This window comes from Mercenaria mercenaria, chromosome 14 (genome assembly GCF_021730395.1).
Source record: "Mercenaria mercenaria strain notata chromosome 14, MADL_Memer_1, whole genome shotgun sequence".
Lineage (NCBI taxonomy): Eukaryota > Metazoa > Mollusca > Bivalvia > Venerida > Veneridae > Mercenaria > Mercenaria mercenaria.
The window spans coordinates 25,229,306-25,301,394 of NC_069374.1; the positions used below are offsets into that span (position 1 = coordinate 25,229,306).

The window sequence follows — 72,089 nt, forward strand, 5'->3', positions numbered from 1 at the left end:
CCTGCCCACATGTCATTTTATTCGTCATAATTTTCACATCATTTAATAGATATAATTATCAGTATCTATGAATTGCAAGAGTCCATTTTTATAGCTTTTAATGCGTGCATTTTATTATTCCAGGCTGACACAAGAGTTGTTTACTGGAATCAGAAAACGGGACGACTATTTATTTTCACGATAGAGAATATACTTATGTGTGAAGATTCTATTAGTTTGATCAACAGATGCAGACAGACAGCCCGGATGAGCCATTCGTTCTCAGTGACATTCGCAACAACAGATAAAAGATTGTACTTATTGAGATCAGAAAACTGAATATTTCCATGGGGTTCATCATTTGTAACCTGCTTACATATCGTGTTCCAGCCCAGAACCAACATGCGTCTTTTTAAAGCGCTCGTTTTGAATACATCTTCAGGCATTAGAAGGGGTGTACTGCTCTTTTTAGCAGACGGCAAATCGAAACGCCTATAGCGGTAATCAACATTCATGGGAATAACGAAAACATGTACAGACAGTAGTGCGAATTGCTAGTTTTTCAATTAGAAATGAACATAATTGAGCCGTGCCATGAGATAACCAACATAGTGGGTTTGCGACCAGCATGGCTTCAGACCAGCCTGCGCATCCGGATCCATGCTGTTTGCTTTCAAAATCTTTTGCAATTACTGTAACTTTTAGCGAACAGCATGGATCCTGCTCAGACTGCGCGAATGCGCAGGCTGGTCTGGATCCTTGCTGATCGCAAACCCACTATGTTGGTTTTCTCATGGCGCGGCTCATATTAAGAAATGCTTGATGTTATTGATTACTCATATTTTAATTCTGCTTATTTCATTTGGACAAAAAATGAAAATGATTCATAATCGTTTGAAAAACTGATTTAAAAAGTATTTAAGTTGATTAAAATGTTAATTTAATCTGACATGTCTCCAATTAATAACAATATGAATTTTTTCTCATACACTGTCTTTGTCTTGCTTTTTTCTAACATACCGTATTCTGCTGTAGGTATGACTAACATTCATTTTGTCATCTTTAAGTGTGTGCCCATAATACGAAATCGTTCACATAAATGAAAACTACGGATTTGTATACTACACATAGTTGCATATACGGAAGTCTGGTAAATGTATCTTTTAGAAATACTGGTCCGTGAATTCCCCGAATACGAAAACCAAATTCAGTCTAAATGTGAGACAAATATGGAATCTGTATACTCTGCATATCTTGCATAAACGGGGAAAAAACCTGGCCCGTATATCAAAAGCTACAGGTTCGTATATCCCCGTATATCAGATGCAATTACATTCCATATATGACACAAGTACGGGATCCGTATATTGCGTATACCATGCATATACGGGACTAGTCTGTAGTCCGTATAGTAAAATATACAGTTTCGTATATTCCACGTATATGACACAAGTACGGGATCCGTATATTGCGTATACCATGCATATACGGGATTAGTCCGTAGCCCGTATATCAAAAAGTACAGTTTCGTATATGCCCCGTATATGGCAAAAGGACGGGATCCGTATACTTAGTATATCATGCGTATACGGAAAAAATCCGAAGCCCGTATATTAGAAAATACAAGTCCGTATATGTCCCGTATATTCGATGCAATCACAGTCCGTATATGACAAAAATACGGGATCCGTATATTCGGAATATACAGGCTCGTATACGTGTTCCGTATATTCTAAAATACGGAAAGTATATGGGAAAAAAGTCTCAAGACCCTTCGAATACATGAAAATGAAACTTATGTTAAAAGCAGGACACGAATAAACACCATTCTAGGGATTTTTTTTTAAAGTTCGTATATTGCATATATACGGGAAATATACATTTATGTATATTCGGCGTATACGGGATCCCGTATATGCATGAAAAATATACGGACTTCCCGTATACTAGATGTTCCGAATACGGGATCGTATATTAGGTACGTATATTTGTAATATACATCCCGTATACTCCCGTATTTTCGAAATATACGGGACCGTACACTCCCGTATATTGACTCTTTTTTCGCAGTGTAAAGATTTAAATGATGAAATAATTCAAGGTTCATTTTATGAACAAGAACTTTTAGCTACTACACAAGAGGTTTTTAGAATAGAAAAAGTTATTAGACGAGACTATAAGAAAAAACAAGCTTTAGTAAAATGGAAAGGTACAATGAAAAATTTATAGTTGGGTACCGTTTAGTGATTGGAAGAAATTTAAGTTGAAAAATATTAATATTAATTATAAAAATGAGAAAAAAAAATCTAATTTCAAAATAATAATGGAATAGAAACAATAGATCAATTAATTTTCATTTAACTAAACTAGCTGCTCCCTTACAAAAAAGTTAAAAATTTTTTGTGGGAGAGTAAGAAAGGGGTTAATATTACAGCAGGTATCTTTGGTTTCCCCTTGCTGCATTAGCACTTTTTCCGCTTTTCCCTATATTTGTAGCGTTGCTGGTGCGGGCCCCAAACAATAATTACCATATTTACTAATAGACTAAAATTTGAGAAAAGTTTTTATTTTTAAAAGCACTTTCATCAAAAAAATAAAAAAAACAAAATAACAAAGCAGGGAAATCGCGCTTTAGCTGTTAAGGGACCCTAATGATCCTGGAAAAAGTAAATAAAGAAAAAGGGAGAAAAAAGTTATTCAAGAAAATTTTTACATACTTTTAGAAATGAAAGAAAAAAAAAAAATTTATTCAACCCCTCTTGAAATGCATATAAAGGGAAAATTTTAAACTTAAGGGTTTAAAAAAGAAAAAAAGAAAAAGAGTTGTATTAAAGGTTTTTAAAAAGTTTTTAAAAAATATTATTAAAGATTATTAAAGATTTTTTAAAAAAGTTTTTTTTTCTAAAAGTATTTTATTTAAATGAAAAAAATTTAACTTTTAAAGGGGTAATTTTTTGCACAGGAAAATTTGTTTTTAGATATTATTAAAAAAATATAACCCAAATTTTTAAATTTTAATTCCTAAAACCCAAAATTTCACAAATTTGGCCCAAAAGGGTTTTTGGCCCAGGGGCCCAACCCAAAGGGTTCCCAGCCCCGAAAGTTAAAAATTTCAAAAAACCTTTTTTTGAACTTGCTGTCAAGAACCTTTTCCAAAAAAAAAATTTATTTCCTTTTCAGCAACAATTTTTTAAACATTTCAATAAAAACGTTATTTTCTGCTAAACATTTGAGGGTTTGTTTCTGTTTTTGAACTTTTGTTATTTAACTAACGTAAGTTTTTTCCCAAAAAAAACATCACGAAAGGGTTTGTTATAAATGCCCCCGGGAGGGGGGGCATTTAAAAAACAATCTTTTCAAAACGGGATCATTTTTTAAAAAAACCATAGGGAAAAAAAACCCCAATTGATGGATTTGGTTTATGTTAAAACCAAACCCAAAAATTTGGTTTAAAAGCCCTTCAAAAAAAAAAAAGGGAAGGGGGAAGAAAATAGGTTGGTTTAGATTATTTAAAAAAAACTACACAAATTACACGAAAAAAAGGGTTTTAAAACAAAATTTGCCCCAAAGAAGGTATTACAATTTTAAATTGATAAAAATTTTAAAAAAATGATTTAAATTTATTAAAAAGATTTAGAAAATAAACAAATTTTTTAAAATTAAATTATAATTTCTTTTAGGGGGCTTTTTTTAAAGATTTTTTTCTATAAGTATATTATTTTTAAAAGATGGTTAAAGAAAGGTAGATAGAATGATTTCCCAAAAAATTATTAGCACTTTAGGAGAAATAATGAATCCAGAAAAAAATTATATAAAAAAGTTTTTAAAAAGAAGAAAGGGTTTTTAAAAATAAAAAAATTAAAAAATAGTTAGCGTTGAAAAATAAAAATCATGTCATTAATAAATTAAAAAATGTTATAGACCCTTTTTTTTTTAAAAAATAATTTATTTGAAGGGGGTTTGTGGTTTTTCTTTTAAACTGAAAAAAAATGCTAAAAGGGTTATGTGATTGGGCCCCAGCCAAAAAAATATTCGAAACAATCCAAAAAAAATTTATTGCAACCGATTGTGACACTAATGAAGAAAAAAAATAAAAAAAGCACTTTTTGCACCCTCCAAAGACCTTTAATTTTTAAATTTCAGGGGTTAATAACAATGTGGGCAAAGGAAAAAAAACCAATTTAAAAAAGTGGAATTCAAAATCCAGCGGAAAAATATTATAAAAAAAAATATTTTAGTTCTTCTTAAAATTTTAAATTTACTTTATTTTTTTTTTAAATCCTTTTTTCCTTAGAGATTTTTTTCTAAAAAAAAATATATAGAGGGAAAATTTGGGAAGATCTAAAAAAACAAATATTAAAAAAAAAATTTTAAATTTAAAAATTACATTTTGGACAAACCCAAAGAAAAAAATTTTTTTAAAATATAAAGACTCTTATGAAATATTAAATCTGAACTTAAAACTTTAAAAAGGTTTAAAAAAAAAAGGGTTTTTTAAAAAATAACTTTTGCAAAAATGGATTTTAAAACTGATACAATATAAAAATTGTTTATTTCCCAATCAAAGGCTTTAGAAATAATTAATACAAAAAAATAAAAAACCCACTTTACATAAAAGCCTTTAGATGAAATAATAAATGGGAATTTTGGGTAATTGGTTTTTCTGAAGGAAGTGGGGGAAAGAACAGAGTCAGTTGATTGCTCATTATATAAATAGATTTAATTAGTCCACTGGCTGCTTCAAGTTTTTTTAGAGTTCCCCAAAAACCATTACAACATCCAATGAAAGGTTTAATAAAATAAGAATGATGAAAAACAAATGTTTTAGATGGTGTCATTTAGCTTAAAAATTTTCCCTGTTAAAAAAAACCCTCTTAGATTTTTCAAAATATAAAAAAAAATATAAACTTTCTTATTATACTGGAAAAAAAATTTTTTGTTAAATTAAATCAAATACCTAAAATAAAATTTTTAAATGATTTTATCATTTAATTATTTGGTTATGAAGAACCTACGGGAATTTATCCATTGTTTTATCAAAAAAAATCAATACAAAAGAACACTGTGACATGTTGCTAATTACTAATAAATAAGTTTAACTGATGATGACGGTAAGGGGGGTTTTTAAAAGCCACTTTTAGTCCAACTATGTTTGGAATAAAAGGCTTTTTTTAGATTAATGAAAAAAACAAAACAAAAAATAAAAACCCAAAAAAAAAAATTTTTTTTGTAAAGTTGTTAAAAAACATTTTACTCAAGAAAGAATTTTTAAATAAAATTTTTCCCAAAAATTTGTTTCCCTATTAATGGAAACCAAGGTTTAAAAATCCCAAAAAAGGGGGGAAAAGAAAAGTAAATTTTAAAAAATTTTTAAAAAGGTTTAGCGTCCCTTTTTGAAATTTTAAGGGGGGGATTTTGAATCAAAAAACTAAAAAATTTTTAAAACTGCTTTCCTTTCAACTGAATTCCTTTTTACTAAACCCAAATTTTAAAAATCATATAGATTGTGGTTCGGTTATAAAGTTGTTTGGTTGTTTGATAAAGTTTAACCCAAAACCACCCAGTTTTTCCAGAGGTCTTAAAAAAGCATTTCTAAGTTTATTAAAAAAATGCTTGGGGGAAGGGGGAATATTGTAAAAAAATTTTTAAAAAGAACTTTTTTAAAAAAAAGATTTGAGAATGTCTAAAAAAGCGAAATTGAATTTAAAAAAAAAATGGGTTTTTTCATATCGGGTAAAAAAGGGAATAAAAGGGAAAAAGGGAAAATCCGTCGGGATCATTGCCCATATAACGGGGAAAAATTTTCAGGGGGAAGTGCTCACTCAAATGTAATATTTTTTAGACTTCCCACCCAAAATTCCTTTTTATTTTTAAAATTTTAAAGAGGTTATGACGGTCATTTTATTATGCAGCAAATGGGGAAAATTAAAAAAGAAATTAATGTTTTTTTCCTAACAATTTTGGAAAGTTTTATGGCATTTTTTGTTTTCCCGGGACTTGGTCTTTTTTGATTTTTTCCCAAATTTTATGTTCCAATCATTGGTTAAACCTGAAAAAAATTTTCCAGAATTTAATTTACACTTCAACTAAATTTAAATTTGTGAAAGTGTTGAATTTTTAAAGCCCAAAAGGGGTTTATCCATATGATTACTGGATTCTTTTAAAAAAATTCAAAGAAAAAAAAATTCCCTTTTAAAAAGAAGTTTTTTTATTCAATTTTAAAAATGAAACAACATTTCTGACAACGAATTAAAAAGAAAAAGTTTCTTTGGAAAAATTTTTTAAAATTTAAAAAACAGGGGGGGAGAAAATTCAGGGAATTTATATTTAAAAACTGACTTTAATTACTTTTAGCTGATGTATTAAAAAATTTTTTGGGAAAAATTATGGTTTAGAGTACTCCAGATTAGACCCTTTTGCCCATTTTTTTTTAGTATTTTCCGGGGTTAGTTTGGGGAAATGCAATGTTAAAAATGACGGGAATTTAAAAGTTAGATTTAAAAAATGATATTGATATGAAATTTTTATTAAAAAGGGACTGAGGGAGGAAAAAGTTATTTTTCAAACAGATCCCGAAAAAGCAAACAAAAAAATATATAAAAGATTATGATCCAAAAACTTAAACAGAAAATTTACATTATGTACCTCGAGGGCAATAACCTTTGGGTTGGGGCCATTTTTTCAACCTTTCCCCTCGGGAAAAATTTTAAATTTATATCCGAAAAAAAAATTTCAAAAAAAATTAAATTGAAAAAGGAAAAACAAATTTTTAAAATTGAATGGATTTTGAATTTCCAAAAGAATTACATAAAACCCACAACGATTATCCTTTAGTCCTGAAAAAATTAAAATACCAGACGAATGGCTTTCTGACTTATTTAAAAAAATTTTTTAAAAAAAAATTTTGAAAATAGGAAAAAAGTAATGTAAAAAAATTATTTTCCAAATTTTTAAATTGAAAAAAAAAAAAAAATTATGTAGTTTATTATAAAAATTTTTGAACAATAACACAATTAGGGTTAAAAGTAACAAAAATACAAAAAAAAATTATTAACTTTTGACGAAAGCCCTTTGGGTTTAAAAAAAAGTATATTGTTTTTTAATACTAAAAAAAGATCTAAAGCAAAAAATTATTTAAAAAGGGAAATTTTTTTAATTTAAATTAAAACAAGTCGGGTATTCGGAAAGGGACGATGGAGAATTTACGCAAGGGGGTTTAAATTTTAAAAATTTAAAAATCATGATGGAAAAAACCTTTTTTTAAAAAATATATACCCAAAACCCTTTTCATTTGTTAGTTCAACGATTTTTAAAAAGGAATTTTTTTGGGTTATTCATAGAATAAAAGAAATTTTGGGTTTTTAAAACCCAGACCTTGTTATTTTGGGAATGTGCTTCTAGATTTATCAAAATATTTAATGAGATTTTTTTTAAAATTTTATTAAAGGAAAAGTACGGGGAAATTGAAAAAATTACTATTCACTGACACTGATTCATTATGTTTTGAAAAAAAAAACCAAAAAGAGGGCATAGGGAGGATTTTTAAAAGGACAAAGTTTTTTTTGTTTAATAGTGATTTTGTTTCAATTCAAAATTTTATTTCGACAATAATAAAAAAGAAATTTTGGGAAAAATTTTTAAAGTTTAAAGCGGGCCGGCATTCCCATGTGAATTTGTCGGATTAAAAAGGGAAAATGTTTCATTTTTAAATTTAAAAAAACGAATTTTTAAATTTTAAAAAAATGAAAAGGAAATTTAAAAAAACTTGTTGTTAAGAAAAAATTTAATTTCATAAAAATTAAAAAAAAAGATACTTTTTTTAAAAATTTCAACCCAAACTAACCCACCCCTTTTAAAAAGTTATTCGCTTGTTTAAACACAATCTTTCCATTTATGTTATAAAAAAAAACATTTTTAAATAATGTTATGACGAAAAAGAAAATTATTTTTGATAAGGGTTTATTGTTTCATTGGGTTTTTCTTTTTTTAAAACTTTTTAAAATTTAATTTTTAAAAATTAATTTTTAAATTTTAAAACTTTTAAAATTTAAAACTTTTAAAAATTAAACCCCTTAAAATTTTATAAAAAACCGTAAATTTTTAACTGAATATTCAAATTTTTAAATTTTTTAATAGAAATAACATCATTTATTTTAAATTTTTTGAAAAATTTAAAATGGGAAATTTAGTTTCATTTTTTTCTGTTATTTTTTGCTTTTGTAACTTTGAAAAATTTTATTTTTCTTTTTTTTTTAAGTTGTAATTTAGCTTTTTCCTTTATCAATTTTAAATTGCATCAACAAGAATAATTAAAAATGAAATTTTAAAATTAATTTTTACTTTTTTAAACCCTTTTGAAAACTAAACCGGATTTGGGCATTTCATTTTTCCCATTGTTTTTAACCCAAAAAGGGTTATCTTGATTTAAACATGTTAGAAAAATGGAGGGTTTTAAAAATTAATTGTCTTTCTATTTGTTTTTCTATTTTTTTTTTCTATTTATTTACTTTTTCTTTTTAAAATTTTTAAAAATTTTTTCCCCTTTATTTTAAATTTTTTCCAGTTAAATAAAAAACAGAAATTTAAATTAAAAAACTAAATTTTTTAATTTTAAATTTAAAAACTAAAGTTTAAAATTAAAAAGTTTGTTTTCATCTTTAAAATGCATTTTTCTGTTATTTTTTTCTGATGAAAAATACCCTTTCAAAACCCCTTTAAAAATTTATTTCTGTAGATTTTTTCCTGTCAAAAGGAAGAATGCCCAAACATTGCCCCTTTGGGTTTTAGAAAAATTTTTAAATTTTTTTTTTCCCTATAATAGTATTGTTTTGTCCGATCCAATGTAAATTTTCCTCGGTTTACTATATTTGTATTATAGGAAAATTTTACTAAGGAAAGGGAATCAAAACCAGCTTTTCCACACCTAAATAAAAATGCGATAAGGGGGCCCTTTTTCCTCTTTTTCATTTTTAAAAAAGGGCCCCCCGATAAAAAAATTTAAATATCTATTTTTTAAATTTCCGGCTTTTTCGATTTTAAAAAAACCCCCTTTTTTTAAAAATTTATATTGGTACAGCTTTTTTTTTGTTTTTGGGTTTTTTTTCTTTAAAAAATCTTTTTTAATCTACGTTTTATTTCCGATCCTAACGGAAATGCTTTTTAAATAGTTCAGCCCGGTCATCTTTTCATTTTGTTGAATGAAATCCAGGCACCCAGACGGTCAAAATATTTTTTCTTTTTTATTTATTCAGGGGGACTTTTTATTTAAACCTTGGTTTCTGTTTAAAAAAAAAAACGTTATTTTAAAAAAAGAAACATTTAAATGTTTTCTTTTTCAAATTTTTTTTTCCCCAATTCTTCTCTATCTTTTCTATCTTTTTTTTTAAAATTTTAAAAATTTTATTTCGCAAAAATCATAAAGTCGTTTTTTTTGTAGCAACTTCAAAAGCAGTTAAACTATCAAACAACCCCCTTTTGGGTTCTAGCTAATTGTGTTTCTTGTTTTAGAAAAACTTTTTTATTTTTGTAATTTCTTGGGTATTAGTAGAAATTTCTTGGTATTAGAGAAATTTTTGATTCCCCCTTGTTTGGGTTGTTTTTTTAATACAGAGTCAGATCATTTATTTTTTTTTTAATTTTATTTTTAAAAATTCTTTTGTTTTCTTTTTCAACATTTCTGAAAGGTTTTTTTAAATTTCTGGGGACTTTAAATTGTGGCGGTTGTCAACAGTACAAAACAATTTCCCGAAGTTTTTTTTCTTAAAATTTTCTAGGGGTCTTTAAAATTGTGTTAATTGCTTTAGCATTAGCAGTGATTGATTCTCCTTTTTTTAACTGATTTTTAAAACTACAAAGTCCATTTAATTTTTAGGGTTTTTTCAACTTTGAAATTAAAATTCTTTAAAATTCTTTTTGAAAATTTTTTTTGTAATATTATTTAAGGGGTTGCATATTTTAAATTTTAGGGACGGTTGTCAACTTTTTATAACCCAAAAATCGAATTTTTTTTTTTTTTTTAAAGTCATCTTTTTTTAAAATTTGGGAGCTCTTTTTTAAGGTTATTAATGCTTTTAAATGGCCCTTCACCTTTTTGGTAAAGGGAACCTTTTCCCAGTTCAGATTTTATTCTGCAAAGGGGTTTATTTTTGAAAATGTATCGGGGTAAATCTTTTTTCCCCTTTTAAACCATTTCAGTTTTTTAGTTTATTTATTTTTTGTTTTGATTTTAATGTACATTTTTTGTAACTTTTTCTCAGCTTCATTAATCTTGTTTTTTTATTTTCTTCATGTTTAATCTTTACTATCTTTTAATTCCATATTTTTGCTTGTTTTAAAAATTTTTTAAATTGACTCTAAAAAACTTTTTTTATGTTGTATCTGTCAAATCTTTTTTTCTCTTCAAGTTCTTTAATAAAAATAAAACTATAGCTTTCATTTTTTTCCGAGTTTCCCTTTTTAATTTTTTAAACTTTTAAATTAATGATTTGGGTTTTTTAAGTTTTTTTTAAAATTTTCCCAATATTCTTTACTTTTTTTCTTCTAATGTCTTTTTTTTATAGATTTGTTGTCTTCAAGATTATGTCATCTATTACATTTTAAACTTTTTTATACAAAAAACCCGTCTTAAAAACTGCTCTTTGGGGGTTTATTGGTCTCCTAGGTTGTTTTATTTCTTTAAACCTCCCATATCTAATGTTTTGTTCTTTTGGGGTTATAAAGTTACTTTTTTTTTTAAGTACGTTTCCTTTTCCCTTTTTTAGTTTTTTGTTGTTTTTTTGCATAATCACTTAAATCAATTTTCCAAATTTTTAATTTTAACTTATACTGTGGGTTTCATTATTTGTTCTATATTTTTAAAAAAACCTCCCATTTTTATTTTCCCAAAGAAAAAGTTTTTTCTAAAAAATTCCTTGGTTTAAAAAATATATAAGAAATCATATTTTTGATTTTTTTGCATTAGAAAAAGTTTTTGGGTTTAATTTTTGTTCATTACAAATTTTCATTTTCTCGTTTCCCCTGTACTTTCAAAAAAAAAAATTGTGAACTTTTAATTCGGATTTCTTTTGGTGTTTTATTTTTAAGACGGGATTTAAATAAATAACAAACAGTTTTTGTGACGCCCTTGAATAAAGTTTTTTTGTTTATTTCATTTTGAACCTTTTTATTTCAATAAAAAAATCATAAAATTTTTACTCCCTTTTTGTTTTTTTTTTTTTCAAGTTTCTCAAAAGGGTTCCTTTTTGGGTTTGGGAAAACCCGGCCCGAAATTCAAGTATTTCTTTGGATTTTATTTTAAAATTTTTTTTTGAAATTTTGGGGTTTAAGCTGTTAATTAAATCTTGAATTTTTTAGATTGTTCTAATTTTTTGCTTTTGGTTTTAATTTATCATAATATATAAAAGGTTTTCGAAGGTATGCATTTAAAGTATTTGTTTTTCCGATCCAGAAGAACCCAATATTAAATTCTAAAACTTGAATCTGGGATTTTAAAGGGTAATATTTTTTAAAGTTATTAGATTTACATTTTTTTTATCATAAATTTTGGGAAATTTATTTATATTTAAATTAATTTTTTTACATTATCTTCCCCTTATTTTTCATTATTTTACTTTATTTTACATTTTCTTACGTTTTTTATATTAAAAAGCAAACAAAAAATTTTTGAATAAAAATAAGAAAAAATTTTTGTCGGGGAAAAGATGGAAACTCTTTGAGAAAGAAATTTAAAGAGAGGAAAAAAAATTGAAAGCTACAAACCCGGGATATGTACATGAAATTTTTTAAACCAATTTTTGAAGGAAAAAGAAAAATCAAAAAAAAAAATTTCAAGTCAGTTTAAAAAAAATTTTCCCGGGGAAATTTAAAAAAACAATTGCGTTTTTAGGTGATGAAATGAAAAACAACAAACATATCAAGGGGTTTTCCCCAGTATTCCAAAAAAACGCAACCTATTACGGTTCCCTGGGAAAAATTTGGAAAAAAACTAAAAGCAACAAGGAAAAAATGTAAACCCGTTGATTGGGGGGGGGGGGGGGGGGGGGGGGTGAAAACCTTTTTAGTGGATACCAGGAGTAAATTAAAAGGGAAATTTGAAGTTTGGAAGGAAAAAATGGGGGAAAAACTGAAAAAAACTGATATACAACTTTAAAAATACAAAATGAAAAAAAACAGAAGAATTTGGGGGGAAGACCAAAAGAAATTTTTAGTTGGGTTTTAAAAAGACATTTATTTGAAAATTTTAGGTGAAAAAAAAATAATACACCACTAAAAAAGTGTTTGGGAATTTTTTTTACTGCAAATCTAAAGATTTTCCCGATGAAAAAAAAAGAATTGAGAAGAAGTAAAAAAATATCCTGAAAAGGGCCCTAAAGGATATTTTAAAAAAATTTTTGGGGAATGAATCTGGTGGGAAAAAACTAGAAAGAAAAAAAAAAACAGATCTTGATTTTAAAGCAAAAGGGGAAACAATTATAGCTGAGTCGAATAATTTAAAAAAATACAGAGGAAAAATATTAGGGAAAAATTCTAAATCTTGGGGAAAAAATTTTTTGGGAAAAAAAGGAAAAAAAGGGTATTTATAACCCATTATAAAGTTTCACCAAAAGGGGCAATATTTGGGAAAATTTTTTTATTAACTTAAATAAAATTTCGGACAAAACAAATTTGGTTTTTAAGGATCAAAGAACTGGAAAAAAAAGTAGATAATTTATTTGATTGGGTTTTATTAATAAAATTTTAAAAATAATAAAAAACATTCAATTTTAAATTCCCCCCCCCCCCCCCCCCCCCCCCGGGAAAAAAATTTAAAAAAAATTAACAGAAAAATCAGGAATACCTTAAAATAAAAAAATTATGAAAATTTTAAAAAAAAAATTGGGACAAGGGTTTAGACGTTTGTTTTCCCTTTTAATCCGGGAAAGAATTGGTTAAGACTTGGAGTTAATTTGTGGTTCAAAATTTAAAGCTGGAAAAAAAATAATGAAGAACTAAAAAAAAGGGAAAGGGATTAGAATAATTGAAAGAATATTAAAAAAGAATTCCCCTCTTACAAAAAAAACATTTTTTTTTAAATGTTATATAAAAATTATTTTTCTTGAATTTTTGATTTTTAAATTTTATAAAAATGGGAAAAAAAAATAGTATTAAATTCTGAAAAAAGTTTGGGTTTAAAAACCAAAAAAACCGGTGATTTTTTCAAACAGATTTGGGCGTTCTTTAATTTTAGATAAAAAAAAAAACTTATGTTGGGTTTGGGTTTTGGGTAGTATTAACACTATGACCTATTCCTGGGATAATATTTGTGGGAATATGGCAATAAAAGAATTCGGGTTTTTTTAATGGTAAGGATTGGAAAATTCCCCCCAAATTTTCAAATGGTTTTTACGTTACAAGATATTAATATTTTTAAATTTGGGAAACATTAATAAGTAAAGGTTTAAATTTTGGGAAATTTGAAAAAATCAGACATTGCTCCCCAATTTAAATTTGGAATTTGATTTAAATTTTTTTAAGATTTTGATTTCAAATTAAAAAAAATTTTTTGTTGGATTTGAAAAAACAAAATTTTATACATTTCTTGGATTTGGGGGAAAAAAATTGTAAACAAAAATGAAAAGGGGAACTACAAAACCAAATATAACTAACTTTTGTGGAAAATTTTCAATTTAACAAAATTCCCCTTGTGGGAATTTTTTCTTTAATTTATTAATTTAAAATTCAACTTGTAAAAAATGGTTAAATTTCAAGGTGAAATTTATTTTTATGCTTTTTAAGTTAAAGCAGAAAATTTTAAAAAGATTTTTCCATTTACAAAAGAACCAAAGAGGTTTGGGTATTCGGAAAATTAAAAAAAAATATTAAAAAAATTCAAATTTGAAAAATATATTACAGATTTTATTTGGTTTGAATAATTAATTTTAATTTAGGGTTTTAAAAAAAGTTTTACAATTTAAATTTTTAAAAAAATTTAAAATTTAATTTTGAAAAATTTTAAATTTTTTGTTTTAAAATAATGTTTCAAGGAAAATTTATGATAAAAAAAAGGAATATTTTTTTTTTTTGTTGATTTCTCACAGGGAAAAAAATCATACATGGTCAGGGATCTTTGGGCATTTAACTAAAATTTTTTTTCAAGCGGGGTTGCATTCTTTAAATTTGCCCCAGCTTTGGAAAAAAAATCTTTGGGAAAAAGCAGGAAAAAAACGAACACTTGAAAGTGGAAAAAAAAAGGGGGGGAACAGAAGTTGGGGAAAATTTTGCTGCTAAAAAAATTGTTGAAAAATTTAAAAAAAAAACCCGCTCCCCGGGGGAAATTTGGGAATTTAAAATTTCTAAGGAATTACAAGAAAAGAAAAACAGTAAAAATAACAGTAAAAATAATAAAGGGTAATGAGGAGGGGTATTTTTTATAAAAATTTTAAAAAATTATTGTCAGGATCTGGAATTCAAAACATTTATAAAAAGTATTTTAAAAGTTTTAATTTTTTTAAAAAAAAAATAATTTTTAATTTTACATGTTTTTGAACAAAACAATATTGTGAAAAGATATGAATTTTAAATCCTATTCAATTAGTTTCAGCCCTTTAAAATTTTGTCTTGGGAAATTTAAAGTTAAGCAACAAAAAAAAAAACGGTTTTCACTTTACAAATTTAAAGATAGAAAGCTCATTTTTGATTGGGTTTTTTGCTTATTTTGAAGGAAGGTTTTTTAAATAAATAAGTTTGTAATTTGGGTTTAAAAATTATGGTTTGGGGGAGGGCCAAATTGCTCTAATTAAAAATGCAGCTTCATTGAAATTTATCAGTTAAGTGGTTAAACCCAAAAAGGAAAAATTGTTTTTTGATTTTAATAATTTTTACAAAAATAACAAATGTTTAAAAAGTTTTTGGGTTTAAATATCTGAAGTTTTTGCAAAATCAAATGGGAAAAAAACGAAAAATATTTATTTAGTTATACCCGGTTTCTGCTGGGCCCCTGTTTAAAAATTTTTAAAGGTTTTTAAATTTAGAAAGGAAAATTTCTCCCCAAGGGGGGGTTTTAAAAAGGGAAAAAAAAGCTAAAATTCCATTAAATAATTTTTTCTTTTTTTCCCGGGGTTTTGAAAATAATATTATACCTCCCAAATCAAATTCAAATAACACCTTTCGCTGACAGATGATGATTTAATTTAATTTTTTGGTAAAAAGTGCTGATGTGGAGAGTAATTTTAACAAAAAATTTAAATTTATGGGGGTTTCCCGTTTGGTTTTTTTAAAGAATTTGGGGGCTTAAAATTTTAAATTTTGAAAAAATTTTCAAAACAAGGGTGGGCATACCTGCGGGGAAATGGTTTACGGGAATCAACTGAACCAAAAAAACTAAAAATAACCTTTTTGAAAAAAAGGGGTGGTTTTAACGAACCCCCAACATGTATTGTTTATTTACAACGACCTTGTTTTAAAAATAATTCCCAAAAACAAAACCCCCTTTTTAAATTTGATAATTTAAAGTTAATGCAGCAAATGAAAATTTTCCCCTTTTAGCCCCTTGTCGTCTTGAAATTGGGAATGGTGTTTTTTATCCGGAAAAAAGAATACACCAAAATATTCAAGGAAAAATATGATGATGTAATTTAAAATTTTTATTTTAAACAAAAAAAATAAGACCACTGGAAGTCTCTTAAATAGATTTAATTTTTAAAGTTTGGGGTTTTGGGGTTTTTTCATTTTAAAACCCTTTGGGAAAAAAAAAGGAATTTTAAAATACAGAAAATTTCCCAAAATTTTACATTAAACAAACTAAATTAAATATTCCCACCGGGAGCTTTAAAAATTTGTGTTTTTCGCCCAAATTTTATTTTATGAAGAAAAAAGTCGAAATTTAATTTCTTTTGGAAATGAACTTGTTATTGTTTAAAATTAAATTAAAATATAAATTTTTTTATAATGCAAAACCCAAAATTTTTTTGAATATAAATTGTTAAACCCAAAAAGATGGACAAAGAAAAAATTTAGCACAAGCTTTTTAAAAATAAATTCCCCCAAACTTTTAGATTAAAACATGAAAAAATTTTAAAAGGAAATTCCCTTTTTCTATTTAAAAAAACACAAAATTTAAACAAATTTTAAAAAAACTGTTGTAAATTAAAAAGGGATTAGAAATTAAAAAATTTTAAAAAAAAAAAATGGTTTCCCGGGCAAGGCCAAAATTTGGGGGAATTTTTTGGAGCTTTGGCTGGTTTTGTTTGGGGGAAAAAAAAATTCTTTTCCCAATTTGGGGAGGCAAAAAATTTGCTCCAAAAAATTTTAGCCCCCTTAGGGGTCGGGGGCCCTTTGGGCTGGCCAGTACTGGTGGGTTTGTTTAAATACTTGGGGAAAAAGGTTTGAAATTTTAGTAGCCAATGGGTAAGAGAAATTTTGATATCACCAGCTAACAACCCCAATTTAAAGAAAAGCAAAAGTAGGATCTGGAGTTTTTTTAAATTTTAAAAAAAAAAACAGAAACAAAATTGGGGGGTTTTTCCCGGGTTATGGCCCGGCTGCTAGGGGCTAGGGTTTCCTTTTGATTTTTCAATTTTTTGTTAAGGGGGTAAGGGCATGGCCCCGGGTATTTCGGATTGATTCTCAAGAAGGCCTTACAGAACGGGAAATTTCCCATAGTTAAAAAAAAAAAATAAAATTTTTTTAAAAAAAACCAATTTTTTTAACTTTGAAATTGGGAACAAGGGATTAAAACCAATTTAAAAAAATTAAAAATTTAGGGGGTATTTAAATGAAATAAAATTTTTCTTAAAAATTTAAAAGTAAAAGGACGAGGGGTGGAATTAATCAAAATTTAGATGACTTTTGTTGGGTTTTGGAAAAACATTTTTGGGGTTTTTTTTTCTTTAAAAATTTGTACTTTGATTCATTTGGGACTTCCTTCCCTCCAAAAAAAAAGTAAATTTAAATTATTCCTTGGGGGGTTTTTAAATATAACAGATACAATTTCCCAAAACAAAAAAAGTTACCTGTGGTTATTATTTTTTAATTTTTTTAGTAAAATGTTTACAAGATGGTTAAAAAATTTATATTTTATTGTATAAAAAAAACTAAAAGGGGAACCCCCAAACCCAAAGAGTAAAAAGAACAAATCAATTATAAAATTTTTTTAATAAAATGAGTTTTAAAAAGTATTTAAAATGTAAATTAAAAATGTACCAAGAAAAAGGAATTTTCTTTAAATATTTAAAAAAAAAAGGGTTTCATAAAACGTTTTTTTTCCATATACTCCCAAAAAACTTATACGGAAAGTGACGTGGTTTTCCTGTAACGTTATATAAATAGAAGTATAGATAATAAAAATTTAAAAATTGAAAGGAAAAGACGTGCGTTTACAGTGTTAAAACGGGTTTCTATTTAAAAAAAAGTTAATATATAGAAATTCCACTAAAAGTTAAAAATAAAATTGAAAAGGGGTTTTCGGAAGTGACGGGCGTTTCAGTGTAAAAAACCCCTTACTATTTAAAAAAATGTGAAATTGGGACATGGAAAATTTCCCACTAATGTTAAAAATACTTGAACGGAAAGATTTACTTTCGTTTACGGGTAAAAAGTTACTATAAAATAAATTTTGAACATTATTTTTTTTGGAATCCTTTTAAAAAGATTTTTACTGTTAAAAACGATTTTGTTTTCCAAATTTTAACTCTGTACATATTTTCTTCGATTTTAATTTCCATTTTTGATTTTAAAATTCCAGGGGTTTTTTAAAAAACCCCCTTCCCAAAATTTCGGGGGAATTTTTTTTTCTCAAATTTAAATTTATAAACTAAGGCCGGGGTTTCGACAGTAAGGGGGAATTTCTGTGTAAGGGACACCCCCTGCGATTTTAAAATAAAAATCCCCGGGGTTACAAAACCTTTGGGCAAAAAATTTTCTTAAAATTTTTTAAAAATAAATTTCCAAACTGAAGGTACCAAAAAAAGAAAAATTTTCCCTTTTGTTTCTGTATATTGGGTTTTCTAATTTTTTAATGCTTTCAAAAACATTTGTCCTCGCTTGAAAAATCCACATTAAAATTTTTCCCTTTAAAAACCCCCTTTTGCCTCCCAATTGATTTCGTTTTTTTCTTTTTTAAAGCTTTTCTTTTTAAAACGTAACCCCTTTGGGTTTTTCGCTTTGTTTTGGGTTAATGTTCAAAAAAATTTCTTTAATTTTTTGAACTGGAAAGTTGTAGCCCATTCTTTTGGGAACAAAAAATTTTTTTTGTTTAAATTTCTTTTAAATTGGGGGGGTTTAAATTTCCCTCAAAACTTTTAAAAAGGTCTGCTGTTGTATTTTTTTTCCCCAAAAAGGGAAAAACCCAAACTAAAGGGAAATTCATAAAATAAAGGGAGGTAAAAATAAATTTATCTCTAAGAAACACAAAAAAATATTTCTAAAGTTAGTGAAAGAGATCCATCAAAGATTGTAAAAGCTTTTTAAATAGTGGGGGTAAAGGGGTTTTTTAAAAAGTACTTACATTGTAATTTGTTTTTCCCTTTTTTTCTGTTTATCGTTGTATGTTTTATTAAAATCAGGGAAAAAAATGTTTGGTTTTTAAAAACGATTAGGGTTTTTGTTGCAAAATACGACCATTTTTTTAGAAAAATATCACGTAAATCCCCCTTAAAATTTTTTTGAATAATCGTTAAAAAAGAAAAAATTTAAGGAAAAATGTCAGTTATTTTTTAAAACCCGGGGGTTTTTTCCCAAAATACGTTGGGGAAAAAGAAAGTAAAATAAAATTTTTTCCCGTTATTTATAACCCGGGGTTTTGGAAAAAAACATTTAAAACAAAAATAAAGTTAAAAAAACCCGTGGAAATTTTTAAATTTTTCCCGGGATTAGTTGGTTCGGGGCCGGGGAAATTTAAAAGGGAAAAAGGGGTTTTACTGTTTCAAAAAAAACAATTACTGCACTATCTATTTTAGATTTAAGTGTAAACTAAAATGCCCTCAAAGTCGCAGTCTTAAAAAAAATAATTTAAAATTTCCCTTTTTTGGGAAAAAAAGAACTATTATACTTCACAGCACTACCAAAAGTTGCAAAAAATTTCTGTTTAAAAGGGGAGGGGCATTGAAAAGAAAAAACCCCCTAATGTTTTAAAAACGTTTAATGCCTGGGGGAAAGGTTTTGACATTTTTGTGGTGGGTTTGGGGTTTTTTGTTTTTGGGGTTTTTAAAAGCCTTTTTTTCAAAAAGTATTTCAGGCAGGGCTGGATTTTAGGATTCTGTACCCGGTACAAAAACCCGTTTTTCCCGAAGTAACTGCCCAAATTTCCCCCCTTTAAACAGAGGTGGTTGGGCTTAAAGATTTCAACCCCACTGTTGTTTATCAAATTTTGTCAGGAGAAATTACGTTTTAGGCCCCAGGATCAAACTCACGACCCCCCCGTTTCCCCAGACCCAAAGCTCTACCTACTGAGCTAAGGAGGCGGGGTTTTTTTTTTTGGTGAAATTTTTTAAAAAAGGATTTGGGGGTTTTTTTTTTTGGGGAAAAATTTTTAATTTTTTTTGGGGGGGGGGGTTTGGTGAAGGGATTATTTTTAGGGGGGTGGTTGGGGGGTTTCTTTGTAAAAAAGTTTTTATGGGGGGGGGGGGGGTTAGGGGGGGGGGGGGGTTTATTGGGGGGGGGGGGGGGGGGGGGTTTTTATTGGGGGGGGGGCGGTTGGGGGGGGGGGGGGGGGGGGGGGGTTTAAAGTGTTTTTTGGGGGGGTGGGGGGGGGGTTGGGGGGTTGGGGGGTTGGGGGGGGGGGTTTTGGGTTTTGTTTTTTAAAATTTTTGGACCATATAAAAAGGGGTTTGGGGGGGGTTTTTTAATTGGTGAAAAAAGTTTTACTTGTTAATTTTAAATTTGAAAGGCGGGGGAAAAAAACTTTTTAAGGAAAAAAGGGGGGGAAGGGTTGGGGAAGTAAAAACTTGTGGGCCTTTCTTTTTTTTTGCTTTATTTTCTTTTTTAAGGGGGTAAAGGCTGAGGTCAAAATTTGGGGTTTTTTATATTTTAAAAGTTTGGTGTCAAAAAATTTTAAAGTTTTTGGGGAAAATGAGAAAAAATAAAAATTTTTTTTAAAAAGGCATGGGGGAAAAAAAAATTTTAAAAAAAAAAAGGGAAAAAAAATTCTGAAACCCAGGAATAAATTAAAATTAAAGGGAAAAACCAAATTTCCCTTTTTGGAAAATTTTTTTGATGCGGGTTTTTTTTTTATTTCCCAAATTTAAATTTTAAAAAATTGCCCGTTTGTTTTTCCTTTTAAAGGTTTGGTTAAAACATAAATACCTTAATTTTCCATTGGGCCCGTTATTTAAAGAAAGGGTTGGGGCATTTTGGACCCCCAAAGGGTTTTTGTGGGGTTTGTTCCCTTCAAAAAATTTTTTTAGCCCATTAAAAAGGAGTAAGTAAAGGTTTCCCTTAGGAAAGGAAAAGGGGGGGCTTAAAAAGGGTTTTTTCCCTTCTTTAAAAATTGGGGTATAAAATTTAAAAATGTTTTTACCCCGGGGGGTTTCCCGGGTTTTTAAAGTTTTTTTAAAAATTTTTCAAGAGCAAATAAATAAATTTTTGTTTTTTTTATTAATTTTGAAAGGGAATTTGGTTTAACAAATTTTTTTGTTTTGACATCCCCCCTTTTAATTAAAGGTAAAAAAGAAACCGGTCACAATGGCCCTTTTTGGAAAAAATGGAAAAAAGGTCCCTTTGGGGGAAATTTGGTTGAATTTTAAAATTTTTAAAAATCCCGGATTTAAGTCCAAGGTAATAAACTTTTTAAAATGGTTCCAAATTTCTTTGGAAACAATCTCTAAATTTATTGCTGGTTTTTTGCCCAGGGATATTGTTACAAATAACATAGCGATAACAGAGTAATTCAAATGAAAGGACCTACTTAATTTTAATAGAGTATGAAAGGGAGATAACTGACCAAAGTCTCCCATTGTTCTAAGTAAAAGGTATTCATTGATAAGCCTTTTTGTATTCTTTGTTTTGAAGATACATTTCTGCATTTATTTAAGCTATTCATTAAAACATGTGAGCAAACAATAGTATTGTTTTTTCTACATTCTCCACAAGTAACAGACAACTTACCCAAATGTATAAATCACCTCAGTTCTCTGTTTATCTATGCAACCTCCTCGGTAGCACAGAAGATCGTGGGTTCGCTCCTTGGTCACCTCATTCCAAAGACGTGAAAAATGTTACTAGTAGATTCCGCGCTTGGCGCTAAGCACTAAGAGGACAGCACTATTATTTGTCAGCCCAGTGACAGGATAACGTGACTGGTTGGGTTACCATGTTTACGGCATGAGATTTCAGAGAAGCAGTACTATAAAGCAAGGCATTGCACTCACTGGTAAAAGTAAACAGAGTCATAGCGATTGATGAACAAGAGCGTCGTGATGACCCTGGCTCGTTCACCTGAGTAATATGAGCCACATGTTTCTGTTTCAAATGGCAAACTGATGCTAAAATAAAGGTAAAGGTCTTGTTTAGTATAGTGTCACCCCTATTGAAAAGGCCAGCCAATTTGGCTTATGAGACATCTTTATTGTGCGTACCAATTACCTCCTACCACTATACCTGGCGCCAGGCGGATAGAAGTCAGTAACCATTTAACTAGCTCGCGGCTCACGAATCGGCCTTTTCGGAACAAGTCCCATGACAAACATAACCCGGACCAACGCTCCCCATGGGGCTCGAACCTTTGACCTCCTGAATCCGAGGGGGACTCCTTAACCACTGGGCCGCTAGGTCAGTAAGTCACACTCATGGTAACTGAAAGTCAGTTTTAAGATCGGTGTGCAAAGGTGTAGGTCAAGGTCACAGTCAAGTGAACTCTAACTACTTATGGTGTTCAGGTAATTATAATTAAAAAGTCTAGGAAATATGATTTGATAATTTTTTAAGTACTTTTTCCTATATAACTCATTACAAGTGGCCCAAAGGGCGGGACCCCTTTTCACTCCAGGGGCATAATTTGAACAAACTTGTTAGAGATCCACAAGGCAATACTACATACCAAGTATCAAACCCCTAGGCCTTGAACTTTCCAAAAAAATTTTTTTCCCTATATAGGTCTATATATTAAATTTGGGACCCTCAGGGCAGGACCTCTTTTCACCCCAGGGACATAACTTTAACGATTTTGGTAGAGAAACACTAGGAAAGGCAACATACTTAATATCAAAAACCTAGGCCTTCCAGTTTCAGGCAATAAGATTTAAAAAAAAAAAAAAAAAAAAAAAAAAAAAAAGGAGTATGTAAAACTTGAAACCCCCCCGGGGGCAGGGCCTCTTTTCACCTCAGATGCATAATTTCATAATTTGAACAATTTTGGTAGAAGACCACAAGGCAATGCTACTTACAAAATATCAAAGGCTTAGGTCTTGTGGTTTTAGACAAGATTTTTATATTGTTTTACTATATAAGTCAATGTAAAATTTGTGACCCCTGGGGCAGGGCCTCTTTTCACTCCAGGGGCACAATCTGAAAAATCTTGATAGAGGACCATAAGATTATGCCACATGCCAAATATCAAGGCTCTACGCCTTGCAGTTTTGGACAAGAATTTTTTTAAAGATTTTTCTTTTGGTTGCCATGGTAACAAGAGTTCTATATGGAATGAAATTTGAACAATTTTGAAAGGAGACTACCAAAGGATCATTCCTGTGAAGACTGGTGTAATTCTGCCCAGTGACTTTCAAACAGACACTTGTTTTGGGTTGTAGAATACTGATGAAATAAAAAATAACACAAGGCAAATATCTAAACACTTTCTATGTTCAGGTATGTAAAGAATGACAACTGAGTAGGACTAACAAGTGAATCTGACACTTTGGTGAGGCAATAACTAAATAATTCTCTATTGATTTATATAACAAATGGCAAATTTGAATCCGTCTGTGCATGACAATTCAGTTCAACAATTCCCTTATATGCAGCAACTCGCTCTTTCACCACAGTCCTGCTGGCAGTTGTTACAACAGATGTATGAAGTGGAATCAACTACTTAAGATGTTTAATGCATTGTCAAGACTCTTTTCCCTTTCAGTTGTATATTTCATGTGGCAAAATATATTTCCCTAACTAACAGATCTTAATAGAGGACACATCTTCCATTTATGAATTTCAAAACATGTCTGCATAAAACAGTATTCAGATGTATAGAGTGTCATTATGGTCCATTTCATTAGTCTGGAAAAGTATATTTTTCTTGCTAGCAGACCTTATAAATCTTACATCTGTTTCCCTTTAATATCTTCACAAAATGGTCGCCTATATTCAGATGTCAAGGTCGTCATCAGGATCTTCTTCATCAAAATCGTCCGCCTCATCAGGTTGGTAAAATATCTTTCCCTCTCCAACGGACCTGGTAAATGAGTCATCTTGTCTATAATATAATAAGGCAAAAAGTTGCAAATGTGAATAAAGCAAATCTGTCTTCAGTGGCAGTTGTAAAAATGAAGGATATAATAAACTACAATCAATAAACCTCAGTGGTTCTAAGATAGGAACAACAAGGATTGCTCATTAAAACATTTATTTGTATAAACCTACATGCCTCCAGACTTACATAAACATTTTATATTTTAAACAGTCAACAGCTGATAGAAGATGTCAACTGGATGTGTGTCCATATGACACAGCTGGCCATATTCCTGTCACTGTATATTGCTTGATGACTCTAGGTGAAATATTTTTTAAGAAATTACAACATAAACTTTTAAGAACTTTGTGTATTTATCACTAAGTGAAGGACTATAACTCTGACCCAGCTGAGTAAAATTCTAACGAGAACACCAGGTTTACAACTTTACATATATATATACATTTGCTATATATCACTCTTCTAATGTTTTATGACTCTAGGTCAAAAGCATATTGAGATACGTGGGAAACAAACTGTTATATTTTGACTAAGTCAGTGGTCATGATTCTGGTTTTGCAAAGTGAAATAAACTAAAACTCAGGTACACAAATTCACATGCTGGACAATATTCTTAGTAATGCATGGTTTCATGACTTTAGGTGAAATATTTTTAAAATATATTCAACACAAACTTTTCAGCATTTAATGAGTATTTTTCACTTAGTCAGTTAGTCAAGGACATACATGTAACTCTGATTTGGCTGGCTTTCCAAAATAGAACACCAGGTGCACAACTACACATGCTATATAACAATCCCCTAATGGTTTATGACTCCAAGTCAACATGCCACACAAACATGTCCTTTATGCATATTTTTGACAATCAAGGGTCATAACTCTGGTCTGACTGATAGAAATATAGAACAAAATCCCATATATAACAACCATTTGCGTGAAATGTTGTAATTGGGTCAGCAGTTTCTTAAAGTTTCACCTATACAGAAAGAGACCACGTCCTCTGGCAAGCATGTTTTAAAATGAATTAATGATCAATTTGAACAATCTTGGTGGAGGGTTACACAAGGATCATTTGTATAAAATCATTTTAAAACCAGGGCAGCAGTTTAACAAAAGATGATTTTTACAGTTTCTACTTTATACAATTGCCCATGAGGTTGGTAGGTGGTTACATAAGGACCTTTATTTCTCAAATAATTTCATCAAAGTCGGACCAGCGATTAGAAGATGCCATTTAAAGATTTTTCTAATTTTTGCCCTGGCAGCCTCCATGTGCAGCCAAGCGTAACCACCTGAACAATTTTGGTAGAGGACCACCGAAGGAACATCCAGGCCAAGTCTCATTAAAATCCTTCCGTTGGTTTGGAGGAGATGTCATTAAAAAAAAAATTGCTAAAGACAGATGGGCACACGACTGACTAAGCATGACCACAATAGCTCACCATGAGCATTTCTTTCAGCTCAGGTGAGCTAAAACATTGCTGTGGGGGAGGGGGGGGGGACAATAAAATCCATCAATATGTTCATGAAAAGTTGTTTGAAGTTTTTCTGTCTGACAAACTTTGCAAGAGGTCAAAACAAGAATGCTACTATCAGACTTCACATTGTGAAAATCTATCCGATCCATAAAGAGGCATTAAAATCCATGTCAGAATGTCATACTAGACCTGTTGACATCATACAGAATGTTCTACAAGACCTGTTGGCACCATATAGAATGTTCTAAAAAACCTGTTGGCACCATATAAAATGTACTACAAGACATGTTGGCATCATACATAATGTTCTACAAGACATGTTGGCACCATAAAGAATGTTCCACAAGACATGTTGGCATCATATAGAATGTTTTACAAGACCTGTTGGCACCATACAGAATGTTCTACAAGACCTATTGGCATCATACAGAATGTTCTACAAGACCTGTTGGCACCATATAGAATGTTCTACAAGACCTGTTGGTATCATACAGAATGTTCTACAGGACCTATTGGCATCATACAGAATGTTTTACAAGACCTGTTGGCATCATATATAATGTTTTACAAGATCTGTTGGCATCATATAGAATGTTTGACAAGACCTGTTGGCATCATACAGAATGTTTTACAAGACCTGTTGGCATCATATATAATGTTTTACAAGACCTATTGGCATCATACGGAATGTTTTACAAGACCTGTTGGCATCATACAGAATGTTCTACAAGACCTGTTGGAATCATACAGAATGTTCTACAAGACCTGTTGGCATCATACAGAATGTTTTACAAGACCTGTTGGCACCATACATAATGTTTTACAAGACCTGTTGGCATCATACAGAATGTTTTACAAGACCTGTTGGCATCACACAGAATGATCAACAAGACCTGTTGGCATCATATATAATGTTTTACAAAACCTGTTGGCATCATACAGAATGTTCTACAAGACCTGTTGGCATCATATATAATGTTTTACAGAACCTGTTGGCATCATACAGAATGTTCTACAAGACCTGTTGGCATCATACAGAATGTTTTACAAGACCTATTGGCATCATATATAATGTTTTACAAGACCTGTTGGCATCATATATAATGTTCTACAAGACCTGTTGGCATCATATATAATGTTTTACAAGACAAGTTGGCATCATACAGAATGTTTTGCAAGACCTGTTGGCATCATATATAATGTTTTACAAGACCTGTTGGCATCATATAGAATGTTTTACAAGATCTGTTGGCATCATACAGAATGTTTTACAAGACCTGTTGGCATCATATATAATGTTTTAAAAGACCTGTTGGCATCATACAGAATGTTTTACAAGACCTGTTGGCATCATCTTACAAGACCTGTTGGCATCATACATAATGTTTTACAAGACCTGTTGGCATCATACAGAATGTTTTACAAGATCTGTTGGCATCATACAGAATGTTCTACAAGACCTGTTGGCATCATATATAATGTACTACAAGACCTGTTGGCACCGTACAGAATGTTCTAAAAGACATGTTGGCATCACACAGAATGTTCTATAAGACCTGTTGGCATCATACAGAATGTTTTACAAGACCTGTTGGCATCATACGGAATGTTCTACAAGACCTGTTGGCATCATATATAATGTTTTACAAGACCTGTTTGCATCATACAGAATGTTCTACAAGACCTGTTGGCATCATATATAATGTTTTACAAGACCTGTTGGCATCATAGAGAATGTTCTACAAGACCTGTTGGCATCATATATAATGTTTTACAAGACCTGTTGGCATCATACAGAATGTTCTACAAGACCTCTTGGCATCATATATAATGTTTTACAAGACCTGTTGGCATCATATAGAATGTTCTACAAGACCGGTTGGCATCATATAGAATGTTTTACAAGATCTGTTGGCATCATATATAATGTTTTACAAGACCTGTTGGCATCATACAGAATGTTCTACAAGAACTGTTGGCATCATATATAATGTTTTACAAGACCTGTTGGCATCATACAGAATGTTTTACAAAACCTGTTGGCATCATATATAATGTTTTACAAGACCTGTTGGCATCATGTATAATGTTCTACAAGACCTGTTGGCATCATACAGAATGTTTTACAAGACCTGTTGGCATCATACAGAATGTTTTACAAGATCTGTTGGCATCATACAGATATTTTACAAGTCCTGTTGGCATCATATAGAATGTTTTACAAGACCTGTTGGCATCATATAGAATATTTTACAAAACCTGTTGGCATCATACAGAATGTTTTACAAGATCTGTTGGCATCATACAGAATGTTCTGCAAGACCTGTTGGCACCATACAGAATGTTTTATAAGACATGTTGGCATCATATATAATGTTCTACAAGACCTGTTGGCATCATATAGCATGTTTTACAAGACCTGTTGGCATCATATATAATGTTTTACAAGACCTGTTGGCATCATATAGAATGTTTTACAAGACCTGTTGGCATCATATAGAATGTTTTACAAGACCTGTTGTCATCATACTGAATGTTCTACAAGACCTGTTGGCATCATATATAATGTTTTACAAGACCTGTTGGCATCATACAGAATGTTTTACAAGATCTGTTGACATCATACAGAATGTTCTACAAGACCTGTTGGCACCATATAACATGTACTACAAGACATGTTGGCATCATACAGAATGTTCTACAAAACCTGTTTGCGTCATAAGTGTAAGGCAGCTTCACTTCGCTCCTGGCTTTCTTTTCCTTATCTGTCAAGGTCAGGTTGAAGGTCAAATTTGCTGCAGGGTCAACCTGTATCAAAAGATTTTTAAATCTGCTTACACACTTATATATGAAAACCATAATAATTGTCTATGTTGACACTATCAGCGATTGAAAAGATCAAATTGAAGTTATTATGTATATCTATATCAAAATGTAGAAAGTAGAGTTTATGAACTTTATTTGAGTACAATGCAATTTGAGAACGATCATTGAACTCAAGTAATTTTTCCTGCTAAAGGTGAGATTGATATTTAAAAATGTGTAGAAAATTCCAATACATAGTTCTGCATAACACTATCAGAAAAACTAGAAAAAGTTGTTCTGTCGACATATTTCCACATGTTGATAGCTTCAGACTAGTTATACAAGTGTGTTTTGATGTGTACAATTTAAGTGGAGTGTGTAAAAATTGCAATGTTTTCAGGCTTGTGAAACCTCAAACATTTACTGATAAGGAGTGAAATATCGATCTCTATTATCTGTATAAAATTACAATTACATTCTCATACAAGTATGAAATATCTACTTCAATTCATGTATGTAAATTAAAAAACTTCAAGACATTTAAATTAATACTCTATTTTCTGTGTAAAGTTACAATGTCAGTTTGGTTCAATTTTCTCAATCTCTCTACTATCTGTGTACGATTCCCGAGTAGCACTTCATTAGTTCTTAAGTTCTTGTTAAACGCTCTCATGATATGCTGACAGCATATAAATAATGTGTTAGCCAAATGAAATTGAACTGCTACAATCTGGAATTGAGTGAATATTATCAAGTGTTGTTTTCATTAAAGCCCTCGATTTACAACACACTGCACTGTCTATCTTCTCCAGTAAGCATGTCATCAAAGTCAAATACAACCACGAGAATACCTGTGTAGTTTCCATAGCAACATCTGATGCATCCACCTTCTTTACCTCTGTAACATCCTGTATACAGTACTGATCATCTAGATTGAAATGCTCATCCTGAAATGGATTTTGTTTCTAAACTAATAAAGTAATTATAAAAGTAGTTTCCTCTGGGATGTTGTATTCTGCTAAAAGTGGGTTTTTCCAAGCCTGTATATCATAAGGGGTGCAAACAATGAACGTGAGACCAGTATGGTAAAATTGACAAGATCGAGTTACTATATAGCAACCTTCAACTGTATACCGCCACCTAATTATGCTTTAGTTTAGAATCTATTAAAAAAGACTACACACTCCAGAAGAGATGTACTATAATTCATTTATTGGGTTATGAATAAAACAATCATCTTGAATGAAACTAGTCCAGGCAAATACAAAATACAAAAGTTTCCATAGTTCGTATTATTATTTTGATTATATAAATACAAGCATACGGGTACATATAGTTTCAATTATTATTTCAACAATGTTTTGTCTGGTAAAAGAAATAAACAGACACAATGATATGTCAAAAAGCAAAAAAAAAAAAAAAAAAAAAAAAAAAAACATTGTGCATAAGAAGGTGCATGGAAAGGTTTAAATGTTTTTCTTGAAATAACCATTGTTTCTGAATGAGATGGGTTGAATGTGACTAGCCATTTGTCAGCCCAATCTGAGATTTTGTTGATATCGGACTGAAGAATACCTGCAGTAGATACCGAGTGATCAAGAATTATGTGAAGACTAGTATCATCGGCAAAAAGGTGAATATGAGAACCTATGTCTTCCACTTTGTCGTTGATATACACTAAAAACAGGAGAGGACCAAGGATAGAGCCTTGGGGAACTCCTGCCGTTATTGTAGAACAACCAGACATGGTACCTTGTAGAACAACAGCCTGCCGTTTATCAGAAAGGTAATCATGACACCAATTTAGAAGAAGTTCCTGCACACCAGCTTTTTGGAGCTTGAGAATTAAGCCCTGGTGCCAAACTTTATCGAAAGCTTTGCTTATATCAAAAAAGACTGTGCGAACTTCAAGGCCATCATCTAATGCCTTACAAAAGCCATTATATAGATATGTGAGTTGGTTAACTGTTGAGTCTCCAGGTTTGAATCCAGACTGGACAGAAGAGATTACGTTATTTTCATGAAGAATGTTAAAAAGATATTGAATATGATGTGCTCAGAAACCTTTTCAATACAACAAAGAAGAGAAATCGGTCTGTAGTTATTAGGCAGAGATGGGTCGCCCTTTTTGAAGATGGCACAGACATGAGCATCTTTCCAGTTCTGAGGCACCTCAGCATATTGCAAGGAATAGTTGAACAATGAACAGAGTGGACATTTTATTTCTGAAGCTGTTTCTCGCAGGATACGGTTGCTTATTTCATCAGGCCCTGAGGCTTTATTAATTTTTAAAGATTTGAGAGCGCCCTCAACGTCTTGGGGTGTGATGGAAATAGATAGGAGCTTATTGAAGGGTTCCTGGTAGAAGTTATTTGTCAAGTCTTTATTAGAGTTGTTAAGTGACGACTGACTACTAAAAAATCGTTTAAGAGTTCAGATTTTATTTTCTTATCTAAAACGAGTTCTTGTGTGTTAGGTTGTTTTAGTGTAGGTATTGTTGTTTAGTATACTCTAATTTGAGCGACTTTGCCATTTTGAGGAAGTGATCATGTTTTGCAGTGCGAATAAGTGTTATAACTTCATTTCGGATTTGTCTAAATTTTTGCCAGTGAGATGCATTTTGTGTTCGCTTTGATTTGTGATATAATTTCTTACGTTTACGAATTATCCATGGATTGTCATTTGGTTTCACAGTGATGGTTCTTGTGGAAATACATTCTTTTGAGAGTTGAAGAAGTCTGTTAGTGAATGACGTTGTGTAGATATCAATGTTATCATCCTTTAGAAGATCCCAATTAGTGTTTCTGATTTCACGTGTTAAAGCATTGTAATCACATCGATCGTATTAAAATACATGCCGTTTGAAGGAATTGACTGGAGGTTTAGAAAATGCAAAAAGGGCATAGATAGGACAGTGATATCGTTGATTCTGGTCAAGTATTTGCTCTCCGACTCCAAAAGTTACAACACAGTGACTACACGAAACGAGTAAGAGATCAAGTAAAGAGGAAGAGAACTCTGTAAAGTGTGTTGGCTCAGTAACGTGTTGGTCAAGATTGAACTGTTGGCAGATAGAAACAAGTCTGCGACACAAGTTCGGATGTGAGGGATTGAAATTAAAATCACCAGGTACAATGATGTCTTGTATATTTGTGTCGAGTGCCAATCTAAGAGATTCTTCAATCATGGTAGCGTAATGTATATCTGCATTTGGAGGACGATAGAAGACTCCGATGAGAATTCGCTTGGAGTGAGAAGGCATTACTTCTACACAAAGCCACTCTAGACCTCTGAGCTCGAGGTCAGGCCGTCGCTTGTAATACAGAATTTTTAAATAAACGATTACTCCCCTATGACTGTCTCCGGTTCTATCTTTTCTTTCTGGAAAATGAAAGTTTGGAATCTTTATATCGTCATTGGCTCAACATTAATAGGTCGACATGACTTCGACGCTAAATTGTGTTTTAACAGTGTTAACATCCGGGAAGTAACCAGTCCGTTAAAAGTTCTTAGACGTCTAATAAGTTGTTTTTCGGGTTTAATAACCTATACAGTGTGAATTAAGTATTACATTATTCCGTTTTATTTTATGCTTTTCAATGAAATACTGAAATTTATCGGTGAAATAAAATTGATATTTCCACTGTTTCAAACAGTGAAAATATCATTTTTATTTTTCACTGGTACGGAATTACACTTGAATGCGAAAGAATATGAATTATAAATAATGGAAAATTTCATGAAAATATACTTCAGTAAAGACATAGATATACATTAATATTTACAGGATCATGAAGATATACGTTCCATTATTAAACAATCTAAAAGAAGTCTGGAAACGTCATAGGACTATTTGACAGTTATACACTAAAGATATCGTGACGTCATGAAATTATGACGTCATGATGCGATGCACGTGACGCTGCGCGGGTAAAATTGACATAATTTGTTTAAAACCATTGAAAATACATAAAATAAAAAGAAAATTTGTTTGTTTCAATGTAAGATTGAAATATATTTCACTCGTAAACACAATAATTTACATTTTCACTCGTGGCTACGCCACTCGTGAATATATTTAATTATAGTGTTCACTCGGTGAAATATATTTCGATCTTACACTGAAACAAACAAATATCCTCTATATATCATTTCGATTCTCAAACGTCTTTTATATAAGAAAGTAGATCAAATATAATAACACACTTTCTTGATGCCTGTATGGTGACAAATAATACTTCGACGTGGCGTAAGATTATCGTGTTTTAACTGAAATGTACAAGAATTTTTATATCAGAACAACCTATAAAATTGAGCTTCAGTATCAGTAACGTTCATCAATGAACACGTTTTCAAAACTCACTGTATAACAACCCGCCAATGATTATGTGTACCGGCACTCACACTAATCAGTCAAGTACTCAATATAAATACTGCATATTTGACACTGCCAAGTAATAAACAAACAAGTGTATATACTTAACTGGCATAATCGATAGTTCCAAAAGAAATGTTTGTTTTTTTATTTCATATATGATAAACTTACTTTTTTTAGAAAATATGTTTATTATTATCACATTTCTATTTTATTTCATTTTGAAGAAAGTAATATTCCAACAAATACAGTAGTGCCATGTCAGCCAGGCAAATCAAATTAATGATGGTGTAAAATGTTTCTAGAAAAAGTAACAATGTTTCAATGATAGGAAATGCGTATTTGCTATACACACCGACACTTTCAGTTTTGTACTGATGTGAATGGACTGTTTAACACTTCAAGAAACATTATTTCATTGACCTTTTTCATGCGAAATCATCCTTAAAAATATGCCCAATTTTTACAAAGTTAGATTATCTGTCTAAAAATAGTTTACCATTCAAACAAAAGCGGATTTAATTCGGCTGCGCCGAAAAATGGTAAAATTTCTTGATTCATGTGGGTAGTCGACGAAAGCCTCCGCCTGGAATGTATGGGAAAACTTATTTCCAGCCGAGCTCATGGCAGGTGTCATATTATCCTCCCCAACATCCAGTCCATGTTTATACTGCTGATAATAGTATCAATTACAAATAATTCACCCTGCTCGGAACACTAGTCGAAATATCAGCCGCGGTAAAGAATCGTATCTGGATCGTTGGCAATGTATCCCAACTAAATAGCTAATCATGTGCCACCAGCTCCCTCAGAAAATAATCACTAGTTACAATTTTCTTGTTTAATATGGCTAACTTACTGTACTACCATCAAGCATGCTCAAAATAATTTGTTAGTGTTTTGATAAAAGTAGCAATATTCGGATAACAATGAATAGTTGATCAGGATTTGTTTCGCTGTTTACTGTTACAAATGATCATGTACTAGTGTTCTTATAACAAAACTTATTTGTGATTACCTATTTTTCATGTTGGTATTGACTAATAGTGTTTAACTTGATTATTGAACGGCAAGAAAATATTTGCTAATGTGTTTTTTTTATTTTAGTTTTTATCTTCCATTCAGTGTAGATATAAAACATTTTTCGTCATGTTATAACATCTTCATAATATCGAGGGATTGGCTTGTGCCCGAGCCAGGCATGATATGAAATAACCTGTTGAATATAAATGCAATTAAGATACATCTACCTACTTTAATCAGAAAAGTTACCCGAGATACAATACTTAATATTCTTTTACAATAATGAAATTTGAACAGCATGTACAACAGTAGAAAGCACATTATATCAAGTTGAAAGCACAGCATATACAGTTAAATCCGCATAAACCTGGAAGCATAGTGTACACAGTTATAAGCATAGCATATACAGTTTAATGCGGCGCATATAATGTTGAAAGCACCTTATAAACAGTTGGAAGCCCCGCATAACACAAAATAAAATGAAAGCATAGCATATACATCTGAAAAGACCACATAGTTAAAGGCACCAAATATACTGATGAAAACACCCCATAAACAGTGTTAAGCGCATCATATATATATGAATAAGAACTGCATATATAAGTAGATACACTTCGTATACTGATATACGTACAACATACAATGGAAAATAAAACTTGGATGACAGCTATGGATTTTCATTTAAAGATATCAACCTGGAAGTTTACACTGTCAATTAGCAATCAATTAAAACAAAGAGTATATTATGTTTTAAATCCTTATTAGAATCATTTTACCGTATTTTATCAACAGCATGGGACTATATTGGACTACTCCAAATGTAACATTTCGTACTTACTCACTTCCTATTGACGCATGCCCAGTAGAGACGTTGATAATAATGCGAAAGTCTATACAAACTTGAAACGGGCGGATATACAGAAAAGTGTTAGCTTTTTCCAATTCTATGAGTTTTTCCTTTGTGGAGTGCTGGGACAAAACGGTGAGAACACTTGAATTTAAATGATTCATAATGAACAACTGAGGGAAGCAATATGCTAATTAGATTCATACTAACCGATAACATATTTATTGAAAACATGCATGATATGCAGGCGCATTCCTTAGCACGGTACGCATGTTTTAAATAATAAGATGTTCTCCTTTATTACATACTCGTTTCTTCTCTCTGTTAAGCTACAGTGGAAACGTAAACAAAAATATTTTCCATATTGGCGTCTGAATTTCGTATCATTTTAATGAGTGTCGTTACATTATTTTTTCATTTACGTCAGTATTGTCAATTTTATTCAAGCTATTGAACAAATTCATAATATTTATATGATATTAATAAGTGTAGATACGTATGCGATAAAATAATTATTATCAGCTTTGCATGGAGAAATTTGCTCGAGTTCTGCAGCGGAAATATATTGTGTGGCTTTAGGAGACTAATTTTATTCCGCTGGGGAACAAGGCTATACAAGGCTAATAAGCTATATAATTGATATTCGTCCATTCTGATCTTTTGGTGATGTTCAATTAAAGTGTACAAACCCAAGTTAATGTGCTTTTTTACAGAAAGGCAAATAAGCACAACTGATATAGAATCTTTTAACAATGTACAGTTTCCGAGATTATTTAAATATGACACTTAACAACTGTCATATCATTATAGATTTTCTTGTCAGTGGTTAAAACAATGTAAACATGATACACTTTGATACATGCACATGCATTGTTTAGATTATAATAAAAATAAGTGTCTTTTTCCTGCTGCAGTAATGTACTTATGGTGCATCTGTTTCCGTTGGCAATCGTTAAAGTTTTATATGTATGATGTCAATTAAGCACAACAATGCTTGCATAAAAGGAAGCTAGCAATTTCTGTTATCTATGGTGGCATATTTCTGCCAGCCACAAGTGGATAACAAGCAGTTTTGCTACTTGCCAGATAATAACTTAAAAAAAATCTAGATAAGTAGGTGGATATCCTTTCCACAGCCTTAACGTACTAAAACGTATTAGCGTCTGATGGCCCTTTCACGCTTCCGTAGAAACAACATTTATTACACGAAACTTATTTTGAAAATATTTCTGAAATGTCTAGGTCTGCAGCTCTCAAACACGGTTATATCTTACATCTGAGGCATATACTGACACTCTCAGACAACATCAAAAATGACATTTTGAGCGATTTGATGAAGTTCGAAAATTATCAATGTACGCTTGGTCCGTTACGGACCCCTGTGGGATTTGTGTTTATCAAGAGCTCAAATATTTTTTTCATAGATTAAAAGCTGACATGCTGTACTAAAGCCCAGGTAATTTCAATTCATAACAAAATGCTGAAAATTGGCTCCCCAATAGCAAAAAAAAAAAGAAGTCCACGCGCATACATTTAGACGGGGTGACCCCTGCGCGTGACCCCTGACTATCTACGAATCAAAATGCAGCTTTCGTTTTCAAGCTTAACATCTCTACTTTCATTTTATTTACTTCCGGAAATAGCTGAAGGTCGAGTGACGTCATTTACTGTGTTGTCAAAAACATACATATGCCTGGCGAGATTGCATAAATATGTGCTGGCCGTCCTAAGGTTATGTGGTTGGCGGAAATACGCCACCATACATAAATACATTAATGCTGATAAGTTACATTTAAAGTCCCAAGTCTTTGCAGTGCGCTAAGGGGTCTCTGTCTTCATTAGCTCAGTTGGGGGCAAATTCATCTCAGAGTAGGATTCCAATAAAGAAGGATCTTTGTTTATCAGAAAATCAGTCTACCTTTAAAGGCCCATAAAGACTTTGTTTGAAATGTGGCTGCCACATTTTCCGTTATGAACATAAAATACATAAATTTCTTGTTAAATCCCACTTCTGATGATTGCTTTCTTTGACATTTGTCAAACATCTGGTAAATATACTAGAATATTTTATTGAAACTATTGTTTTAATTACCTCCCTTTATGGCTTTAACTATAACAGTGCGATATTTAAAGTAGTGCTTTTCTAACCATGTACGTACGCATAACATCTATTTGGAAAGCTATTTCATGTGTTTATAAGATAAAAATTTAAAGTATTATCACATTTGATATAAAGTATAAGAATATATTTACAGTTCAGATATCATAATAGAATGACAAGGAACTCAGATAGGAGTGTATTATTAATAACGAATTTCACTATAAGTTTAGGATGAAAAGCTAGTTTTTCTTTAGGTTCTATCTGGAGATGTGTTTAAATTATTATTGAAACTGAAAATTCAGTGTAGATGAAGCATAATAATTTTATTCTAACATGTAATATTCCAATCATGATGGTAATTGTGCGATGTGTTTTTGTTTTCTTTTTTTTTTTTTTTCTTTTTTTTCTTTTTTTTTTTTTTGAGAAAAAAATGCCCATTCTTTTTGTATATAGTAAAACGGTTCGGGAATCGATCTTATCGATTCCTCTACGGTAACATGCGGTATGTACCGGATGAGATATACTATCGAAGTAAAAAATGTGGTCTTCCGGCACGTGCACAGAGCGTCTGACTTCGGATTTTTTTGGAATAATACGCTTTTTCCTTGTGCGTAATAAGTGTCCGAATAACTTGTCCGCAACGCAACGACTTACACATCAGTACAAATATGTGCAATATTGCTTTTTATTCCAAAATCTACCTTTAAATTGATACAAACGCATATTTCTGGGCAAGCTAATGGAGTGTAACGATTCCCGATTGAGGCACTGCCTTATTTCATATTATGATATTTGTTATACAAAGAAATTATACAGTTTTCACTATACCTGTGATTTATTATTACTATTATCATTATTACTATTATTACCCCTGCTGTGCTAACTGCCCTCCAATTTACATTATCGCTGATTAAGATTACATAACCTAATTATGTTTAACCCATACACATTCAGTTTTTGTTTTAATGGTTGTCATACTTAAAATTATGCATGCCCAAGATCATTTTATTCAATATTATAAAGAAATGTAATTTCTGTCTGGAAAAGGGGCCTAAAACCTGACTAAAGGCAATAAAGATATATGTTTGGAATACTTGCTCAAAATATGACTTTGAACATTATAACGATTGCAAGCAAGACTATTGTTTCAAGGCAACAGTCTTGTAAGATTTTAGTTTAGTTTTGAGAGGCTCATAAGTGTCAGGTCAAGCTTGTTTCTTAGTACAAGAATACTCCTTTCGATCCGATTTGAGTGTCATTGTGACAGAAAGTTTTATACATTCTTTTCTTTTATAGATATGTAGCTTTCCTACATCATTCTAGGTTGTTTGAATCAGTTTTGCTTATTATATGAATACTTATGAATCAGTGAACCATAATTCTCTTACACATGCAATTCAGTGTAAATATATCTCAGTTTTCCTAATTGGTAAGTTTCCAATTCAGGAGGCTTTGACAACTTAAAATTTAAAAGTTGAATCAACATTTTATAATGATATTAAAAAATGAATGATAGAAATTTAGAAAAAAATGTCAGGGTAACAATGATGTATTTAATGATACCATGTATATTGTTACAGTCCTTCTGAATGAAACAAGTAAGAAATGGTGAGTTTGATTTCTGGGCGGGAAGCAAATAAGTATATTTAGTACCAAATTTTAAATGTAATTGAAGATGTATGCATGTGTTTAGTGTACAATATACTAACTTTAGGTTATGGTTAGGTTTTACATAGGTTAAATAGTGAACATTCAATGCGTGCGTGCCCTCAATGTGGACCTTCTTTATGGTTTCAGACTGCAAATAGCAATTATTTTATTCAAATAATAATTGAAAGTACAAGCTGTCGCTTTTATTTTTAGATTTGGATTTTCAAGTTGTTCCATTTATTAAATAAGGGTTTGAAATATATTTTAATAACGCTGATAAATCGGAATCTTCAAAGTTACGCAAGGAACTGAAGTGTGCCAGTAGGAATAAGATATACTCTCCTAATTCTATTTATCGTTCGTTTGTAGAGAGAGTTGAGTGCCATTTTCCTTGCCAAACTGAGTATGGCTATTTTCTCAATGTGGCAGAGTATGTAATATGCAAACGATAAAACAATTTTTATCTTCGTGAAAATCGCGCACTCCCGTGCAAGTACATACCATGTTGAAAAAGTTACAATCAAGAAGATATTTGAAAAACCTATGTTATATGCGAGAACGCAAAATAATGCTAGTAGTGCAATTCAAATACATATTAACATTATCATCATTTTAAAGTGCATGTTAGCAAAATATAGAAAAAAATATAAAATAAAAACAATATTGATCTCCGTTGGAATTCGAACTCACAAAAGTTAGATTCTAGAGCCGTCACGCTTACCGCTGCACAACGGCGTCTTATCATCGAAGGAAGCAGTCATTTAAATATCTATTATAAAAATATGTTATTAAAAAGTAGGGTACCCCTCTACTGAAGTGGTTTATTCCAGTAACCTTTCAAATCTATAAATAAAAGTCACAGCTAGTAATTGCTTTGCTATTTTTAGAACTGCTAAGTGTCGTCGACACTTAGTACATGTAGTTTACCACTAAAATCTTTGAAAGTACGCCGAATTTAACAATTATCAATGTTCCACTATTGAAACCAGAATTATTTGACCACGTACAAGTAGATTTGCTTTCTTTAACAAAATTTAATTAGACTGTGGAAAGCAGCTTTAAAATGGCATTGCCTGATAAATTCTTTGGAACAACTTTGTCCTATGGACACATGTCCAGTTTTGTCATTACAGCAATACTGTACTATAAATAATTGGAACGCATTTCTAATGGCAAATTTTCTACATTTTTTTTCAGAAATGGCAACATATATTCCTAAATTGGTTGATAAGGGATTCCAGAATTGGATAAAAGCCAATCTAGCATTGAGCATTACGAAGGAAGGAACTGAGGACTGTGTGTTAAATGAGATAAACACGTTTCACCAAGACACACTAAACGACATATTATCACCAGAACAAATTTTAAACAATGACCTGTGTAGACTATGTAAAAATGAAAATATCTTGCCGTGTCCTACGAGAGGTATTTGTATAGTGAAAACAGGTCTCTGTTCCTTCCACTATACGCAACAGAAATGGTATCGACCATGTCCGAAACATATTTGTGATCGATTGAGAGAAAAGATAAGACAATGCCACAAGTACAATTTTCCATCTTGGAAAAACACCAAAGCAGAGGATTGGTGTCAGAATCCGTGGGAACTGGCAAAGTGTTACCTGCCTCCAGATGGGTATCTCGGGGTCAGATCTATAGCAGAAACAGATATAAATGGAATTATCAGTGTCGTCATGAACCATTCGGCTTACAAAAACAAAGTCGATATGCGTCATTGTCAAGAGGTAATAATCATAGTAACATATTCTAAATTCATTTTTTGTTTATTCACAGATGGCTTTTGAAAGTTCATTCTTTGTGAGGTTATTATAATTATATCTTATACTGAGCACTTTATCATCTGTTAACATTAAATTTACTTCAATGAAACCTTTTATGTTGTCGTATATGCCTCTTTTAGACAATAGTTTCGTAATCTTATGTTGAGCAAAGTCCAGCTACATAACAAACATAGAAGTACATTGTACAATCAATTTACAAGTGCACACATAATTATATATTTCTAGGTGCGAGAGGTTAGTAGAAAATTACGCCATTGCCCAGACCTGTGTATAAATGATCAAGACTTGAACGGTTTCATTGGAACACTACACATGTTTCTGAGTTGTTCGAAGTTGTTCCAGGGTGATTCAAAGGCAGAGCTTTCTGTGCAAAAGATAACTAAGGTAAAGTTTTAAAAACAAATTTATGATATTGTTTTAAAGCTCTTTAGTACGAAATTCGTAAATCATATCTAGATATAGACTGTCTCAAAATAAATGAGATATAAACAAAGTGCACATTATTTGCAAATTTTGTAAAACTATGTTTCAGTTGAAAGCAGATTCACTCACAATAACAACACATGACATCACGAAAGTTCTTCAGGATGTTATACATGAAAGCACGCGAATGTCGTTTCAACAGATCGATGAAAGAGTAGCTGAACATGCAAGAGAAGTTAAGGCTGCGCTTGATAAACTAGAGATAGTAACAAGCACAAGCTTAAAGGACATACTAAGTGCCAAAGCAAGGGCAATTGACGATATAGTCAACCAAGGACAAGTCGCTTTAGATGATCTCCAATCAGCCACTGAACAACTGAAGCTTGGTGTTAATAAAGAGATAGATGAAGCAAAGAAAATGGTATTTGCAGACATAGAAGATTTAAAAAGGACTCCGATCAAGGAAATGAATCAAACATCATCAGTAAGTTATTCTCGTCGACTCTCTGCAGCTGATTACCAGCAGTTGAGGAATGGTAAACTATTAGGATTCGTTACCTCTTATATTTCTTAGTTTATTTCTTATCAAATCTAAAAGGATCCAGTAAAAGCGTAGGGCGCAACCGAAAAATAGCATTATGTGTTTAATTAGTTCTGTCCGTGAAATGTAATTAAAAGTGAAACAAGAACAAGCAATTGTGCCCCGCCTTTTTCGAAGGACAATGAAACGGACTGCGTCCTTTCGTCCGTCCATCTTTCTGTCCTTCACACTTCATGTCCGGTTCATAATTCTGCCATCCATGATGAGATTTTAAAATAACGTGGTACAAATGTTCCCCATAATGAGGTTACGTATAACGTGCAAGACCCATAACCCTAACTTCAAGGTCCAGGTGACGCTGCGAGGTCAAATGTTTATCATCAGGGTCTGTTTCGTATCCCGTAAATAGCTCTGCAATTCAACAAGGGAATTTGAATGACTTTGAACAAATGTTCTCCATAATACGAATACATGTCATGCGCAAGACCAAGTCCCCTAGCTCTTAGGTCGAGGTCATATTAAGAGGTAAAAGGTTAATATGACCTGTTTCTTGTCCATCAATAACCTTGCAATTTATGAAGGGATTTTAAAATCACTTGGCACAAATGTTCCTCATAATCAGAAAATATGTCATGCACAAGACCCAGACCCCTTGCTCAAATGTCAAGATCACATTTAGAGGTCACAAGGTTAGAGCGTAAGTTTCATGTCCTGTCCATAAGTCAACCATTCATCAAGGAATTTGAAAATCATTTTGCACACATTTTTAGCTCACCTGTCACATAGTGACAAGGTGAGCTTTTGTGATCACCCTTCGTCCGTCGTCAGTCCGTGCGTCCGTCCGTCCGTCCGTGCGTCCGTCCGTCCGTCAACAATTTCTTGTCTGCATGATAGTGGTTTCATTTATGATTTTATTTTAACCAAACTTGCACACAACTTGTATCACCATAAGATCACGGTTCCTTTCTTGAACTGGCCAGATCCCTTATGGGTTCCAGAGTTATGGCCCCTGAAAGCGCCAAAATTAGCTATTTTGACCTTGTCTGCACAATAGCTGCTTTATTTATGATTTGAATTTTACCAAACTGGCACACAACTTGTATCACCATAAGATCTTATCTTGGTTCCTTTCTTGAACTGGCCAGATTCCCTTATGGATTCCAGAGTTATGGCCCCTGAAAGGGCCAGAATTAGCTATTTCGACTTTGTCTGCACAATAGCAGCTTCATTTATGATTTTATTTTAACCAAACTTGCACACAACTTGTATCACCATAAGATCTCGGTTCCTTTCTTGAACTGGCCAGATCCCATTATGGGTTCCAGAGTGATGGCCCCTGAAAGGGCCAAAATTAGCTATTTTGACCTTGTCTGCACAATAGCAGCTTCATTTATGATTTGAATTTAACCAAACTTGCACACAATTTGTATCACCACAAGATCTTGCTTCCTTTCTTCAACTGGCCAAATTCCATCTTGGCTTCCAGAGTTATGGCCCCTTAAAGGTCCAAAATTGGCTATTTTGGCTTTTGCAGCCATATAGAGACTTCATTTATGGTTTTATTTGACACAAACTTCCAAAATGTCTTCAACAACAATAAATCTTGAATTCCATGACAAATCAGATCCAATCATATGTTCCAGAGTTATTTTATATCTGATTACCTCCCCTGATTGTAATCAAAATGGATTTATATCAGTAAGTACTTACAGGACTTATTTGAAATTTCATTATTGTTATTAGTTGGACTGAGACAATCAGGGTAGATAACTATGGACTGATTTTATGTCAAATTACCTCCCTTTATTTCCAATTAAAATTGTTATATCTCCATAACTAATGAAGATACTGATCTGAAATTTCATTTATGTCAACAGATTTATTTGGCAGATCCTTCTTTTGTCCACTTACAATAGTTTTTTTTAATTACTTCCCTTTTACGTTACTATAAATAGCTTATTTTAGTAACTTTTTTATTATTGGCCATAGGGAAAACACGAGACCAGTTTTCTGTGGTACAACATGGATGGTACCTCCAATTTTTAGGTGTATTTTAACATATCTATACCTTGTAAGATTTTTTTTTCTTTTTGGTTAAATTCCTTCCCTTTGTTGTTCCTGTCCTTTGGACTTAGATATTTTTCCTGAGGACCTTCTTGTCCTCAAGTGCAATGATAACAGGTGAGCGATATAGGGCCATCATGGCCCTCTTGTCTATGATTTTTACTGAGACGATGTATCACGTGCAAGAGCAAGACCCCTGTCTCAAAGATCAAGGTCACAGATAAAAGAGTTCAATGATAATAGATCTTTTTTGGTCTTGTCAGTAACTTCACTCTCCTTGGATTAATGGTCAAGCAGTCATCATAACGAAATGATTTGTTTAAATCTCAAACCTCTAGCGCATGGCCAAGGTCATCTCTAGAGATAAATCATGTTTGGTACTTTTTTTGACTGGTGTGTAACTTTTTAATGCATGGATGTATGTACTGAACAGCATAAAAAAATATCCAGATGTATAACTGGTATATTTTGAAATGAACAATTAATTTTTCAAATTTGAATTGTGTTTTCATACCAAAATTACACTTGAAGGTCTTCATGTGATAATATTTTAAAAATCAATCAACCGTGAAGTCAGTAGTCCCACAATAACCACCATTTAAAAGGCTATATCTTCTTTGCGTCTGTTGCATTGTAACATCCCAATTGGGCGCTTGCGCTAAATTTGATTCAGTTGTGCGATGCAACCAACAATATTTTTAAACTTTATGCTGTTTTTCAAGTTAGCCATTGATTTTTAAAATATTATCACGTGAAGTTCTTCAAGTGTAATGTGATATGAAAAATACAAGTGATTTATAAATAAAAGTTTTTAAATAAAAATTACCCTAGTTATAAAACTGGATAGTTTCTTTTGCTGTTCAGTATATATTAATAACTTGGCATAAATATTCACCATTTCAAGACAATGTGTCAAGTGTTACGGTCATAGTCAAAGACATCCAAGTTAACATTCTTTTTGTGTTGGTACATGAAATTACTTCCTTTTTGTATGATACAGTACAAAACATGCGTGTTTATATTATTTTTCCCATTATTTTAAAAATGAAATGTTTTAAGAAGTATGACTGTAATTGATAGATACAAAAAGCTGTTAACAATTATAAACTTCCAAAATTCTAACACAGGCACACTATATAACTTTAAAGTGTATATATATATATATTAGTAAAAACAGCATTTAAATAATTGTAACACATTGGGTTGATATTTTGTACAGCTCTACTCGTATTAACTTACTCTTGGGTGCTCTTTAGATACAACTTAAATTTGCATATAAAGGCATGTATTTGATTTGTTCACGAATGACCCCCTTTATATCAAAATATAATGTAAAACTATTTTCATTTATTTTCATACCAATTAGAAAATTAAATATGAATATTACATTTAAAACTATTCACCAGTAGTAGACTTCCTGATATTTTCAAACTACATAACTTCTTCATGAACATCTTGCTGTTCTTGTATTTTGAGATTACAACAATTTGTATGATTCTATGAATGTAAAAATGTGACTAGCTCGTCATACCGTATTGATCGGATTTGTCCAAAGTCAACATATTTTTGTTTTTAATATTTTCCTCTTCATTTGCATAAAGTTTACCCTTGTCATTAGTGTAAGATAAAAAAACATGTCACTTCTAAGAACCATGTCCCTAGTTTCAAGGTTAAGTTCCGATAGGGTAAGGGCAAAATGGTAATGTTATAAATAATATTTCGTGCCCAGGTTAAAATTCATCTTTACACAGAATGGTCTCAGTGAAATTTGAAAAAAAGCAAATATGTTTATAAACATTTGTCAAAATATTAATTGGTTTTCCGTCAAGGTTACAGTAAATGATTTAAACTGAAATCGGACATCAATTTCGGTGTTCAGACTGAACTTACCGCAGTTAATTTGAACTTTTACAAAATGTTTTGAACTATCAAACAGAACAATCCCTCTTGAAATATTATTAGAGGAGCATAATATAAAGGAACGCTTTATAAAATTTTACATTCAACCAGATAATCTATTTCAGATTTCAAGTCCGATCTACTGACATTTAATCAACAATACCACAGCACCATTCCTCTCTCATCAGTATTTGAGGAACAGGATACACACCTTCAAGGTTTCTACGTTCAACCTGATATGAATTCAATTCAAGTGCAAAAGAAAACATTAAGTGAACTTGCTATAGAAGTGCGGAAGCCAATTAAATCTTTACAAGACGTTTTCTATAGGAAATCGAAACCGTGTTTCAACATATACTTGACATCAGGAGCTGGCCAAGGGAAGACCGTGTTTTGTAAACAGTTGGTGCTGACATGGTGCCACGCCCATAGAAATCATAGTAGTGAAAGTAAAACGTTTCAAGAAGACATACAATTAATGAAGGATTTTGAATATATTTTTCTAGTTTCTTTGAGAAATGCTACCGCACAGTGCGATGTTGATGACATGATTGCAAGTCAAGTTGTTCAGAATTTAGCACAAAACATAAAATACACTCCAGATTTTATGCAAACACTTCTACATCGCGAAAAGTGTTTAATTCTTTTAGACGGCCTTGACGAATGGTCCCATCCTGAGCCGATTTTCACAACCTGCACAAAGACACAAGATGGTTTGCCACATAGAAAAGCTAGACCAAACTGCACAATTCTCACTACAACTAGACCTTGGAAATTAAGCATTGTTAACCTCAAATCCAGTCAGAAAGATAACCATATCGAGATAGGATATCTTGATGACAACTCCTCACAACAGCTAATAGCGAATGCTGTAAGAAAGATCTTAGATCAGGACGATAATACTGAAAACAGTGTCAATGATGAAACCAATAGTCAAATTGAGAATATAAAAACTGAAATACGTTCAAGGTCTACTCCGGAGTTTGAAATGAACCCACTTATTCTTACTTATATGATTTGCTTGTTGTGTGATGGAAAATCTCTAGGCGAATCAAAAAGTGAATTGTATGCAAACATCATAGATTTTCTACTTTATCGATGGGAAAAACGAAATAAAGAAATTGCAAAAGCCGTTACCGCAGATAAGGCATTTGATGCTGCCTTAAAGCCTGCCATATTCAGAAATTGTAGTCATATTAAAGCGTATGAGAAATTCCTCCTATCTTTAGGACAGTTGGCGTTTAAAACTTTGTTTTGTGAAATAGAAGAAAGATCTCTCGTTTTTGGATGTTTTCTGATGGACAGTTGTCTAACTGAAGACGAACAAAAGTTCTGCTTATCAACTGGACTTCTGATACAAAACAAACTTCCGGGAAGATTAACGACGAAGGAGACTACAGTTGCATTTTCACATAAAACGTTTCAGGAGTTTTTTGCAGCCTTGCACATCTATTCAAAGGCCGATTTCAATGATGTGAAAGAACCAGTGTTAGAGAAGTGTAACTCAGTTGAAAATATCCTTGAAATGTCAAATGTCTTTGTATTTCTTAGTGGGATTTGTCCTGAACGGTTGCGCATTCTCTCAAAAGATCTCAGCAAAATAATTCATGGTGACAAAATGATAACCCAATTCAGAAGTGAGAGTTCTTCTTCCCTTTTCAAAGACACTCTCTATGAAAAAGTTAAAGGTCTCCAAGATATGTATATCGCATGTGTCAAGGAAAGTAAGGATGCTAATCATGAATCTGTGTACCCATTACTTCAGGGTGTTGTCATAGACATGCGCGGTAACGAAGAAGTACATCTTCAAGTGTTGCAAAAGCTTACACAAACGAATATTGAAAACATCAAATCAATCTGGCTTATCCATTGTGAATCTGAAATGGACACCCAAAAACTTATAAAAACCTTAGTCTGGAAAACATACATACTCTCGAGAGTCTACAACTAGTATGTCCAATAGTGAGTGGTGATCTTGAGCAAATCCTAGCTAGTTCTGTTGATACGCTAAAACAACTATGTGCTTCTAGTTATATGTGGAAATGTGGATCCATGATACCCATATATAGTTCTCTGACAGACACCAGTACAAAGTCAATACGAGACATGAACTATTTGATGTGTTTACATTTATTTTACTTCGGGATGTCACATAGTGTGCTAGAGAGTCTGGTTACACACCTGACACGGAGAACATGTATGAAACGCATAACGTTGATTGAGGTCATATGCAAAGATCATCTAGAGTTATGTCCCGGTTTCAGTATGGATCTGTCTCGGCATGATAAACTCATTACAATTGGACTAAGTGGTTTACCTTTAAAACATGTAGCAATAAATACTTCAGCCGTAGAAAATTGCCTCGCTGGACCGTTGCAAACATCAAGTTCATTTTCGTCTTTCCTCAACTGTTTACCCGAAGCAAACAAGTTAGGAGTATTAGTGTGTGATTCACTGCAAAATGAGAATGACCTTCATAATATGATGGATACAATTCCACAGCTTATTAATGTCACGGAACTTGCCTTTACAAATGCTGATATAAAAAGCAAAGTACTGAAACTATCGGCTGATAATGCAAATATTGAACATATTTCTATGCAACAAATAACAATGACAAGTTCATCTCTGAAGCAGCTTGTACAACAGGTTGAACAACTCCAGCAGTCGGTTCAGATATATCTAACAAACTGCACTGTAACACCGGCGGAGGAGTATGAGAGGATAACTGATTACATAACGTCTTCAGATAGATTTGAAGTGATTTGTAATGGAGAAGATGAAGATATATATGGAATTAAGTTGAATAGCTTTATATTCAGAAACTGAATATATCTGCTGAATCATTTGGTTTAAACTGGAAAATCATGCACTCCACAAAATTCCCAATCGGTCAGTGTATATAGTATTACTATTTTGTTACTAATGCGAGCATTCACACAAAATTTCATATACTGATATTTTAATAGATACTCCAGCTAATTATTGATTTATATTTGGCAGACTCACGGCCAAAGTAACCGCATTAGGCGTTTAGGACAAAACTGCATATTTTGCACGTACAGAGCATGTGCACCAACGTGCACGTATTCGTTTACATTTTAGGCATTACTGACGAAAGTCCTACTAGAAAAACACATATCATCATGAAATTGACACAAGAGTAACGTGATCGTGCTGTCGGAATGTTGCTAGCCGGGACACATTTACGACACGTGGGTAAATTTGTTTCGCAATTTCAAAAGAATTTTGAAATAATTTGTTTGTAGCTGTTACTTTGATGGTCATTTCCATTTTTAACCTTATTTCCGTTTACAAGAACCTTTAATCGGTGGCTATCTACCATCCGAGCTCATTCGGCGAAATTTAACCTAAATACAATTCACTGAAGTGACCGATTTGGCTATTTAGAATTTTGTTATGAAATTCTGACAGCTCGGGCACGTTGCTCTTGTGTCAATTTCACAATGGTATGTGTTTTTCTAGTAGGATATTCGTCATTAATGCCAAAAGAGGCTATGAACACGTGCATATTGGTGTACATGTCCTGCACGTGCAAAAGATGCTATATTAGTCAAAAGGCTTAATGCGGTTACGTTGGTTGCGAGTCAGCCAAAACCGAATAAAAAATTAGCTGAAGTTCCTATTCAAATGACGGTATGTCAAATTTCTTGTGAATACATGCATTATTAACAAGATAGCAATACAATATAAACTGACCGATTAGGAATTTTGTTGAATGTATGTACAGTAACTGGACATAAAACAAATAATAAATAAAATGCATTCCATAGTAATACCATATATGAAATACTGTTTTCACACATAAGACCATAAGAAAGATTAGAATCGGAATATCTTGTAGCAGAATGGTGTTCAACTATATATTCCATATTGGATATATATACATCGTGCGGAATAATTCACTTGTTATGTCCCTTTTAAGATATTCTACCAGAAGTAAAACCTGTGCGTGGTGTCTTGGTTAATTGAACCATGTTTCTGCTTTAACTTTCTGAAATATATAATTCTAAAATATACATGTGGTATACCTTGTCATTAGATACATTCGCAATTTATACACATGTCTAATGAAATGTAGCAACTTATAGTTCTTTGACTTTTTCAATTATTTATCTGCTAAAAGTGGTATCACAGGTCTCGGTCCCTATATCAAATCATCATGACTTGGAAGTACATGACCATTAAATCAAGCTTAGATATAAAAGTAAGAAGGAAAACGTAGATATTTAACATTGGTTTTTATGTAGGTGCAAAGTTTCATTGAAACATCTCATATGGTATTCCGAGAGTCTTTTTGTTTTATTCATGGAAGATATGTTACCATGATAGCAATTACATTTGTTGCCGTAGTATCAAAATAAAAGAATGTGCATATTCTCCATATTGCCATAACTCCGTTACTGGGTGTTTCGTTGTTCCTTTCAACAAGCACAAAACGTTCAGCGACAGAAGTTTTGGTACTGTTGGACCTAAACTCTGGAATGAATTGCCTCTCGAAATAAGGAAATCGGACACAATAGATGTTTTCAAAAAGAAGTTGAAAACTCATTATTTTGGAAATTACTTTGCACTCTTTTAGTGACTGTGACTGTAATTTTTAAGAAATTGAAGTAACGTGAACTGGATGATTTTATTGTGTAAATACATTCGAATATGAACTATATTATAACAAATACAAAATACAGTTGTTTGTAATAACTTCTGGACATGTCGCAATAACCCACTTATTCTTACTTGATAACAAACAGCTGTCTAACTCTATCTTAATATTCTAATATTTTATTAATCTTATCTGATGTCTGATCTTTTTTTAATGCTTACTAAATAGTTTATTCACAATGGTATTTATGCTCATTTATGTTATATGTCATTAAATATCTTAATTTTTGTCGTATTTTTATGTATTTGTAAAACGCCATTGAATATGTTTTGCGTAAAAATAGGCGTTTAATCAAATGAACAGTTTCAGTTTCAGTTTTTTATTGCCATCTATCGATAATGAAAAAATATTTTGCGCTTATAAAATTCTCAGGACCAAACTATGTGTAACTGACTGATAAACAGACGAGAAAAAGGTTAACCATACATCCCTTCTGAACAAAATTGCATATTTTGCACGTGCAGAGCATGTGCACCAAAGTGCACGTATTCGTTATATATTGGACTGAGTCTTGTTATATTTTGTTATATTTTCTGGTCCTTTTGGATCATGGAAGCACACTCAGTTATACTATAATAGAAATCCGCGTTAGCCGGAGCTGTGGGGCGTGAGAGGTGGTGCATATGTCATTACCTCTCCTGAATAGACTAAGTCAAACCGAGCCTGTCATTATGTTACTTTTTTGCATTCTGTGCTTCGAAAGGATCTTCTAACATTTTTTTTCTAACAATATAAAATTATCTTAAGTTTGTCATACAATATATTGTAAAACGCCTGTGTTTGTAATTCAGTACCGTTTATTTTGATAGTCATTGATATTATCGTGAATTATGGATATTAACATGTATTCTAAACCTTCTCCGCACATCATTTTAGACTGTATATGTATGTTGCACACTGTCTTGCCATATATCATGTATTGTATGTTCTCATGGGTCATTTGGCTTAATGGAATATTGAAAATAAACTATTAAACTATGACTATGTTTTTATGCCAGTAAAAATACACACTTTATCTAAATTACGTATACTATTTTGTCTGGGTATGGTTATATTAACAATGCATGAAGGTGTAAAAGACTAAGACAGCTTTGACCTTGTTCAGGTAAAACAGACATAGATGGGTTCAACTTATTTTGGTTAATAAGAGCTCGTAGAACAGGAAATCCCTTGATGCATTCAGTAACTGCAAAGGAACAGAAATTGTTTGGTCACTTTATACTGGAAATTTGACGTACTGACCTCAGATCAATAAGTATGGGTCATTTACCAGTCATAAGTTACCTCTGTATCAAATGTAATCTTAAACCAAAGCATTCTCTAGTTATTTGCCAAAAAAAAGTTCAACTGTTCTGCGACCACGTAACCTTGACATTTGACCTACTGATCACAAGATCAATACGGGCTCAAGCGTACTCAAGTTATCGTCCGGAAACGGTTCAACTGTTCCGGGTCACTGTGACTTTGACCTTTGACCTTTGACCTGTTGACCTCAAAATCAAAAGGGATCATTTGCTGTTCATAATCAACCTTTCTATTTGCCCAAGCATTCTTCAGTTATCATCCGGAAACCGTTTAATTGTTCTAGGTCGTTTTTACCTTGACTTTTGACCTGTTGACCTCAAAATCAATAGAGGTCATTGACTGGTCATGACCAACCTCCCTATCAACTTTCATGATCCTAGGCCCAAGCATTCTTTAGTTATCATCCGGAAACCGTTTAACTGTTCCGGGTCACTGTGACCTTGACGTTTAACCTACTGACCTCAAAATCTACAAGAATTATTTGCTGGTCATTACCAACCACCTTATAAACTTTCATGATTCTAGGCCTAAGCGTTCTTGAGTTATCATTCGGAAGCCGTTTAACTGTTCCGGGTCACAATGACCTTGACGTTTAACCTACTGACCTCAAAATCTACAAGAATCATTTGCTGGTCATCACCAACCATCTTATCAACTTTCATGATTCTAGGCCTAAGCGTTCTTGAGCTATCATTCGGAAACCGATTGTTCCGGGTCACTGTTGTATTGACGTTTAACCCACTGACCTCAAAATCAATAGGGGTCATTTGCTGGTCATGACCAACCTTCCTATCAACATTCATGATTCCAGGTCTAAGTGTTATCATCCGGAAACCTATTTGTCTACATACCGACCGACCGATCGACCGACCGACCGACATCTGCAAAACAATATACCCTTCCTTCTTTGAAGGGGTGCATAATTATATTAGGCCAAGCCTACAACAATTCGAGAAACGGGAACTATGTAAAACAAATAAATTTCGAGGCTCTTTGCTAGGTCCAAGCAAACCCGTTCAAGATATAGATCGCTCGGCTATTTCGAAGCTGGATAGTGCAATAGAGCAAATCCGAGGAAGCTGGAGCTATGTTAAAAAATGTTTAAAAACTGCAATATGTGTGAAGATATTGGATAAAAGCTTAAATCTGAGTCAAATATACTAAGTAATAACAGTAATAATAGAGAGAAAATTTGTGTATTTAAGAAATAATTTATAACAAAACAGTGCTATATCACTATTCATACACGATGGGCCGTTACACGTCGGGCGTAATAATTTCACGAGGGCGCAGCCCGAGAAAAATTACTTCGGACGACATATAACCGCCCGAGTTTTGCTAAATTATTTCGATTCTAATATGTTCTTTATTGTAAAATTTATTTCAAATATGGTGGAACTGTTTCTTCGCGCAAGCATGGCGCCCATATTAGGTTTTTGTTTATACACGCCAGGGCCGGAAATGATAATACGTCTTGCGGCAGAATTCAGTTCGGGCAAAAATTATTGCGAATTATTTAGCAAAGCGAATAACTAACTCAGTATATTTGTAAATTAATCAAAACATTTGTGCAATGTGACAATTCGTTTAAAACATGTTATTAAGTAAAATATTTCATGAAATTTGAAAGCCCTATTTCTTGATGCGTACATGGCGCTAAACGTGACGTCAACATAATATCGCTGTGATGATTAAAGCATTGTTAGTCATATTAGAATAAGATATATAATAAGTACAAAAGGGGCGTAATTCAAGAAGTATTTCTCCAAAAGTAATGCACATTTGTCATGGATCATGTGGCTAAAATGTGGAACAACCATTTTAAGTTTGATTCAAATCCTTTTAGTATTAACTATGATAGAGCAAAAGTACATCGCAACTTTAACCTGCAATTCTTAGAAAAAAGTGGGGACATCAGTCATACGAGGAATGTTCGAAAAGTATTCGGAAAAGTTTTGTAACTTATTTATTTATAAGGTTATTAGAATGAAAATTCTACAAGTGATACTTTGATATTTTTTGTACATAATCAAAATGATTAAATGATAAAAATCGACTCTTGCAAAATCAACAGTCAATATGGTAACGTTGGGTAACGTTGGGCGGGGCAAACTACTCAAGACGGGAATTTGGTATCTGACACCTCTAAAAATTTACATCTTTTCGAAATATTCGCCTTTGCATGATACACATTTCTCCCACCTACAAATCACCTTATCAAAGGATGACCTGAGATGCTCCTTTGGAATTTTACGGAGTGTTTCCCGGGCAAAGGTTGGTAACATCATCATCAAACCTACTGTCGCGCAGCTCTGATTTCAAGGTCGGAAAGAGCCAGAAATCGCACAGTGCTAGATCCGGGGAATATGTCTTTTTTTTTTATTTTCTGGGTCATATACACTAATCCATGTTTCATCTGCAGTGATTATTGAGTTCGTGAAACGGTAGCCATGGTTACGATACTGCCTAAGAAAAGACTTGGCGTCTTCTACTCTCTGTTCAAGTGTTAGAATTCGAAGAATCCATCGAGCGCATACCTTAGACTTGCCGAGTTCCCTAGTAACTATTGAATGGACTGTCGACGTGCTACGTAAGTCCAACTTTTAAACCTATGTCTCATATTGTAAGCCTTCTATCAATCCGCAAAAACTCCCTAATTTCGTCTGCTTTTCCTGACGTCGTGCATGGGCGTCAAGATCTTGGGCGGTCAGCAACATTGCGCAAAGGATTGTTCTTGAAGACGTTGAACCACTCATATATGCTGGTTTTTCTTCATTGAAATTTTGCCGTAAGTGTCCATTTTCATGGAGATTTTGTTTTTCCCATTAATACACAAAAAATTATGGAATATCGCTGTTCAAGTGCCATATTGACGGCTTCAGCAAGACGAATGTTCTCTACTTCCGTTGTTTACGGAAATGACGTCAGATGTCAGCCCATGATGTTACGCAGGAATTGACAAAAGAAAGCGAAGGATGCACGTATATTTTGGGCAGTTTTTGACGTCGAGAATATGTCTTTATGTACTCTTTAAAGACACATAAACACTTGACATGTTAAGTATCACTTTTGAAATGTTTATTCTAATAACCATATAAATATTATGAGACTTTTCCGGATACTTTTCGAACACCCCTTGAAAACTATTGGTTCAAGAGTTATGGACCTTACGTCATATGATGTTGGTGATGATGTGTGGGAACACCCATTTTTAGTTTGAATCGTATCCATCTTGTAACAACAGAGATATGGTAAAAAATTATGCTGAAAAATTAAGCAACATTGGGATATAGGTCATGAAATATTTGTGTCAATGTTATGGACATTGTGTAATATGATGAGGACGATGATGTGGTAAAACTAATTTAAGTTTAAATCAGATGCATTCAGGAATAAGAAAGATATAGTTAAAGTGCATCAAAATTAACCTGAACTTTCAGATGAAAAGGCGGGATAGTTATTGAATTATTGATGCAAGAATCATATGATATGGGTCATGATAAGGAAATACTGTCTAAGTTTGAATCAAATCTGTAATAACAGAGTTATAGTAAATATGCATTAAAATTAACGTAGAATTCTAAGTACAAAGGAGCTTATAGTAGCAAAATACCACCATGAAAGACTATTACAATTAATATACCGACGTTTCGCCGAAAGGCTTCATCAGAGTAATACATAAATAGCGGAACTGACATAACGCCAGCGTGTACAATAAACAACGTTACATACATAAACGACAAAATGCATTTAACAAAAATACGACAAAAGGTATATATATATATATATAACCACCAAATCTTAAAAAGTTATTAACAAAAGCAAAATTTACTGAAAACATCAGAAAACCAGTAGTAAGTAAATGCAACAACTCAAAATGTGGTGTGTGCAAGCATATTATAGAAGGAGACTCATACACATTTAGATGCGGAAAGACATTCAAGGTGAACCAATCAATATCCTGTGATGTGAAAAACGTAATATATGCCATTCAGTGCCAGGAATTTCAACAAGATTACATCGGTGAAACTTCAAATCTTCGAAACAGAGTGACCTTACACAACCAACACATCCGTGACGCCACCAAAAGGGTACTTTACGTAAGCGAACATATTGACGTTTGTGCGGGACCTAAGTTCCCTAAATATAAAATATTTCCATTTTTCAAAATGTTCACGGACAGTATAGTCGGTAGAAAACAACGAGAAGTAATGTTTATAAGGCAGCTTAAACCTTCACTAAATAGATCAAAGGACACCATATTGTTTGTAACCCTCCCGATGATAAATTTTGAAACCGATTGTGGAATAAATCAAATATACAAGCTCAAAAGGATTTGGCTATTTCCTTAAAACCCTTTTTTTTCAATATTTCCACCCGTACCGTGTAAACCATAAAATGTGCTAGTTTTAAAATCAAAATTGAGTAAGAAATCATTTTCCTGTTTAGTTAAGTTAGAAATATGCTCCGTCAGTTTTCGTATCTTTTCAAAAAGTTCTTTTTTCTTTTTATTACTACTAGGAATAGATGAATAATAAGTTTCATTTTTTTATCAATTCTAATACTTTACTTTTGTAGTAATCTGTATTCATCAAAACAATACCTCCACCTTTATCTGCTTCTTTAATAATAATAGATTTATCATTTGCTAAAGAATTTATAGCCCTTCTCTGTTCTAAAGTAATATTATGTTTAATTTGTTTGTCTACATTAGGAAAGTTTGAGCACAATGTTTTTGTAGTCAATATATATGCATCTAATTTATGATTGCGCCCACTTGGTGGGGTAAAGTTTGACTTATTTTTATCCAATGACATGTTATTACTGTCTTCTCCATCAAACTACTCCCGTAATCTAATTTTGCGAAATAATTCGTTGACATCAGTTTCCAATTCATTAGAATTATTTAAGGAGTAGGTGTAAATTTAAGACCCATCAACAAAACACTTTTTTCTACTGCATTAAGTTTACGTTTAGAAAGATTATAAACTTTTTATTTGTTTCAGCTAGGTTACCTATTTCTACATTTCGCTGCTCCAGTTGTGGTCCTCGTCCAGAAAAGAATGAACAGTTTCTGGTCTGACCACATCATCTACATTAGATTGGTAAGAATTATTTGACCTGTCTCCCTAATTTCTTCTTTGTTGTTGGTTTCTTATTCTGTTTGGCTGTTTTGGTGAATTTTGATTAAGTTTTGAGACAAGTTGTTGGAGTAAAAATTGAACACTTTGCCTTTCTCATTGTTCTTTCTCTGGCTTCTGTTTGGAAATGGAATACTTCATACTGCATCTGAATAAGTTCTTTGTATTGATTGTTGTTGGTGACATTTTTGTTGGAACTCGCGATTTGAATTTGCTTTTTTGAAAAAAGGTTTTGAATTTTCATAATTTTTGCAAAATCGCTTTTCATAAGATTTGAGCCAATGCTCATTGTTGAGCCATCTTTTATGCGAAATTTCTTCATTTCGTTGGATGTTCTTTCTCTATAATCCTATAAGACAATCGGCGACTTGTCCTGAACATTTTGAAAAAATAATGTCTTCCATTTCTTTGTCAATTCTTCTTATGCGTTCTTTACATGAAGCTTCTCTCAACTTTTGCATCTCGATTTCCATTTTCAAATCATGGACTACGGCCCTTTCTCTTAGTATTCTCTGCTCTTCATTTTCATTTTTATATTCAATCTTTTGAAATATACGCGGTATTATTATAGGGTTAGCCGCTACCCACTTTTTATAAAAGGAAGTATTGCCGCTGTTTCGAACCATTCCCCAATAAGCATATTTTCTATTATTCAGTTTTCTCTCCCTGTTTGAGGCAATGCTCGCTTTAATTCTCATTGCTTCCGCTTCGAAATAATTTACATTTTCTTGCATTTCTATATTGTTACTGTCACATTGCTGGTTTGTTTTAGTGTTTATTTATTCATGACCTTTATTGCTCTTGTAATTTCCTCTACTGCTGCTTCAGTTTTTACTGGAGACAGGCGCCTATTTATTTCCCTTACCGCATCCGTGAGGTCTTGAATGGCAGTTAAAATAAGTGATAACTTTGCGCTAATTTCTCCCAGCTGTTTATCTCCTTGTTCTACGTTCATCGATGACTCTGATATTGATGGCCAGCTGTCCTAGCTGCTATCATCGGGTTTTGCCCTTTTAGGACCCATAATAATGTTCCTTGACCCGGAAAATTATATATAAAAATGCAAAAGTCTGTACCGGATCAACTATATTATAAAGAAAAAATAAACAACATTACATGAGTTACATAATATTTGCCTACCGGTTTCGTTTATACTCATTAGGGCAAATAAAACAATATAGCGTCAATAAATGTGTAATTGCTAAGCAACGTCATTTCTGCGTACACATGTGTACACACTGTTAAGATTGTAACGTCATCAATTTTGGTTAAGTTTCGGTTGAAAATAACAATGAAATGTCAATGAATTCTAAAGAACGCTATTTCATTGACTTAGATTTTCTTAAATTTTAATAGAAAAGTCACAAATTAGTTTCGCTAGAACTACTGAATTAATTCCATTTCTTTTAATGTTATATATTTAGACACACTGATAAGCCATTCACGGCGAAACTACTTTGTGACTTTTCTATTAAATTTAAGAAAATCTAAGCGAACTGCAAATAGATACTAACGATAACATTGTTATTATTACAAATATAATAATCGTTATGCATGGTAGATCACTTTGGCATTCATACCGTCTCGATATAATGTTTTTAGTTTGTGTATCCAGAAAGATTCTTTGCACAGTCTCTTCATATCATCATAACGTCAACCGGCATAAATGAAAAATCCCCAAGTGAATGATCATTTTCATTAAAGCGAACAGCGACATTAGACAAATAACTTGAAATCGATTCATCATAATTTCTAATGTCATGACGATCTCTATTCATACGTTTGTGACATTGTTTACAAGTTATAATATATATAACATCTTTCGACTAGTACAATCTGTAGAGCATTTTAAACTGGCTACCAGTAACAATATTTTTACAATGTTTACATCTCCGCCTGTCACATGTCTGTGAGAAATTTGCATCACTATCTTGTAAAGATTTGAAAGCAGAACGTACTAGAAAGTCCTGAATATTTTTGGCACGTTTAAATGCTAGAACTGGTTTGAAAGTATGTAAAAATGTGACATTTGCATTTCTTTGAAAGGCATAACAAGTCCCAGTACTGGCACCTAGAAGAATACTCTACATACTGATGAATGTTAGTATTTTTCACATAAACACTCGTTTCAATACATAATGAATCAGTTTTTCTAACAGTCACACCCAGAAATGGCACCTCCTCCAGAGAAATAGCGTGGGGCAATTTTATTGATTAAAATGGATGTCATTGATGGCCCTTATGATAAGTTCATTGTATGAATGGTCCAAGATCAAGAAAATATCGTCCAAGAAACTGAACCATAGTGTCGGCTTCAGATCTCTTGAATTTAAAATGTCGTTTTCAAACTTTCCCATAAATATACATGTAGATGCGTACGTGGGAACCATGGAACTACCCATAGCTGTTCCCATACACTGACGATAATTCTCACCATCAAATTGAAAACTTTTCTCAAGAACAAGTTGTATTTTCACTAGAAAGTTCACTACTGTCATTAGTCCCGTGGTTTACTGATTTACTACTGTGATAAGTACAAAGGAGCATAATTCGTAAGGATTTATACCAGAGTTATGAATCTTGTGTCATATTATATTGATGATGATGTGGAACATCTATTTTAAGTTTGAATCAAATCCATCTAGTAATAATAAAGATAATGTGAAAGTGTACCAAAACTTTACTATGAAATCCTAAGTAAAAAGGGGGATAATTCATGAAATCTTGGTCCAAAAGTTATGGTCTTTGTGTTATGTGATGTGAGTGATGATGATGAACAACTTTTTTATGCTGAAGCAAATAGCTCTCCATAAACTTCGTACTATCAAGCTAAAATGCAACTGCTTTGTCATTCGTAAGGAAGACAGAATGTACAATTATTTCCATCCTGGAGGAAACAAATTATCCCTTGATTGCCTATTTGACAACTGCTTTAAGTCTAAAGCAAATCAATTTAGTTATAACAGAGATAGAGAGAAATTGCATCAAATCTTAACTTAAAATTAAAAAGGGGACATAATTCGTGCATTATTAGTGTGATTGTTATGACGTTAGTGTTATAGAATGCGGGTGATGATAAGTAACAGTTATTATAAATTTAAAGCAAATCCATCAAGTAACAAGACAGACAAAGTGATAGAACATCGAAACGTTACCCAAGCTCTGGACGCGCACGCTGACGCAAGAGTGAGCAGGATAGCTCTCCATATATTTCGTATAGTTGTTATAGAAATACAACATAGTTTACACATTTTACCAATGTGTAACACTTTTAAACAATGTCTATGAATTTACGAATTAACCATTTAGATAATGAATTAAGATAACAAAGAATTTGTGTTCACTATCTTGAAATACTTATTTCTACAGCAAAAATGCATACAAACAGTAACTCTGTCTAAGTATTTAAAGATGTTTGTGTTAATCTTTCTTCCAACATCTGTATATCATTTTTATCACTGTCTCAAGCAACCAAATCTTAAGTACTTATTTCTACAGGGTTTTCATTTAATCTGAGAGACAGTGTGTTTGTCTGTTGCCTTAGTTATTAAACTGCAGCCTGTATGGGGGATGACTGGGATTGGCGGGTCTGATTCTCTCCATATATTGAGAACAGCAGTCTGGTTATGAACCTATCTGAGAGATTCCTGTCTCTGAAATCATTAGTTCTCCACCTCTGATTCATGTGGGGAAGTTGGCAGTTACTTGCGGAGAACAGGTTTGTACTGGTTCAGAGTCCAGGAACACTGGTTAGGTTAACTGCCCGCGGCCGTTACATGACTGAAATACTGTTAAAAACGGCGTTAAACCCAAAACAAACAAACTGTCTGGTTATCTTTAAATATTGGGAAGGCAGTCTGTTTTCTCGAACTGTATTGGGAATAGAAGTTCTGGTTGTCTACCTGTATGTGGACAACAGTCTGGTTCTCTACCTTTACGTGTATGATAATACTGTTCTATACCTTATATAGAGATAGACCCTAACATTTTCATTGATAGAAATGCATTAAATAAAGTCTAGAAATTGATTTCCAAGTCCTTGAAATTAACAAAAATGATTTCACAAATGTGCAATGTATGATAGTTTTGCTAATATCAGTAACAGAAATTTTAATATTTTATTCAAAGTTGTGATCCGCAAAGAATGTCAACTCTTGCCTTGGGCTAGTACTTTAAAGCAGAGATATTTATTAGTTTACTTCCCTTGCAATTACACAATAGAGTAGAAAATGAAAACGGTTTAAAACACAATATTATACATTTTTGCACAACAAAATCGTATAGGATTTATTAATATGTGTTTGATTTACCCTGAAACACTGGTTCCTATGATTTTGTCAACTTACTTATGGTAAAAATTAACTTTTAACAAGCCGATAATAAAATGAAATACCAGTAAGTATTTTATAGTGCAGATAATACAGTTTTGCTTGTATCAAAATGTCACAATAGAAGCATTTTTGTAATACAGAACACCTGGTAGGATTAGTAAAGGTGCAATTATATTGATCTCTTTTTCCTATGCCTACCTTATATTAGGGTGACAGTCTGTTTATTTAACTATAGGGTACCAGTCTAGTTCTCTACCTATATGGGGAATTGTAGTCTGGTTCTTTACCTGTATTGGGAATGGCAATCTAGTTCTCTACCTACATTGGGGATGGCAGTCTTGTACTCTACCAATAAAGGAAATGGCAGTCTGGTTCTCTACCAATACAGAAAATAGCAGTCTAGTTCTTTCCCTACACAGGAAATGACAGTCTGGTTCTCTACCTATACGGGGATGGCAGTCTGATTGTCTACCTGTATGGCCACATATATTAAGATGTTAGGGTCATCATCAGTACAGGATTTTCTTCATCAAGATCGCTCGCCCCAGCTGGTTGGTAAAATATCTTTCCCTCTACAACAGACCTTGTTAACGTGTCATCTTGTCTATTATATAACAGGATAAAAATATGAATGAAATATATAAAACCAGTACTCTGTGATAATTGAAAAAGTGTAAAACATGTAATGCCCGAATGATAGCCTGTCCAATTGTCAGTCCCGGCGATCACTAAATGCAAAATTTTAAATTAAAATACCAGTTATCAGATGTTTTAAGGTTTCTATCAATACATCGATAGAACACTTTCTGTTAAATCCATCTTTTCCTTACCAGTTTGTTTCCTTGATTTCTCTTTAAATAAAAGATAATACCATCGGGTGAGCTATTGTGATCGCTCAGAGTCCGGCGTCCATCCGTCCAGTGTTTTTTTCCACTAGTTTGGGAAGCGGGCTGGGGCCTTTACAATTGGGAAAAATGCGTCGTAAAACACCCAAATTGGGATTTTATGTTTTAGAATTAATGAACTAACAATACATTTTAGGAAAGTTTTATGGTAAAAGATAGTATAGTTATCATATTCATTCATAAAAATATAAAAACAACAAACGTCTACAAGCAAATATTCATCTCTCATTGAGCTTGCAATACAACAGATATGACAGTATCTCATGTTTCATTATAGCTTAGATCGTTACCTGAATCAGTCGTCACTGACGCTGTTAGTTTTTCTTTATTTTTACTTTCGGTTTTAAATTGACTAGACATAGCCGTTGTAGGTGTAATAATTTGAGTGGTAAACGAATCTGTAGTTAAAATGTTCATCTGATGAACAAAACATCAATTTTGGCGTACTTTTAGCATCACTTTTATTGATTTTCTTTGTATATAATACTTACATTTGTAGACGGCATGTTTACGATCAGCAGACGCTTGCATTATCATGCCTTTCAATGACGCGACTTAAGGGGAAGTAACTACAATTGACTCTTTACAAAACAAAAACCATTTACACAAACACCAACGTAATGTATTTCGGAACCTACTTTTCGTGTCATGTTGTTAAAATTTGCAGACATTTTTTTCAACTTTCAATTGGGAATTTTGAAGGTAAAATTGGGAAAAATACATACTATTTCTCACTGGGATTGGGGCCAAACTTTGGCCCCAAATTGACCTGGAAAAAAGACACTGCCGTCATCCGTCCGTCCACACTTTCCTTTAAACAACATCTCCTAGACCACCAGGTCAATTTTGATGAAACTTCCATGGATGGTCCTCTTTAAGAATTGTTCAAAGAATTGAATTCCATACTGAACTCTGGTTGCCATGGCAACCAAAAGGAAAAACTTAAAAAATCTTGTCCAAAACCGCAAGGCATAGAGCCTCGATATTTGGCATGTGGCATCATCTAATGATCCTTTATGAAGATTGTTCAAATTATTACCCCGCCCCGGGGTCCCAAGTTTTACATAGACTTATATAGGAAAAAACTTTAAAAATCTTCTTGTCTGAAAGTTCAAGGCCTAGGCCTTTGATATATGGTATGTAGCATTGCCTAGTGGTTCTCTAACAAGATTGTTCAGATTATGACCCTGGGGTGAAAAGAGACCCTGCCCTGGGGGGTCACTTGTATATGAGTTATATAGCAAAAAATACTTCAAAAATTATCTGATCATATTGCCTAGACTGTTTAATTATGATTACCTGATGGCCCCAAGTAATTAGGGGTTACTTGACTGACCTTGACCTACTGACCTACTTTCTTGTTTTTTAAGATACAACCTTGAAATTTGGATGACATACACAGTTTTACACACCGATTTTAACACTGACTTTCAGTGACCATGAATGTGACCTACTGACCTACTTTTTTAATATTTTAAATCATGACCTACTGACCTACTTTCTTGTTTGTGAAGTTACAGCAAAGAAATTTTGACCACATGTATAATGTTTGATACAGATTTCAATACTCATCTTGAAAAGTCTTAATCTTGACCTACTTTCTTGTTAGCTCACCTGAGCACAAAGTGCTTGGGGTGAGCTATTGTACGTCATGTAGTGGGCCCAACTAAACTCAGGTGAGCGATATAGGGCCATCATGGCCCTCTTGTGTAAGATACAGCCTTGAAACTTGGGTGACATGTACAGTTTTGCACACTGATATTAAACCTGACTTTCAGTGACCATGAACATGACCTACTGACATACTTTCTTAATATTTTAGCATCAGTTTGACATTTGTTACATGTAGCTCATATTACTCAGGTGAGCGATCCAGGGTCATTACAACCCTCTTGTTTACAAAGAGTTGGCTGGAAAGCCTGCTAGGGTCCTCTACCATGAAAGCTGGAAATCTCCCATGTGATCTTAACTGTGTTGTGTGAGATAATGCCGTAACTAACAATCTATATACTCTGGAATTGTTTGTTTGTTTCCTGACATACAAATCATATATAGCTTTGATTAAGTGGAAGAGAATTGTAAGGTGCACTGGTTGTTTACCGGAGTATAGATGATCTCCATTATAAAGGCAAAGCTGGTAGCAAGGTCACTAAGTTTCATGGCAGTGTACACAGGTAGAGCTTGTAATAAGGTCACCAAATATCATGGCAGTGCAAAAAGGTAAAGCTGATAGCAAGAGGTCCCCAAGTTTCATGAAAAATTACAAAGGTGAAGATCACTAGGCTTTATGGCAGTATACTCAGGTAAAGTTGGTAGCAGGAAAGTCACCAGGCTTAATGGCAGTATTCACAGGAAGGCTTAGAAAAATCACGACAAGTGAGAAAAGTTATTACATCATTAAAAGTTAATAACAAAACAGTAACTCAAACTGAAGATATTTTAAAAGCAGAAGTTGAATTTTATCAAACATTATATGACTCAAAAATAGATATAGATAGTAAAGACTGTGATTCCTATATAGATGAAGTGCTTACAGAAAACGTAACACTAAATAACCAACAGGCAGACTATGCGAAGGCAAATTCTCAATAAATGAATGTTTCAATTCTTTAAAAGATATGAAGCTAAACAAAAGCCCGGGCTTAGATGGATTAACTGTTGAATTTTACTTGAAATTCTGGCATCTTATTGGAGAACTTGTTACGTATTCATTAAACGAAGGATACGATAAGGGTCAACTTTCAAATAGTCAAAAACAAGGTATTTTTTTTCATTAATTTACAAAAAAAGGCGACCCAGAAAATTTACAGAATTGGAGACCTATTTCATTGCTTTGTATTGACAATAAAATTGCAGCTAGAGTCCTAGCAAAAAGACTACAAAAAGTTCTTCCTTATATTGTAAGTTTAGATCAACAAGGGTACATTAAGAATTGATACATTGGATATAACATTCGACAGATTCAAGATATTATAGACTATACAGATATTTTAAACATTGACAGGGCGATTCTATTTTTAGATTTTAAAAAAGCTTTCGACATGGTTGAATGGAATTTCATGTTTACAGTTTTAGGAAAATTTGGATTTAAAACATCATTCTTACACTGGGTCAAAGTGCTTTATACGAATATTTCAAGTTGTATTTTAAATAATGGATGGAAATCTGATTCCTTCAAAATATCTAGAGGATTTTGTCAAGGCTGTCCATTGTCAGCCCTTTTATTTATAATCTTTGCGAGATTTTAGCTTTAAAGATATGAAAATGTGAAAATATCCAAAGTATTTCCGTTAAAGACAGTCAATTTAACCGAACTCTAAAATTAACTCAGTTAGCCGATGATACCACTTTATTCTTAAAAAACGAAAATGATATTTCAACAGCCATACTAATTATCGATGAATTTGGAAAATATTCTGGTTTAGAATTAAATAAAAGAAAAAAAAAAGGTTTATGGATAGGACGTTCTAAAACAAAAAGTCTTGACTTTTTTGAAAAAATACCATTCACTAGTTCATATGTCAAATCTTTAGGAGTTCATTTCGGAAACGATTCAAAAGAATGTGACAAGTTAAATTGGGATTCTAAATTAAACACATGTCAATCACTTATAAACGCATGGAATAAATGAAATCTTACTATGTATGGTAAAATTCTGAAGGCTCTCCAGCCGTTCTTAGTTTTTCCTAGTTTTTTCAAAGTGCTCCTAGTTTTTCCTAGTTGTTTTCTAAAATGCTCCTAGTATTGCTAGGTTTTCATTTGCAGCATTATGTCTGAAAGTTTCTAAGATGTTTAGCTGACTTGCCTGTGCTACTGGCAGTAGTGGTTTGGTGTCACTGATACATAGTTTGGCCATTTCAGGTTGGACTATGCTTAAGTGATGTCAAACAGGAACTGTAGAAGCAAATTTACAGTCAGCTGAACACTTATATGTATGGTAATTGGATTTGAATTGAAAAACAGCAGCAAGGTAACACTTTCTGATAATACCTCTTAGTTTTTGTCTCAGTATTCTTAGATTTTCCTAGTTTTTTCCTAGTTTTCTGTGTGAAAAATTCCTAGTTTTCTCCTAGTTTTTTTCAAATGTATTGCTGGAGAGCCTGCACAGGTAAAGCTGATAGCAAGGTAACCAATCTTAATAACAGTGTACACATGTAAAACTGATAGCAAGAAGGTCACAAGGCTTCATGGCAGAATACACAGGTAAAGCTGATAGCAAGGTTACCAATCTTCATGACAGTGTACAGAGGTAAAGCTGATAGCAAGGTTACCAATCTTCATGACAGTGTACACAGGTAAATCTTGTAGCAAGGTTACCAATCTTCATGACAGTATACACAGGTAAAGCTTGAAGCAAGGTTACCAATCTTCATGACAGTGCACACAGGTAAAGCTTGTAGCAAGGTTACCAATCTTCATGACAGTACACAGATAATGCTGGTAGCAAGAAAGTCACTAGGCTTCATGACAGTATACACAGTAAAGCTGGTAGCAAGAAGGTCACAAGGCTTCATGGCAGTATACAGAGGTAAAACTGATAGCAAGGTTACGAATCTTCATGACAGTGTACAGAGGTAAAGCTGATAGCAAGGTTACCAATCTTCATGACAGTGTACACAGGTAAATCTTGTAGCAAGGTTACCAATCTTCATGACAGTATACACAGGTAAAGCTTGAAGCAAGGTTACCAATCTTCATGACAGTGTACACAGGTAAAGCTTGTAGCAAGGTTACCAATCTTCATGACAGTACACAGATAATGCTGGTAGCAAGAAAGTCACTAGGCTTCATGACAGTATACACAGTAAAGCTGGTAGCAAGAAGGTCACAAGGCTTCATGGCAGTATACAGAGGTAAAACTGATAGCAAGGTTACGAATCTTCATGACAGTGTACAGAGGTAAAGCTGATAGCAAGGTCACCAATCTTCATGACAGTGTACACAGGTAAATCTTGTAGCAAGGTTACCAATCTTCATGACAGTATACACAGGTAAAGCTTGAAGCAAGGTTACCAATCTTCATGACAGTGTACACAGGTAAAGCTTGTAGCAAGGTTACCAATCTTCATGACAGTGTACACAGATAATGCTGGTAGCAAGAAGTTCACTAGGCTTCATGACAGTATACACAGGTAAAGCTGATAGCAAGGTTACCAATCTTCATGACAGTGTACAGAGGTAAAGCTTGAAGCAAGGTTACAAGTCTTCATGTCAGTGTACAGAGGTTAAGCTTGTAGCAAGGTTACCAATCTTCATGACAGTATACAGAGGTAAAGCTGTTAGCAAGAAGATCACTAGGCTTCATTGCAGTATACACAGGTAAAGCTGATAGCAAGGTTACCAATCTTCTTGACAGTGTAAACAGGCAAAGCTGGTAGCAAGAAGGTCAGTAAGTTTCATGACAGTGTACACATGTAGAATTGGTAACAATGTACACAGGTGAAGCTGTTAGCAAGATAACTAATCATCATGGCAGTGTACAAAAGTGAAGCTGGTAGTAAGGTCACCGAACATCATGGCAGTGTACACAGGTAAAGCTTATAGCATGTAAACCAAGCTTTATGACAGTGTACAAAGGTAAATCTAGAAGCAAGGTCACTGAGGTTCATAGCAGTGCACACATGTAAAACTGATAGCAAGGTCACTGAGGTTCATAGCGGTGCACACATGTAAATCTCATAGCAAGGTCACTGAGCTTCATTGCAGTGCACACAGGTAGAACTGGTAGCAAGGTCACTGAGCTTCCTGGCAGTGCATACAAGTAAAACTGGTAGCAAAGTGACTGAGCTTTATATGGCAGTGTGCACAGGTAAAACTGGTAGCTAGGTCACTGAGCTTCATGGCAGTGCACACAAGTAAGGCTGGTAGCAAAGTCACTGAGTTTCATGGCAGTGCACACAGGTGGAACTGGTAGCAAGAAGTTCAGTGAGCTTCATGGCAGTGCTCACTGGTAAAGCTGGTAGAGAAGTCACTGTCTTTCATGGCAGTGCACACAAGTAAAGATGGTAGAAAAGAAACTGAGCTTCATGGCAGTGCACAAGTAAAGATGGTAGCAAAGAAACTGAGCTTCATGGCACACAGGTAAAACTGGTGGGAAGGTCACTGATCTTCATGGCAGTGCAAAAAAGTAAAGCTGATAGCAAACAGGTTGCTGAGTTTCATGGCAGTGCACACTTGTAAAGCTGGTAGCAGTGTTACTGAGCTCAATGGCAGTCTGCACAGGTAAAACAGGTAGCAAGGTCAATGAGTTTCAGTTTAATACACGCATGAAAATCTGGATGCAAGAACGTTGCTGAGCTTCATGGCAGTGCAAACAGGTAAAGCTGCTAGTAAGGGCACTGAGCTTCATGGCAGAGTTCATAAGTAAAACTGGTAGCAGGAAGGTCACTAAGCTTCATGGCAGTGCACACAAGAAAAGCTGGTAGCAAAGACACTAAGCTTCATGGCAGTGCACACAAGAAAAGCTGGTAGCAAAGACACTAAGCTTCATGGCAGTGCATACAGGTAAAACATGTAGCAAAGTCACTGGCTTTATAGCAGTTCCCTGGGTAAAGCTGGTAGCAAGGTCACTGAGCTTCATGACAGGACACACATGTAAAACTGGTAGCAAGATTACTGAGCTTTGTGGCAGTGCACACATGTAAAACTGGTAGCAAGTTTACAGAGCTTCATGGCAGTCTGCAAAGGTAAAACAAGTAGAAAGGTCAATGTGTTCCGAGGCAGTACACACAAGAAAAGCTGGTAGCAAGGATGTTGTTTAGCTTCATTGCAGCGCACACTGTTAACGCTGGTAGCAAGGTCACTGAGCTTCAAGGCAGTACACACAAGTAAAGCTGGTAGCAAGGATGTTGTTTAGCTTCATGGCAGTGCACACTGTTAACGCTGGTAGCAAGGTCACTGAGCTTCAGGGCAGTACACACAAGTAGAGCTGGTAGCAAGGTCACTGAGCTTCAAGGCAGTGCACACAGGTAATGCTGGTAGCAAAGGTCAGTGGTCTTCATGACAGTGTACACAATTAACGTTGGTAGAAAGGTCACCGAGTTTCATGGCAGGGCACACATGTAAAACTGGTAGCAAGGTTACTGAGCTTCATGGCAGTGTACACAAGTAAAACTGGTAGCAAGGTTACTGAGCTTCATGGCAGGGCACACATGTCAGACTGGTAACAAGGTTACTGAGCTTCATGGCAGGGCACACAAGTAAAGATGATAGCAGGAAGATCACTAAACTTCAAGGCAGTGCACACATTAAAAGCTGGTAGCAAGATCGCTGAGCTTCAAGGCAGTGAACACAATTAAAGCTGGTAGCAAGATCGCTGAGCTTCAAGGCAGTGAACACAATTAAAGCTGGTAGCAAGGTCAGTGGACTTAATGACAGTGTACACAAGTAAAGTTGGTAGAAAGGTCACTGAGCTGTATGGCAGGGCACACATGTAAAACTGGTAGCAAGGTTACTGAGCTTAATGGCAGGGCACACAAGTAAAGATGATAGCAGGAAGATCACTAAACTTCAAGGCAGTGCACACATGAAAAGCTGGTAGCAAGATCGCTGAGCTTCAAGGCAGTGAACACAATTAAAGCTGGTGGCAAGATCGCTGAGCTTCAAGGCAGTGAACACAATTAAAGCTGGTAGCAAGGTCAGTGGACTTCATGACAGTGTACACAAGTAAAGTTGGTAGAAAGGTCACTGAGCTGTATGGCAGGGCACACATGTAAAACAATGAGCAAGGTCACTGAGCTTCATGGCAGTCTGCACAGGTAAAACAGGTAGCAAAGTCAATGAGTTTCAAGGCAGTACACACAAGAAAAGCTGGTAGCAAGGATGTTGTTTAGCTTCATGGCAGTGCACACAGGTAAAGCTGGTAGCAAGGTCACTGAGCTTCAAGGCAGTGCACACAAGTAAAGATGATAGCAGGAAGATCACTGAACTTCAAGGCAGTGCACACATGAAAAGCTGGTAGCAAGATCGCTGAGCTTCAAGGCAAGGCACACAGGTAAAGCTGGTAGTCAGTGGACTTCATGGCAGTGCACACATGTAAAACTGGTAGCAAGGTCACTGAGCTTCATGGTGGTGCACATATGTAAAACAGGGAGCAAGGTCACCGAGCTTCATGGCCACTGAGCTTCATGGCAGGGCACACATGTAAAACTGGTAGCAAGGTCACTGTTCTTCATGGCAGTGCACTGACTAGATAGTTCAGTATTGGGCTGAATATGACAATATTTCTCAATGATATAGGTTGGCTTCGAGCAGAAGGTGGTTTTTGACCTTTAGCCACTTGTTATGCATTTGGAGAGTAGTTAAAAAGCTTGCGGACTGCAAGGTTTCATTTACCACCATTGTTCATTTTGCGTTGTGTATCAGTTAGAAATACCATATAGCATAACTAGTTACTGTAAATAATTTGATTTAGAAACACTTACTTGTCATCTTTTTGCTCCAGGTGACACTATAATTAAGCTTTAGCCTGCTGGCGGCAAGATATCATGCTTTTGCGTCTTGTGCAGGCTGATCTTGGTCTGCACTTTTCGCTATTAAGTCAGTAAAATTTCAATTAGCACCCTTCCCAATAATAAATGATATTGCCCATATTAAATGATGAACCAGTCCATTTTAGAAGTTAATAAAGAATTTTATTTTTCAGAGTGATGTTTCTAACTCCTGATCATATTAACATGATACATCTAGAGAGGCAGGTACACGGATTTGTATGACCTAACTGGAGTGCACAGTCAGACAAAATGGCTCCTGATGCTGAGGTCCAGCTTTCTCAGGAATAGAAAAAGATGGATTATTATGTAAATGTTTTAATTTGCATATGGAATGACCAGCAGTTGCAACCCAGTTTTCTGCTGTAGTTCTAATATTTGTGACAATTTTACCAGTACTAACACAAGCAGTGTGACACTAAAATTAGAACCAGGAGTTATTAATGTATAAACCAATATTGTTTTCAGAAAATAGGAAGTAGTCTAAATTGTAACTTGGTGTAAATGGAATGTTGCTGTTCTCTGTGTCAAAGAATATCAGTTTAAATAATATTGATCAATGAGCTATGTTCCATGCTGTCATGTTAAAAATATTCAATATTTTGATGTTTTTCCCACTTTTAATAATGCTATAATTTTTCACATATATTTATTAAAGGCATATTACAACATTTTCAGACCTGTTGAAACCAGTGGTTTTATTTTTTGTGATAACTAAATAAAACCAATTGTAAAAGAGAGTGAGATAATATTTTGTTGGAACCTCAGTGTTACAGGTATTTCTCCATACAAAAAAAAAAGATCTGAATGATATTTTAATTCTGGTGTGTAGTTACCTTGCCTATATGTACGCTCCTTAGTTAATTCATCCATACTTAGCACAAGGTAATGGAGCTATTACTTTTAAACAATTTAAGGGATTCTTAGGAAACTTTACACAGATTTTATTGTTGGGTAGTTGTGTCAGGTGCGAGTCCGGTTTGTACCTCCAAGGTCAAGGTTATAGCTGAAGGCACTTCACTTCTTGGATTCTCCTCTTTGACAAATGCCACGTCATGTTTAATCGTCCCATATGTTTGTGCTCTGACTTTCATTAGTGAGTCAGTTTGTTATTGTGGGGCCTGGGCCTAGTTGTCAAAGTTACAAAAGTCATTAAAAATTTTAATCAGAAGATTTTCCAGCAGATTTACAGGCATTTGAGACTTTTTTAACAAAGATTTATTGTGAGTTAATTTCTTTTTGACATACCTGCCAACCAAATACATAGTGAAACATTTTATATTTCATTTTGCAAGAAACTTACTACACACACAACTATCCATCATGAAATTCCTATTGTTCTTAGGGGCTCATTTTTGTGAATTTCAACAAAACAGCAGAAAATCCCAAATTTTTATGCTAACAGTGATAATATTTTATGATTTTGTTCCATCATATCCATACTGATTTTTTTTTCAGGCATACTCCGGTTACAGATTTGCAGTAGCTGTCAGCAGCCAAGAAGAACCAATGGCCATTCTGAATAAAAGACCCACATGATCAGACAAGTTGGCAGGATGACAAATTCATGCAAAGAAACTGACATTCTGCCAAAGATTCAAGTCTGCAGATATCACCGGCAGACTTTAGACTCTTTGTTTTAGATTTAAGATTAAAAGATGATTGTGACTTAAGACTACATGTATGTAGTTTTCAGTCAAACACTTTTTCTGTTTTTCTTTTTTTGTATTTTTTCAACATTTCAAGGTCTTGAAAATGATAATATTGGATACATGGTTTTATCATAAAATAAAAAAGTAGGTTTTCATTGTTTACAGGTGTTTGGAATGAATATTTATAAGGTGACTGTGTCTTTAAGGTATTGAGTGTTTCTGCAAGAATGCAGTAATTCGTAATTTCGTTTTTGAAAAGTTTTCAGGAAATTCAAAAAATTCCTTCTTTGTAAGGAAACAGATCTTTTGATACGAAGATATGTAGGAACAAATTAAAAAACGTTTACAAAGAAATTCTTCATTTATGTCCAGAATCACATGTCTGAGATAATTTACTTCCATTTACTTACAGCTGTATTGCATGACTTCTCTAAGTTTTAGCAGTCAAATCATTACTGCAAAAATGTTGTAACTTTACTTACTACACTTTTATACTTTTTACTTTTTTATTATTTCCATTGATACCTGTTAGATCTACTACCACAGTTTTACATTTGACATAAAACTAGAAATGATTCTTTTCTAATTATGTTTTTGACAATTTTGCCCATTGTTTCATAAACAAAATAATCTGGAAATTAACAACTTGGTACAATATGTATCATTACATGACAGCTTCTATAAGTTTGCAAAGTTTGTGCAATTGATCAGTCTATAGTTCAACACATAATTTTGCTTGGCTAAAGTCAGAATTTGGAATCATGTAATATAACATTTATGGAATGGCATGCAGACATTATTGTAGGGATAATACACGTTTTTGTGTGTATTAACGTCTGCAGAAGCCCGATGGATTGTTTGTGACCGAGACCGAAGGTCAAGGTCAAAACATATCCCAAGGGCTTCTGCAGACATTAATACATAAAACAAACGTGTATTGTCGCTATTCTTGCATAAAAAACATTACACAACGACTTAATGCATTGTTTTCATATTTGATGACTTTACGATTCTGGTACTTTTTAGTTACCATTCGGTTGTTCTTGGAAACAGTAAACATGTTTTAAATATCCATAACCAGGGCACACCTGTCAACAACACTACCAAAAGCGTGATTTGAAGGTTTTTGAGCATCTTATTTTTATTTCTAATTATTACAAACTTTATATTACCTATAATTTTGCATATGACTTAATAATTTGATTAACAGGAACACAATTT

At 33.0% G+C, this 72,089-nt stretch overlaps 2 protein-coding genes across 3 annotated transcripts; one reads left to right on the plus strand and one right to left on the minus strand.

Annotated features, from left to right (window-relative positions):
- Positions 1-22,733: 22,733 nt before the first annotated feature.
- LOC123527067 (elongator complex protein 5-like) lies at positions 22,734-28,616 on the minus strand. The gene is made up of 3 exons (XM_053522752.1): positions 28,491-28,616; positions 27,542-27,642; positions 22,734-23,359 (listed from the first exon to the last, which is right to left on the minus strand). The coding sequence occupies exons 1-3, from the start codon at positions 28,503-28,505 to the stop codon at positions 23,251-23,253; spliced, it is 225 nt and encodes a 74-aa protein (XP_053378727.1). The 5' UTR covers positions 28,506-28,616; the 3' UTR covers positions 22,734-23,250.
- A 5,193-nt stretch (positions 28,617-33,809) lies between these two features.
- Positions 33,810-46,322, plus strand: LOC123526599 (uncharacterized). 2 transcript variants are annotated; one of them, XM_053523093.1, is made up of 5 exons: positions 33,810-34,019; positions 38,833-39,377; positions 39,660-39,818; positions 39,967-40,393; positions 44,487-46,322. In XM_053523093.1, the coding sequence occupies exons 1-5, from the start codon at positions 33,893-33,895 to the stop codon at positions 46,310-46,312; spliced, it is 3,084 nt and encodes a 1,027-aa protein (XP_053379068.1). In that variant the 5' UTR covers positions 33,810-33,892; the 3' UTR covers positions 46,313-46,322. The 2 variants fall into 2 exon arrangements, with proteins under 2 accessions (XP_053379068.1, XP_053379069.1); XM_053523094.1 differs by having other exon boundaries at positions 34,014-34,148.
- Positions 46,323-72,089: the final 25,767 nt, after the last annotated feature.

Excerpts from the sequence above, each read along its gene's own strand:
- LOC123527067 (XM_053522752.1), bottom strand. Across the intron at positions 23,360-27,541 it reads TACACTTATGACGCAAACAG|ACAAGATGACTCATTTACCA; the intron begins GTTTTGTAGAAC and ends ATTATATTATAG.
- LOC123526599 (XM_053523093.1), top strand. The coding sequence starts at position 33,893 with ATGCCCAGTAGAGACGTTGATAATAATGCGAAAGTCTATACAAACTTG. Across the intron at positions 39,819-39,966 it reads CTGTGCAAAAGATAACTAAG|TTGAAAGCAGATTCACTCAC; the intron begins GTAAAGTTTTAA and ends ACTATGTTTCAG. Across the intron at positions 40,394-44,486 it reads TTACCAGCAGTTGAGGAATG|ATTTCAAGTCCGATCTACTG; the intron begins GTAAACTATTAG and ends AATCTATTTCAG.